This window comes from Anarhichas minor, unplaced genomic scaffold, assembly GCF_050575085.1.
Source record: "Anarhichas minor isolate MPS153535 unplaced genomic scaffold, ASM5057508v1 ptg000011l, whole genome shotgun sequence".
Taxonomy (NCBI): domain Eukaryota; kingdom Metazoa; phylum Chordata; class Actinopteri; order Perciformes; family Anarhichadidae; genus Anarhichas; species Anarhichas minor.
The window spans coordinates 9,644,015-9,716,103 of record NW_027466457.1 but is presented as its reverse complement, the minus strand read 5'-3'; the positions used below and the strand labels follow the sequence as shown (position 1 = coordinate 9,716,103).

At 43.7% G+C, this 72,089-nt stretch overlaps 2 protein-coding genes across 8 annotated transcripts; both read right to left on the bottom strand.

The window, feature by feature from the left end:
• Positions 1-27,738: 27,738 nt before the first annotated feature.
• On the bottom strand, positions 27,739-45,532 carry LOC142947616 (zinc finger protein aebp2-like). 7 transcript variants are annotated; one of them, XM_076089300.1, is made up of 9 exons: positions 44,913-45,530; positions 43,776-43,986; positions 43,362-43,469; positions 42,986-43,172; positions 41,874-41,998; positions 36,500-36,567; positions 30,776-30,889; positions 29,568-29,597; positions 27,739-28,564 (listed from the first exon to the last, which is right to left on the bottom strand). In XM_076089300.1, the coding sequence occupies exons 1-9, from the start codon at positions 45,446-45,448 to the stop codon at positions 28,558-28,560; spliced, it is 1,386 nt and encodes a 461-aa protein (XP_075945415.1). In that variant the 5' UTR covers positions 45,449-45,530; the 3' UTR covers positions 27,739-28,557. The 7 variants fall into 7 exon arrangements, 5 of the variants coding, with proteins under 5 accessions (XP_075945415.1, XP_075945419.1, XP_075945417.1 ...); XR_012953384.1 differs by lacking the exons at positions 27,739-28,564; positions 29,568-29,597 and adding an exon at positions 38,599-38,820 and having other exon boundaries at positions 30,820-30,889; positions 44,913-45,532; XR_012953383.1 differs by lacking the exons at positions 27,739-28,564; positions 29,568-29,597; positions 30,776-30,889 and adding exons at positions 38,241-38,262; positions 38,599-38,820 and having other exon boundaries at positions 44,913-45,532.
• An 814-nt stretch (positions 45,533-46,346) lies between these two features.
• On the bottom strand, positions 46,347-71,179 carry LOC142947615 (pleckstrin homology domain-containing family A member 5-like). The gene is made up of 20 exons (XM_076089299.1): positions 71,073-71,179; positions 70,873-70,977; positions 68,772-68,844; positions 66,740-66,840; positions 65,057-65,172; positions 63,149-63,637; positions 61,345-61,825; positions 60,911-60,994; positions 55,745-55,807; positions 55,574-55,654; positions 54,546-54,695; positions 54,303-54,404; positions 53,555-53,710; positions 52,160-52,280; positions 51,287-51,414; positions 49,934-50,146; positions 49,674-49,835; positions 48,892-49,025; positions 48,376-48,509; positions 46,347-47,666 (listed from the first exon to the last, which is right to left on the bottom strand). The coding sequence occupies exons 1-20, from the start codon at positions 71,139-71,141 to the stop codon at positions 47,632-47,634; spliced, it is 2,997 nt and encodes a 998-aa protein (XP_075945414.1). The 5' UTR covers positions 71,142-71,179; the 3' UTR covers positions 46,347-47,631.
• Between the last annotated feature and the right edge of the window lie 910 nt (positions 71,180-72,089).

The following is a 72,089-nucleotide window of genomic DNA, read 5'->3' as shown; positions in this document are numbered from 1 at the left end:
AACAATTGTAGATTCTATCTACGTTTCTGAATAATAATGTCCCAAAATATGTAAGAGTTGTTGATATTACACAAAGATGCTACTCAGTAGGTAGCAGACTTTAGAACACACATCAGCTATTCGCTGTTGTTAGTGAGGCAAGAAAGGAATAGTTTGGTTCCTGAATCTTACAGGAGCTGAACCTGAGGTTGGGAGCTACGCTTCTGCGGTGACTCAGCTGTAACTGGCAGCAGCAGACATTACTCCACTACATCTTTACATCGCAAATATAGTAATTTGCTGCTATATCAATACTCTGAATATCGAACCTTAAACTGCAACGGTATTTGACTCAGCACAGGAATCTGCTTAGACAACAGAGGGAATAACTAGTCCTTGGTTGAGCTCAAACATAAAGGCAGCCATGAATCCTATTGGTTAGTACCACTAGGGCTACAACTAACATCTATATTTATTATCGATTCATAAACCCAATGCTGAAAAATGCTTAAAACAATCTTCCAAGTTCACATCTTCAAATTGCTCTTTTGTCGCCATAAACAAGTAATTGATGATATTTTTGTTGAAAAAAACAACAATTTATTGGTTAATATAATAATATATAATAATTGCCAATTCATTTTCTGATAATGGACCAGTTAAAGTATCTATCTACCCAGCCACTGATAAAGCAATAATAATGACAGAATATCAAATACATTATTAAAAATAAATTCTGAGAAAAAAACATTAAAATACCGCCACATGGTTGCTTCTCACATCTAAATGAGGGCAGACCTGTTACCATACTGACCAAGTCAACACAGAGGCATTTTCAATTTAGAGGTCACACAAGTCGCAGCTAATAGAGTTCTGTCAGGATTACCAAGACGTAATTAAGGTTAATTGTAGCATTTATCGCTCTCCACTTAGTGTATAAATCAAGTGTGACAGCACAGTATTGAGTCTCGCTGCGGGGCTGGTGGGTGTTACTACAGTGACCTGACATCTACACACAAGGCCTCTCAAGGCAGGTGGTTTTAGACTACAGGGATTTTGACAGGCTCCATTAGCCGACACTTGACTCTGACACTGAGGAGTGAATACAGACTGGAACTCCCGGACCCCCCTGGGTCCTGTTTACCTTTCAGACCACACTAGACGATAGTCTATCTGACAAGGAAGAATGTGAGAGATACAGTCATACTAACACTGCCGGACACCCACAGTGTGATAGACATATAAAACAATGTTACAGCAGAAAAGGGAAATAAGGGTTGGAATAATCTATATAAGATATAAGAACTGAGACAGTGTGTTAGCCTGACCAACTTTTCTGACCGCCTTCAGTGTTTTTCACTTTGTAGATGTCTTCACGTAGTTTTAATATGATCAGACGTTAAATCATCTAAATCCAATAGTTTGATAGAATAGAAGTGTTCCAGTCATTTGCAAACGGCTTTGGGTGATCCTGCATTTGCGGTGGAGTGAAAATGAAATCCTTGCTCCTTCGGTTTGGGGAGGGTGTCTCTGAACACAAGGCTACCGTGCCACCCTGTTACCCCACCAATGTTTCCACTCCTCTGTCTTCAGGGCCAAATCTAGAAGAGACACTTTCCAGCTGGCCTGTGTGTGTCTGCTCTGTGCAACAATCAACAAAGGAATCTGTTCGGTTAGCGACGTACAATTAGATGGTTTTTAGAGTGTTTTGTAAGAGAGAGAGAGAGACTACATTTATAAAAACAGAGAAGACAAAGTGAAGGGATGAAAAGAGATCTTTGCTGTTGGTGGATTATTATAATAATAGCTAACTACATGACCAGTTACATATTATTCAATACTCTATTATACTTGTACTCGGGGACATATCTTATCCAAATCATATCTGAACTCTAAACTACAGATCAAAACATGAGAGGAAAGGTGTGTGTTTAACTGTGTAAACTGACACACACCAATCTAATTTACGTGTTTTAATGTACCCTAAAATTGATGGATTTGACATATAGTTAAAGTTATTGAATAAAATTGATACTCTAAATAAAAATATATTGTATTCGTATGTAAGTCATACATATATATTAAAATGCTCCCAGAGTTTCAATACAACCATGAAGTTAAATTGACACAGTTAATGATTTCCTCATTGTTTTATTCTGTTGACTTCTTAAATATATTCCATGTGCATGCATTTTTATTGTAAAAAAATAGTTATTATTCAACACAGGTATCTTTAAAACACGAGTAGCTCTTGGTAGCCCACATGTTCTTCTCTAAAAACCACCATCGCTGCAACGTCGCTCTATTGGTGGATTCAGGGATGGAGTAAACATTACCGTATTGGTCATGATTAACTTTGAATATACTTATGCACATTAAAGTCAAGCTAAACGCTCTAACAAAAGCCACAGACAGACCTGGACCTAGGATCAAATCAAGCTAACTTAGCTGGTAAATGATGTGGTATCTTATGAAGGATTTCTTTTCCTTCATTGTCATTTGTTTATGTCTCAGGATTAAACAGAACCAACAGTGTTTACTGCCCAGCCAAGCTCAGTAAGGATCACCCCGGTCTGCGTGTTAATTATATATTTGTTTGGTTTATTTCCACGACTAGAGAGACAGATGCGTTCTGGTCAACTTCCACTGTTTTTCAAGGGTCCACTTCATCAATGTGTCTGTTCCTAGTCCAGATAACAAAGCTCAGGCATGCATATGAAACAAACAGGGAGTCCAAGTTTTACCCGGTGAGAGATTTGGATGCTAGACTCTTGGCACCCGCAGTCCTGCTCATCAGCAGGGGAGAGGCTGGATGAATGTGAGAAACCGAGGTCCAGAGGAAACAATACCACAGTGCATTTAAGGCTGCTGCAACAATGACACATGCACAGATATTACACCTTGGACATGAGCTGAGCTTGACCCAATCAATATATACCATGTACAGATAAAGTCAAATTAAACTATTGATTATTCGCATTGGCCAAAATCAGTCCAAAAAACCCAAATATAAACAGTTTACTTACATTTATGACAACGCAAAGCAGCAAATACTCACATTTAGGTTTTTAAGAAAATGATTGCAGTTTCTCTGAGTATTTGATAATGATACATGTGTTTGAGTTGTGTGGTCTGTTGGTCAGAGAAAACACAACATCTGAGGAAAATTGTGATGGGCATTCCTCATTATTTTCTGACATTTTATAGATAATCAAAATATGAATTGAGAAAATAATGTGGAGAAAAAATGGACTAAGCGGCAACGTCTAGTGCTGAATAATGAGACCAACGATGAAGTGCCAAAATGTGCAGTTCTTCAAATAGTCCACTTGAGGCTATAGCTCCAAGGCAAGTCAACCTCCATCGATTTCCACGTTGCTCCGTGTGGCTGGAGCCACTCACCTCAGGGTGACGTCACGGAGAACAAGTCCATATCTTAAACAGTCTATGGTTGCAACCCGAGAAAACATTGAGATTAATCGCAAATATGGAAATATCTAAATTCAAGTCGAACATTAATCTGTATATTTAACCACACATTTGTCTCCTCATCTACATTACTGATGTAGGTGACCGACACGGGACAGCCTGTCGGGGATATACTGGAGTGTATCATCTTTTTTTCGTTTTTTGGTGTGAATTAATAAAAGGGTGATAAACAGCCTCTATCAGATTATCATTCACAACATACCAGTAAGCAATACCACAGTACACAGCCAACGTCACTGCACTCCTCCCCTCTTCAACCATTACCGTCATGAGGCTCTGTTCATTTCAGCACACGAGTGTTCACTGGAGCTGCAGTCTAATAGTTGCTGACTTGGCCTTACAAGACAAAGTTTCACTGAGCTGGCAGAGATGATAGATTCTGTTGGTCGCATTGTTTTTCCAACATCCCTATTTGGCTGTTCTGACCCCGTCATTTATAATGGCCCTGGTCCATGTTTAATTCATACAAGCCCAGCAGAGCGGGGCTCCGTACAGAAAGCTGGCTTTATAGGCGACAGCCATTCCAGTTTCCTGCCTCTGATATTATATCAAGACGGAACTCCGAGCCGAGATTTATGACCAGCACAGCAGGCCGTACATCTAACATGAGCGATACGCCAAGCCCTGTTCTTGCACCCCTGCCAACCTCAAATTTCAGATCAGTGTACTAACAACTTCACCCGGCTATTCACAAAAAAGGTCAGCGATTACAGCCCGACTGGACATCCATGCTTTGAGATGCGAGTGACACAATATAAACACTAATCAGGTATTTTGCAACCTTGATCTCCACACTGTTACACCGTGGTAGCATTAGCTGGGTGCCTTCCAAGTTGCATCAGAGAAGCCCTCACAGAGGTGCAGTCTCTGCAGCCTAATTAGGCGCTCCAGTAGCTGCTGTCAACACCAGCATCGTGGGCTTCAAAGCCCGGGCTCAAGCTTATGATCTGTCTGAATATTTCTTTCATGAAACCCTCGTCACATCACGGCTGCAATCACAAAAAAAGGTCAGCGGGAGGAAGAGCGGAAGGAGGAGGAGACTGGAATCGGTCGGTGAGATTGAGCCAATGGAAGTGAGCCTGACCCCCCTCAAAGTATTTGGAGCTGTTGTGCATGTCATGAGCATATCCAGAGGGACTTCTTTGATGCATGAGAAATGCCTTTTCACGTGTCCTCACTTACACTCCCCGATGCTGCACGGCATTGCTCCAGTGGTCCAAACTAGCTGATAGCTTGCTGTTGCCACCATGTCACACATAACTCAGTCGATGTTGAAGCCCCAAATCAAAAGTGCTTGGTGACTAAAGGAAAATTCATATTTTGCTTCATCCTAAAGGTTTAGAATAAACAGAAAAAAATCTAGCCTATACTATACTGTACATCCTACTATATAAGGAATTCGAGGAGTTTCACACACCACATAAAAAGGCAGGCCTACCTAAAGAGTGAGTGCTGCGGTTCAACAAACATACTGTACAAGCAATCCTTCATAACAATCCACATTCTGCAGGGCAGAATTAGCCTACACTGCTCGAGCTGAGGGTGGAAAGATGGTTGAGAGTGAGTGCTACAGACATTCTTGAAGTGTTAATGTCGTCACGATGGCCTGACCATGGGTCCGCAAACTAACAGACCATCATCTGCATCTGGCCTCCAGGCACGCTTGTGGTCCCGTGGCTCTCAAGAACGAAGTCGAGAGAGAAATCTGTAGTTGTTTAAAAGGTTACATAACACAATATTTGGAGGTGATCTATTTCTTAGAAACACTGTGGCAGCGGTGATGACGGCAGTGGTGGTTGTGGTCAGGATGAAGGATTCTTATCACATACCGGCTCTGCCGCATCTACTGCAGCTGAAAGCATGTATGTTAAATGTCCTCAATAAGAAGAGCAACAAGATGGAAATGAAATGCATGCAAGAATCATATTCCGCTAAATGTAACGGACATGAACATTCAACGACATGATGCAATGTAAAAATGCCAGTGGCTGTGATGAGTCTCTTGAGACTGAGACATGCTTGCATGCAAAAACATTCAAGCACACGCACAAACGAGTGTGTGCAGTGTACATGAATGGCCCCATTAAGGTCTTATAATGCCTTGTGTTGTTTTTAGTCTCGTCTTACTTTTCTTCAATATTTGAGTGTAAGTTTGTGCAACATGCAGTTTTGGCCGAGATTTCAATCTCAAGAAACAATCCTGGTTAAATGGTCAAATGAAAAAAATCTATAAAAAATAAGACAAAACCATCTCTCACACACACCTAAATATTCACAACGATGATGACACTCACACACACACACACACACACACACACGAGGAACATTTCAGTCATGCGATGGAGCCAGCAAGCTACAATAACAAACAGTGATGCACATAATTGAATACCACATTTAATATTTTCTTAATCTATGGCTTTATTCAACACATTTGCCGAACGCAAACTCTTACTGTCGCCATTCATTCAAGGTGCAAGATCTGAGATTGGGAGCATTTCAACAACGTGAGCTTTCGGCTCACAGCTAACGGAACTAACAGCACTAACAACGGCAAGCAAACAGCGGCGAAAGTGCTGATAGAACTAACAGTGTTTACCTGACGGGGAACTGGCGGGTGGGTGCTCGCACGCTGGGCACGCTCACGTGCACTAACATGCAGAGAAGCTCGGATAACAACACACGCAAAGGGAGATGACTTCAATCTCTACTCGGGTAGACATTTCTCCACTATATCTTTACATAGATAATACTTGTTTGCTGCTATATTAATGCCCAGAATATTAAAAACAGCTCCTTTTAACTAAGGCTTTGATTATTTTTCACACATAATAGTTGAGATGATAGGAATTTGATCAAATCAGATAAGTGTAAATGACAGTAATAATGTAGTGTCAGCAGGTCATCATGAAATCATAAAACTCTCAGAGTCCACAGTACAGTTTTTCTCAAACGCTCCCGTCAACAAAGTTAACTCCAGTCAGACGGCACACTTCCTCTTAGACTTCCATAAATAAAGTTGTTGTTTGTGTTATTCTCCTCTCACAGATTAACGTCAACACTTTAACTGTACAACTGTTAGAAGCTTACGCAATGCTAGTATCCATGTTAATTGGGTGTTGCGATGAATTGTTTTGTTCTACTATGTGTTTTTTATATTTCTGAAATAAATAATTCAGGTTAAGGGATTTAACCTGTTTGTTAAGTTGTTTTAATAAATATGGAATCAAAAGCAGATCTTTCTTTCTGTTAAAAAGAGCCCCGTCTTCAATAGCGAGACATAATAAAGGCAAAGATGCACAGAGCAACGACAAAGACTGTGTTTCCTTTTCCAGTGTCTTCATCACAGCAATGTGATGCAGAGGCTCCACTGAGATGAGTAAAGGCTGCTGTCACCATAATCAACCCAGTCAGAGATGGGAGCATGTGTCATCAGAGGAGGACTTAAGGTTATCGTAGTTCAGGATGCTCTGCTCTCCCATTTTCTCTCAATCTCTCTGTCTATCTTTTCCCATCTCTCTCTCGCTGTGAACAAACAGAACCTTTCCATCAGCCGCTGCTATCTCCAAAATGTCAATCAAACGGAGAAGAAGAACTGCAGGCGCCCCATTTTAAACAACCGCTGTGGTGTCAGCTTCAGATTAACCAACGGGCAGGACACGGGAGATGTGTTTCCTCAAGTCCTATCGAATCCAGAAAACCTTTTGAATTTCTAAGAGTGAATAGAAAATAAACTCGTGGCACAGCGGACTGTGAAGCAACATGTGCCACATGGCTGGCGTTTAGGCTGCGGACATCAGCCAGTCACCTAAAGAACATCATGTTCCAAGTAGCTCCGCGTTTCACCAACATGAGTAAAACGCATCAACAGAGCCATTAAGGCAGTGATGATTATTGCCAGGAGGCACAGAGGATCGAGGCGTCCGTGGGTACAACACAAGAAGGCCCGTTATACAGGGCAGTCATTGCACTGTGGCCCTGAGAATCACAGCTCTTTGGTGGAGGACAACCTAATAAATCAACCCAGTGGCTGTTTTTATGTGCGCTACATGCTTTTATCTTCAGTATTTAACTACTGTGAGCCTGATAGATGCAGGCAGTAAAAAAGGAAGAGGTCTGATAAACAGTGTAGAGGGCACCATGGTAATCTATCACAGCAACCTCTGGGTTTGGCCTTATACTGTCGTGCTGTCAACACCAGGGGATTGTCTACCAGATCATTGGATAACCTGAAGGGTGGCAGCCCATGAACATGTAGAATTTCAGGTAAACAAATGTAAACAAAACCAGGATTTAAAACGTCTTGACTTCTTTGTTTGAATTACTCAGACATCCTCCGTTTACATAGTCGGATCAAAGAACAAACAGACCTTTACTTAATGTCCACCGAGAGTCTTCAACGGTGGAAGACGTTTGCTCAGTTGTCACAGAGATGTACGATTGTTTTATAAACTTGCAGTTGCATGACTCCACCAGTTAAGTTTAAATTCATGTTTGTCCAAAATGTCATCACTTCAACATGTTATTCTGTTAGAGCTTTGTGTGAAATTGTCATAATTAGCACATTGAGTCTTGAGTTATGGTCCAAAACATGTTCTAGGAAGTCACAGTGAGCTTTGACCACAAAACTGTATTGTATGTGTTTGATGCACATTTGTCTTACATATATTTTTTATTTACCTATATTCTCTCTATATATTGTGGTATAGCATTATGTACATTATTTCAATTTTTCTTGTATTTCTTTATGCTTGCATATATGAGCAACTGCAATGTACCAAGAAATAAAAATGCCTCAGTTCTGTAGTTACTTCTGTTTTTGGAAGGACGTGTAAAGAAAGGGATTTGATCTTGGGTTCCACAGACAAACTAGTCAATCACCAACAGTTGGCACAGCTGCAAATGGCTGTTTCAATTTTCAAAAAGCACACGCACGGTTGCGCGCCAGCCCCAATTACGCAGCTGCAGAGGTTTGAGGATGCACACGCGAGTTTGCCCAAAAGTATGGACCATTATCCCCGTTTACACTATTCACTGAATGATTCTCCATGACGGCAGGCTTTTCGTCCCGCCCTCGCATGTGGCCATTTGGAACAGATATTAATAACACGCTTGCACTTTGCACCAAAACCATAATTTAGAAGCTTGTGAATCAATTACACGGTAGTTTGAATCACTAGCATAATGTAATCAATCTGTAATAAACAATAAAAGTATTATCACAAAAAAACTAATTCCCAAGACACAAGGACAGCAGGAGTACAGGAAGCACAGCGACATTTCAATAGACAGTAAAAACCTTTAGAAACATCATCTTTCTTCCATTGGAATGATGGCTTGTTGTCACAACACAATGTTTGGACCTGGTTTTGAATCTGTCAACATGGAGTGAACTGTGAACAGCTTTCACTGAATGGAGATACGACCCAGTGAGAGGTAAGTTGAAACTGGCTGGGGTTTTGGGGCGTATATCTGTCTCTAGACTTCATTGACTTGTTTGATTTTTTTGGCTCAGCAAGGAAAGCACCTTGCCAAAGCAAACTGAGGACACGATTATCTGTCTCCCATTTTAAGCTCCGCATTAATCTCTCTCCTGTCCTCTTTAGAGTTTTGTTTCATTTGCAGACAGTACACATTCTTTTGATGTCGAGAAAATGAAGAGATTGTTTCCCAGCTCTGGCACCGTCTGTGTCTTTTGTGACGCCTCTGATCACTGCGAAGAACCTCTTTTTCACTCTGGCATCCGTCTGCCAGGTTAACAGCCAGGAGCGCAAGAGACAGACTCCCCTTCTTCAGATCGCGCTGTTCTCACTTCACACCGTAAAGGAGGGAAGTGAAGGCTCGCTGGCACATCTGAGGCCACAGAGGGATTGTGGTCGCCGTCCCTCTCCTTGCTCTGTCCTTCCTTTGACTTACTATCAGATGAGCGATGAATCACACTATCAGGCCAGCAGGAGCGAGTGAAGAGCCGCACATTGCCCGGCGCCGTGTCACATGTTTTTGACCAATCAGGAAGAAAAAGCCCAGGAAATATGAAAAGAGCACTCGTGCATCTTTGAAGCTATTCCCATTTCCACCTTATATTATTCTCTTTGGTTCATGTGGGCCAGACAGAGTAAAGATCAGGCATGATTGCATGCATTATAATAATGTATCTCACAATTCAGAGCCAGAATCCAACTCATCCTCAGTAACATCAAGGTGCACTGCACATTATGAGATGTGACAGGACAATTGGATGATGTAAATTCATAAAATTACCATTTAACTCCGAAGATCAAACCTGAGCACTTTTTATTTTGATTGTTATACTTCGATTATTTTTAGGGGATTGGCATCTTAATTCTGTGGAAATTCTTGAATCCATCCTGACAGAACCGCTCAGAGTGTGTTTTGAATCTCGAGGTGAAGCATTAAAACATGAAAGAACAAGCATTCCTGAGTCCATAAATCTATTTCCAGTGTCACGTCTTTATATCTGCTTCTATACTAAGACGATGAATATATTATGACGGTGAGAGCTTTAATGTAATCAGGAGCGACTATCAGCATTCTCAGGTGATTTCCTCCCATCCATTCGCCGTGTAATCAGTTCGCCCGTTTCCCTTCTGTCAGTTGAAACACGCACGCACTGTTTGTGGAGAATTGTTTATGCTTCTGAATTACTCATAGGGTCCTATAAATCAATGACTGCTGCACTGATAAAGACCATAACGGAAGAGACCAATGCATGTTGCATATTTAACCACAGGTGCACATGATTCATGTAGAAGAGTTGTTTCATTCAGCCCTTGTGTGTTAAATATGGCTCGACTGCAGCAAACCACAATACAAACGCAGTGAACAGAAACAAATACACTGAAGACACGCATGGCGGGCGAATGGAGAGCTTGATGAAGAATGTAAGTGACAGGTTGTGATAAAGAAACAAAAAGCTGTTGATATATTGTTATCAATTGTTCAACTTAAAAGATATAAAGACCATGAAAAGCTTCGGAAGAACTTAAAGTTAAGACTGTTTTGTAAAGCTACTATTGCCAAGATCAATAATGAACAACTACAATTCATAATGTTGAGAACTAATTAAACAAACAGGAACTGATGTGATCATTTATGAGCTTCGGAAGTCGGGTTTGTTTACCTTCAGACAGAGCCAGGCTAGCCTCCGTTTCCAGTCATTGCTAAGCTAAGCTAAGCTAACTGGCTGCTGGCGATAGCTTTATATTCAACACACAGGCATGAGAGTGACATCAATCCTCTCATCAAACTCTCACCAAGAAGACAAATGAGCATACTTACCAAAATGTTAAACTATTCATTTAAAGAGAATGTTGGTTAGTATAGAGCGATGTGTAGTCCGCACAGTGAGGTTGCTGCTTTTAAATGGAATAATGTGATTATTAATAAGTTCTTCACGAGTGCAAATGTGTTTTTCTACCAGCATTTCTCAATTCATACAAATTTGAACATTTCCTCTCCCCCACGGAGCTCAACTCAACTAAGAGTTGGTGAACAGAGGGACAGCGTGATTAAAAGGTCAGAGCTCTATTGGCGCTAAAAAGAGAACTCTGATACGGGTTCTCCTGACAAGCTGCAAATGTCACATTGGGCTTCACGTTCAAAGTGCTATTCTGCAACGTCTTTCCTTTGCCATGTTGCATCATGGCTGGCTGATGTAAGCTAGAGAACACAAAGGAAAGCGTAGCGGCTCATGCTCTATACGTCATTACTTTGGGGAAGCCTGTCCTGCGGTTTCTATTTGTCTTCTAATGCAGTCCCTGGCCACACCCAGACACCAGACCAAACAGCTGCCTGTCTCTGGCTGCCCCAATTTTGGAAAGATTGCGAATGCCTTTTAGCCAAATGCTGGGCAAGATGATGATGATGACAAAGATAGAACAATTGTATGCAATATGAGAACAGTGACATTTGGAACACTCTTTACTCTTTTCAAAGAAAGCAGCAGAGAATATGAATCAGATGACGGAGAAGGATCCATAAATTATAACGATCAAAAGGCAGGAGCGTGGTGGGAGGTTGAGTTCTCTCGTTCTAACGGAGGTGGGGGCTGTTGGATACAGCTGTCTCTGCCATCACTGGCGATGCCAAATTCTGCGACACATCTAAGAGTTGGCCTCGTGTCCTGATCTGAATTCAATGAAATGGAAAAAAGCAGGCCGTCCAATTTTATTCATCGCACCCTAACCCGCTGAACTTCGCCTGATTTTCCACTTCAAATGAATTTTGAGAGTTGCCCTTTTTTCCCCTGCTTTTTCAGTAAAGGTTCCAATCGGTTTGGGACTCCGTGGTTGTGTTTTACGCTAAGGCTGACTGTAAAATGTGAAATCAGGTCTTGCAAATTTTGTTCTCTCTCTCTTCCTGCGGAGCTCTCTGAGGAGCCGGTGTACTTTTGACAGCACCTCAGGGACAAATGCTGTGACATTAACAAAGAACAGGAACAACGCTGATACCTTTGTATCAGACGCAGGACATATTAGGGAAGGTTCAAACTGGACAAAAGGGACCGATCCCCAGGAGAATGTCGAATGAATTAGATTTTGACCCACTTAAACTTGTTAAACCATTACTATTAAAAGGTGTTGTTTTATATTTCATATTTTGGGACAAAACTGGAAAAACTATACTCAGAACAAGACAAGAAACAAACAATTACAAATGTAAATGCTCATTAGTATCCAATAGAACCTATTACAAGCTGAGCGTGTTATTCAAACAGCTGTCCATCGGTCGGTATGCCCTTTTCCATCCATCATGGACCGTCTGGGTCCACTGCCCACATGTGAAAACACACATCAGCACAGCGCTCCTCTCATTACTGGAGGAGATGGTAAAGCACTGGAGCTCACTGGTTCCAAAATAACCCCAATAATGGTGGAACAGCTGGGATACTTTTCCATTATGGAGCAGGGCCTCATTTGACAGCTTATCATGTATTCTCTGATGGTACAATTTCATCACATACTGGTTCCTTTATTGCTCTCATTTGAACTATTTAACATTTCTTTGTTATTCTTCAATGATTGACTTTTGTTTAGTCTTTCATATGTTTTATTTAGTTTTAGAGTTAAAGATACAGATTCAATTAATAGATTGGTTAATCATTGATTAATCTCTTGATTCAGTTTCAAAGCATACATGCCATGGTACCAGCCTCTTAACAGGAGACATATCATGAAAAAGGGGTTGAATAAATATCGAATAGATCCCAGTGAATATTGAATAATATTTGCGGTTTAAATGCCCATCCCTACTAACCCACAGACTGTGAAATAAGACCACCCACTCAGCTTCTTGTGGGCTGCCTGGATCAGAAAACATGTGATTTAACAAGCCGTTCACATGTGTGACTCCCTCCTGTGTCACATGCAGGCTCATTAGAATATAACACCGCGTCTAAAGCTTTCACTTTGGGTCGTGGGACACTGCGATGGGAAGTCTTTTGATATTTTGTCAACAAAATGATTGATCAATTAATTGAGAAAATAATCTCATAATAATCAATAATGAAAATTGTTAGTTGCAATATATCAATAAATACATAAAACAATATAACAATACTAATACCACTGCATGTAGGTATGTATAATATTTATCAGAAGTACATACATCAGTCAATTGTGTGACAAATCACAAATATCCACAACTTTTCTCCAATTTGTCTTGTTTTGTACGTTTGGTGATTAATGATATTTATTCCATGTTTTGATAAGATTCAATTCAAGGTCAATGATGATGATCATATGAAAGATGAAGATAAAAGTAAGCTTTGGAAATATAGGAAAGAAAGAAAAGGAAATTTGAGATTTTGTAGTATAAAGTAAGTCATCCTTTTTGCATTTGCAGCATGTCGGTTCCTACTCTATCTATTCATGGGTGGTCAATTAGAAGCCCAAGAATCACTGTGAGCTGCACATATGGGAAAAGGATCAATCTTGAGTGCTAATGATGTCATATTACCAGTACGCATGTTTTAGTGCCACACTCCTGTACGTCAGTCACAGACTATATGTGTAAATCCCTTACACATATAGTCTGTGACTGACGTGCAGGAGTGTGGCACTAAAACATGCGTACTGGTAATTGGTTCGGAGGTTGGAGGTGTGAAACGTGACAGCGTGTGTGTACATTTTTCTCATATACTGTACAAGCAGAAGCACCATAATCTTGACGGTTTTAAGCCAAATACTATTGATGCGAGTGTGTGTGTGTGTGTGTGTGTGTGTGAGTGTGTCTGTTCCTCTGTAGCAGTTCTGCAGAAGGACAGCTTGGAGATAACCTGGTGACGTCACAGCCAGAGTCAGGTCTGCTATCTCTCCCTGACAGCAGGGCTGTGCGTCACTCCTTACATGCCGAGCCAGCGAGAGAGAGAGAGAGAGAGAGAGAGAGAGAGAGAGAGAGAGAGAGAAGGAAGGACAGAGGGTGGATGAGGAGAGGAGTTACTGAGGGAAGGAGGATAGAAAGGAAGCCTTGGATGATTTAGTGGAGGCGAGTGGGACCTGGGCCAGGGCGACACTAAAGTGGGAGAGTTTTTAATAAGAACAGGGAGGGACAGAGGGAGGAGCAGGGAGGGAGCGGGAGAGATTGTGTAAAGCACTCTTTACGGTAAGTGGTAATCAGCGAGAGAGAGGGCAGAAAAAACAGCAGGGTTCTGTTTGAAGAATAGAAATGCAAAAAGAAAAAAAAGGAATGAAGTGAACAAGAAGGGGGTTATCAGTTAAATAAACAGAGTGATATGTGAGCAGTATGAGCACCGGGCCACAGTTCATCACATGATAATGAACAAGAAGAAAAAGCAATATGGAGCAAGGTTCGTCATTGTGCACCAGCTTGTACTCCTGCTAATTATAAGCATTGTTGTGTGATAATTACATTCATGCCCGTCTCTTTTGAAGAGCAAAATGTCTCCCTACGGAGTTCTCCCATCACATTGCTCAAAACTGTGGAATCAACATGACCACAAACAGATCTGCTTTTCATTCACGGTTTTGGGGTTGAGGATTAAAAATATGAATAAAGTTATGTGGAACTCAAATCAAAAGAAAGAAAAAGTGCTAATTGCTCAAGGCATGCGTGAGACATCCGCAACCTCGTCACTCCCCGCAAGCATCCAGCAAGCTCAGCAGGGTTTGTTGTGCTCCCCTCGTGTATGAAAATGACCTCAGTAATAAACATGAATTTACACATTTCTAACAATCTCAGGAAAAACTGAGCATTGTTAACCATGTAAAGGTAGAATTACAAATACAACAATTTATGAGTGATCGGTTAAATCAAATTGCAATAAATTGTATGGGTGTACCTAAAAATGTGGCCACTGATTGTATGAATCTAATCACACCACGTCAGTTTTTGGGAAATCAGCAAGCTAGATGAGAAGATCTAAACAAGTATGACTCAAGAGCCAAGGGGCAATAAGCCTAGCTTTGCGTAAAGACTGGAGGCATATGGGGATAATCTGATCCTCCAACTCTCTGCAAGTAGGTGGATAAACGTAACTTCCAAAATGTGGGACTACTCCTTTAAGTTGGATATATTCTGCAGCAATGTAAGTAGTCAAGTTACGTGATACGGAGGACCTCAGTATATATCTACACTGCACATAATCTAATATCGTGTCATGCTTGTTGGCTCAGAGTATCATCATACACATTGTTATTTAAAGATAACGTAAATTATAATTATAATCCACATATAATTATAATATATGGTTATATTATATTGTGTTTTTTTGCTTAGTCTGTGGTTTTAAGAGAACAGTCTTTGGTATTCATAGATGACATGTTTTTGGGGATTGGTCTCCACGGCTGTCTGTGAACATCCAGTCCACATTTGGTGAAATTCTGATCACTATTTCAAGATGCGATAAGGCAGACGCCTAGACATAATACAATTATGAAAAAAACATGCTTTTGCTTTCCTCTACCTCAGGTAGCGATACCTCAAAAAACGATTCGCTATGAGGGTGGAGCAAAACAGCTTGAGTTGTCAACTTACTTTTCTTTTAGGCCTTGTGCCATTAATGCATATCCACACACAAACACACAAGTTTAAATTCTATGCGGTAGAGTTTGGAGTCCATTCGGTCAACATCACAGGAATGTGTTTGCTGATGAGGAAGCTCCTGCCCTCAGTTCCCTCTCTATATCATTGAGCTGGCACTGGGTTGTGCGTCATCAAAACAGATCACAGTGTTTACAGTCAACGTCTCTGTCTGTCGGTGAACACTCATGTGGAACAGAGAGAGGGGGGGGGGGGGGGGACGACTGCGGTCATGCAGTCTGAAGGCGATGTCCCTCTTATCATTCTACTGTTGCAGCAATCAGTTTTTTGAAAATCATGACAGCAGCAATGACTATGGGCCCAATAATGGTGTGGAGTTGAAGAGCATCAATGAGTAAAATATATTACCGTATAGGGATGCACAGATACCAATACTAGTATCGGGTATATATCCGATACTGTGTACTCGTACTCCTAAAACTACTCCGATACAACCGCACCCGATACCACAGCGTGCACCGTCATCGACACATGCAGCCACTTTCCCGGTAAGTCTCCACCGCGTCGATTGCTGTAGCCGTGAGGTTGTCAGCTGTGTGTCTGTCAGGTGTATGTACTCCATTTTATTTATTTATTTATTATTCATTCACTTTCTCCCTTTCCTCTCTATATCTATAACTTTACATTTTCACACACACTCATTCATGCTTGACGAGAGCTGCTTTCACACTGCACTCACAGGTCGAGCACTACTGCTATTTCTGCACCTGAACCGAAGGCCTTTCAGTTCTGAAACACAACGGCTGAAGTCCTTGTCTGCCATGTTTTGGACTCCCGGTGAATGAAACTTACTAGCGCTCGAGTGCATTCGAATCACATGAATTCTGCATGGGCAAAGCATTTGATGGTGAGGACAGTTGGTTCTGTAGTCAAACACTGCATTGCAAAGATTGTCCGGTATATTGTAGTAGAAACGTAACGCACTGGCCCAAGATCTGACCAGACGAATGACTGACGATGAAGGATGAGGGAGGAGAGAAAGAAGCAAAGACGGAGGAGGGAGAAGCAAAAGAGAAATAAAGAGAACAAGTGTGGAGAAAGACTGTTTATTTGACGAGGGGTGATTACGATCAGACACGGTGAAGCAAGCGCTTTTGTGAAGGGTGTGATCCCTGAAGAGAGGGAAAATTGGAAGGGCAGGCAGAAAGAGGGGGCAAAATATGTGAAAGGAGAGAAAGAGACACGGGGGGGGGGGGGGGGGGGGGGGGGGTTGAAAGAGAGCAAATGCAGAGAGAGCGGCTGCTTTAAAAAACATCTGGGAGCCATCAGGGAGCGGACAGAAAAACGCTGGACTCAGCTGAAACTGTCGGCTCTCCTCGCTACACTGCTTGCCTAGTGGCCTGCTTCACATCTAAGTAACACCTTCCCCCAAAAGACACAAAGTAGAGGAGGGAGAGTACAGTCTATCAGAGAGAGACCTTGAGCTCGGCAAGCTCCTACTCCCCTCAGACCACAAGGAGTGCTGTAAAAGTGGACCATGCATTGTTAACGAACGGGATCCGTCTGAAGTCAACACATTGCAAAACGTCGGCTGTAAATGACATTCAGACACGCAACATGTCTGAGGTTCATTTGAAGCTGTAAAGTGCAACACATAAAAGCTTCACCATGTGATGTTTGGCGCGGCCACGCAATGGCCGAGCCTATACTGCACTCGCCTGCTTTTCCTCGGTGCTGTCACCTGCACTCATTGATCATTTGAAGATTTCAACATATGACGTTTATGGAGGCAGCGCACTTCCATAGATGGCCATGAGAATTTAACCTCCGCAGGCTTTCACTTGAAAACGCAGAGAGACATGGAGTTTCCTGTGTGGTCACAGTGGTGTGAGCAGAGGGTGGCATCTGTCCATGTCTTCCCTGAAATGGCACGGCTCATGTGATGGCATTAGCAGAAATGTCAGTCACCCGGTCCCAGCGGTTGTGTAAAGGGCAGACTTTTCTTTCTCCGTGGCACCACCACAGCTATCCACTAAACCAGCAGAATCCCAGAGCGTGTCTCCATTTCATTTTTCAAAGGATGGGGCAGACAGACGGCTATAAATTATACGTGCATGTCCATTTGGAACAGAAATATCTAACATCAGATATCCGTGGAAAGAGAATCACTGTGTAAAGAAAAGAAAGAAGGTGGCACTATAGACAAAAGGTCACGAGTTCATGAAAGTCAAAACGGGTTATCACTTTGGGAGAATAAATGTGTGCCAATGGTAGTCTGCTACTTAGCTCACAATATATCTTGTGAACTAAATTTGGGCATTTTAGGTGTGTGACGCAACGACAAAGAGAGGCGACGGTTCGTTCAAAACAACAATGGCGGCTTCTGAAGAGGTTAGCGTAGATGCGGCAATGGCAACAGTCATGTCAGAACTGGAAAGTACTTCTTCATTGATAGAAGAGCAAAGAACAGCACTGAAGGCTTTTCTGTCTGAAAAAGATGTTGTCGCTCTTCTCCAGAATTTGCTAGTTGCCGAAAACAAGCTTCTACATGTGGATGCATTTATTTATTTATTTTTTTCAAATACGTTAACGTTAACGCTTAGCACACGTCTTACAATGTCAACCACAACAACTCATTCCATCGCAGTTTTGACCCAGAACTACCTTGCAGCAGCTTTGTACATAGCTGAGTTATAGCTGGACACTACAATGACAACTTAGCATCAGCATTCATGTCAGGGAGAGAGAAACTGCATTCCTTAATGAGCCATTTGTGGAATGCTTCTTTCCATCAAATCTGTAACAAGTTCAATTTCTGTTGCTAATCCCTTTCTGGAGGAACACATTGATATGTAAATTGTTGTCTCAGAATGGCAGAATTGTTATTAAAAAGGGGACACCGATTGAAAATGATTCAGGGCGTACAAGACCTCCCCAATGTTTACCCAAACTGTCTCCATTTCTTCAGAGATAGATTGATTAAGAATGAAGAAATATCGGTGAAAATAATTTTGCCCGGTCAGTTTATAGGCCACTACTGCAACCACATCCCCCTCCAAGCCTGATCTGCATGTCATCATTTCTTTTGAGTGAATTTCCCCGCTCTTTAGCCGTTTCTTTCTTCCCCTCCCCCACTGCTATCCTCTGCCCTCCTTTTTATCCAACTTCCATTCTTGCTCTCTTCGTCTCCCCCACACGCCAACCCCCCCCCCCCCCCTCTTTCTCCTCTCCTTGCCTCTCTCTTCTTTTCTGGCACGTCCCTCTGTCTTTGTGTTGCCATCCAGAAGAGGTAGCGGTGACGATAGTGGTGATGCGCGGTCCCGGGCAGAGTCCAGGACAGTGTTGTGGACGAAGCACGGGCAGAGTCATCATCGCCATCATCAGCCAGATGAGGAGAGCCAAACTTGAGCTCTGTCCATCCCCATCAGGCTGGCTGACAGTCACAAACTCATCTCTTATTCACTCCACTCATCAATTATACACAGGCCAAAGGAGCCCTGAGAGGCAGGAGGCTGCAAAGGCCGCTCTCCACGTGTCGTCCCCAACTGCAGCACAAAGACACATCTGTGCTCGGCCCTTATCATCAATGTCCTTCTTCAGTCTCTGTGAGAGCAGCAGACAGCTTGTCATCATGCCTTTAGCCACTGCTGCTATGTACGGATGTCATGTATCTCATCGTGAGGCTACGGTTAGATCATCCGGCCCAACAATGACATGATGACGAGAGAGCGCAGAGCTGGAAACCCTTCGGAGTACAAATATTCCATTAATTGTTCATTTGCAGCGTCCTCCATTGGGATCCATTAAAAGAGCAAATATGACGTCAATGTTTATATTCTGATCTGGAATCTGCAATCTGATTGGTCGCTATTCCTTTCGGATGAAAATGCACTGACCAAAACAAAACTGACAGATGGCCAACATAAATCCTGCTCAGGTATTTATACAAGCCTCCATTGTTTCACCAACTGTGATTTACTGCACGAGTGGGACCAATAACAAATAACAAACATGACATATAGTCCTGGAAAACGGATTTGGGAAAAAAAGAGCAACATTTAACAGTCGAGACGGTCCATTAAAAGCTCCATGTCGGACTTGTATCAGCAACAGTGTCAGCTAAAGGCAGAGTAAAATAGTGCTCAGAATTTACAGCTTTGTCATCAGAGATTAGATATCTTTTGATGTTGTGTTCAAGGAAAAATCTTTAATGTAAGAAGAGCTGAGCCTCGCGATGCTATCTGGAGGATACGGCTGTCAAGTGGTCACTTCTAGCAAGAAAGATCCGAGGCTAATGGTTGAGTTAGCTATTACCTGTGTGCAAACACGGCTAATTCTGACAAGTACAAAACCCTCCCGGCCATTCTTGGAAAGATACAAACTACATGGCAACAGAACTGCTCCTATGTTGTCCAGGACTTCATGATCCTGTCTCTCAAAGTGCTGCACAAACAAGACCTTTGTCTTTAACACGAGGCTATAGCTTGATTGTTTAAAAAGACACAAGCATCTTCTCTTTACACACCAACAGTTTTACAGTCATAAGTTATTTCCATATGAGGCAATGCAGCTGGCGCTGGGGGAGCCCATTCAGAGAGGTGGGCTGGCCCCTAGATGAAAGCAGTAGCATCCATGCCAGAGTTAGGGTGACATGCCCATTCCTTCTGTGTGTGTGTGTGTGTGTGTGTGTGAGAGAGAGAGGGAGAGGGAGACTGGTCACCACTGCATAAAGTAATCTGACCTGAGCCGGCATCTAAACACTAAACTTGCAAGTCAGCCGGATCTAACAAGCGCAGCTCAACGGTTTCATTTGCACGAGACCCGACTGTGACAAGCCGAGTGTGATTAACAGAACTTCTTTTTCTTTTACTGATCTTAAGACGGTTACATATTGAAGTAGGTCATTCTGGCTTGTCTTTTTGCTTTTTATCTGTATATTTATTTATTAGTGACTAGTATATTATAAATCGTATATTTCTGTTTTACCTGTTTGCTATAATTGTCTTTTAATGTTTTTATTTTCAATGACATTTGCTCCCTTTAAGATTCAATACGTTTTTTTTGTGGTCCTTTTATAGAAGCACATTTGTCATCCTCTGGTTGTGAATCAGACAGTGTTGTCTACTGCTGCTCTGATTGGTTTTGTCTGGGAGCAGATTGATTATTAATTATGCAGATTGCAAGCACCTGACTAATGAGGCTGTTCTGCACTGTGACTTGACAAGACAAAGACCTCTCTGGGTTTGCGATGCAGCTCTATTAAATAAAATGTATTAAGAGTCAACAGTACGGTGTGCATATCTTTTGTCTTACTTCTGCAGGGAAATTGAACTTCTCGTGTGCTTTTGAATGGAGACAAAGGTTGTTTGTAGTTTATAGGATTGCTCTGCCATCACACAGGTAACAATGTGTGCTTTAGAGTGTTTATTACACAGATTATTGAATGAGTAGCTCAGAGATATTTAGCTTCAAATAAACTATTCTCATTAGCGCTGTATCACTGCACAATCTGAGATCCATAACATGACCTAATTCAACATCTTGGCGGCATGTCTTCTGCTTTGTTTGTTGTGTACATGGCAGCAATGTGTCAACATTCACTGCGATGTGTACACGACTGCTGTGTAACCAAAGAAACATGCTGGCGTACAATAACTGAGCAATACACGCACTGTAAATCCCACACGTCATATTCTATTTCCTGTCGGTGGGCCTGCCAAATCCATAAGGATTGATGGACTTTCATCCAACTCTAAGAAATTGCTTAATGTGAGGAGGAAATAGAGTTGTAGCTGTCAGTGCCTGTAATGCTGGATGTCTTAAGCAGATAATGAAGGGAGTAGGGGATGGAAAGAGGGCGAGAGAGAGAGAGAAAGAGAGAGAGAGACACCACACAGAAAGCTGGGCAGCAACTCTGACAAATCGCTGAAGCCTGCAAAATGGGAGGCTGCAAGAGGAGAGGCAGCAGCCCAATCACATTTTAAGGACAAATATATATTGAATCATCAGAAAAAAAAAGGTGGTTTAGCTCAGATACAAGAGCAAATCCCAAATGACTCCACTGACACCAACCTGTATTGTGAGAATGGCGGAGATGCCGATGATGTGAAGATAATGCTGATGAGCGTGAGCCGAACTGCTCTGGCAACGATTAGTGCTGTTGCACCATTGTCATGTGTCCTCTTCGAAAACAGAGAAAGTAGTTTACGTTCTCCCCGAGGTTAAGGATGATCCCAAGCAATCTGACATGAGGGAATCGGTTAAAGGCAGATATGAAGCATATTAGTCACATATGGCGGCCTCAATCACACACATCCAACCTCCAGAGACATACACGTATGCGTGGGGAATATGTTCCGGCCCAATACCTTAAGGATTGAGACTTGTTCTATTTCACATGAGGTAGAAGAGAAGCTAATGTCCCCCCCCCCCCCCCCCCCCCCCAGGGTCTGAGTTCAGAACACAGTAAAACAGCCCAAACCATTTATTTCTGCATCTGTCATCAGCGCACAGCATGCTGCAATCACTATCATCCCATCCGCCTCCCTTGACCCTCATGAATCAGCACGTCGACCTGTCAAGATTACGACGCCGTGTGAGAACTCGAGACAAGTTCTGTATGGAATCAAACGTGCTGACACTGAATCGGGAACGTAGCCACACGGGCTCCTTTTGCTAAACTGTGTCGCCTCTGTTGTAAACTGAAATTAATCTGAAGGATGTAAATTTATTCTCTCGTCATTGTAGGCAGTACACAACTGTGACGACCTGATTTACAGATAAACAAATGAGAATAAATGGACAAATATCAGAACAGTAAATCATAAGCAGAGGTCAGACACGTTCATATATTTATGGTTCATGTTTATGTTGGTGATTATTTGTCTTACGATGATGCCCAGCTGGAGGTCGTACAGTTTTATCTCTCTATCTCTCTGCAGGATGTAATCCCACCAGACAACTCTCTTATTCCCACCAGAACCAGAAAACAAACATTAAAAAGAGACACTGTTTGATATATGAACATATTATCGCTACAAATCCAAACACAGAACATTATTTTGAGCTGAAACAGGAAACTCATAATGCCCCAATCATAGATACTGTGATTTTACCGCTTGCTGTTTTTCCTCCGGTGCTGAAGACACACTGAGAGTCTGATGAAATACTATCATCTGTAAATCAAAGCTGGAGCTGCTGTTCAGTTGCACAGCCTGATGGCAGAGTGAAGATGTGATGCTGGGTAAATGGCCACGGACTCTCTGCATGTCTGCCACAGTGTCGAATGGTCCTTTTGGCCTGAATGTTGAAACAGCAGTGAATGAGTCTCGGGAGAGCACAGAGACAGAGCTTGCCATTAACTCATTGATGCCGGCCTTCCCTTTGCTTGCAGTTCAACCGTAATGATGACTTACATAACCACTAAACACTGACTCCAGAGGGTCGCGCTGTGATATTTGTATGTCAACGGAGTCTATTGGACGGATTGTACTGAGGGAGCAGCCATGTGCATCTTTTGGGCCGGACAGTCGTTATAAGGACACTGACAGGCTGATTATATAATAAAGGATTACTTTGACATTTTGAGAACATTCAAAGGTGGCTCCTCCTCCCCGGCTCATGGAGGTTTACGCTGCTCGCCAGCCCCAGAGTCACTCTCGCTTTGGAACGAGCTTCATCCACTTGGCGTTTTTTGGCGCTGTGTCCGCCATTTTCGTAGAGTACACTTGGATGCGTGCTTGTGATCTTACCCCTGGTGCCACACAGTTCTAGTGTTTTAGTGGTGATGGTTGAGAGGGATTATTTTCGTAGGGAGTCGATACAATGTTTTTTGTTCTGTTTTTAAGTATCAAGTTTGAACCAGGAGGTGATTAGCTTAACTCAGCCTACATTGTGGAAGCAGAGGGAAACAGCTAGCCTGCCTCTCTCCCAAGCTCAAAACACCTACCAACACCTCTAAAGCTAACAAATGAACACAATGTATCCTGTTTCTTTAATTTGTGGCTTTAAAGGGAGTTGCATTTAAGTCCCCCCAAACTTGTGCTTACATTTCTGTTTGTGTATGGATTAAGTAAAGGTTTATGTGCACTAGTGCTGTGGCCCTCCGCATCTTGATACGGATGCACCAGGCACGCTTTAGCGTCGAGACGCACCAGGGTTTCCAACTAACTCCAATATTAACCCACCTGCGTCATTATTAGACACAACTGAAGTAGAATTAAGAGCGAGAAAGTCTGCTAAGGGCGGAGGGAGGATGGGTCAAACAAACATAGGACAGCATCACGCCCCTCAGGGGGCCGGCGTTATGTCATGTGATGCTACGTGATGGCGTTACGCTCGTAGCTTAAGTTACTTTATAAACCTTTCCGCGTTATCAGGTGCTATTGTTGCCTTGACCTAACTGCCACTGTATCACAACGTTAACGGCAACAGTTTCAAAAACGTTGATCATGCACGAACATTCCGGCATCATGATACCACCAGAAGGCTGTCCCCGGCCTTGGGCTTCTGCCCAAGGGACAAAATATGCAGATGAGTTCACCCTCTTGTCTCCCTCGACTTTATAGGGACGTTACAGAGACACAATGTGCTGGAGAGGTGCTGGTGGGGGGGATTTTTCAATTTTGGAGAGAGAGCTAGGTTAGCCGTTTCCCCCTCTTCCAGTCTTTATGCTAAGCTAAGCTAATTGCCTCTTATCCCCAGCTCCCTACTTAATGCAGACCTATGAGACTGGTATCAATCTTCTCATCTAACCCTCGCAGATGACTCCTACCCTTGAGCAAAGGCACATTATGGCCATTTCAGTTGCGATTCAGCATCAGCGAGTTCAAGTAACTTGTGACCAAACAATGTGGCAAGAGTTCCTCCCACCATTATTTTGTTAAATTTGCTCCACGAGGACAGGAAGAATCCTGAGCTGCACAAAATCTGAGATAAAATGAAAGGAAGGGATACAATATAACCTGGTGGCTGGCGAGCCAGAGACCACAACGACAGGAGCAAGACGGAAGACAGCTGGAAGATGTTTAGACAGGACGAGATCGCTGTGTTGACAGGAGGGGTCAACAGTCAGGGCCACTTAAGGACAGATTATTGACCGTTTCTCCAGTCTGTGCTAATGGAACGGTCCGAAGCTGTCAAAACGTATTTGTGCACAACGCTTGAACAAATGAATGACCTATCAGAATGAGTAATACAAGGAGTCGGAGCTATGGATGAACAGTTATGACACAACACAGACTTGCAGCATATCAAATAGACTTGAAAGAAAAACACTGAGATAGAGAGGCCACTCAATAAAAAGCCCATTAGGGCTTCTTGCTGTAGCAGAACAATCGGAAACATGACGGAAACCCAATTAAAACGATATCTACAAAAGGAAGAGTGAGGCACTTTACAAATACCCTTGCAGCTGATATGCCCTTGTCCTCTTTCTTGCTGACACGCACCATGTGTAAACTCGCTCCAGGTCCTTGCAAAAAAAAAATCCCTTATATGGGTCGTTGTCACACGGCTGCATGTGAAACTGCCAATGTGATCAAAGCTAGATGTTGTTGATTAAAAGAAATGCCTTTACCAGACGCATATATAAGTATCGGAGCTAAAGTAATATATATGTTATTCTAAACCATATATGTATGCAGTGACACATTTTATAGTATACAAGTCTAGGGCTGCATCTGTCGATTATTACTTCAATTTATCAATTATCAATCGAATAAAAAGTGTTTTTTCCCCAGCAGGCCCCAATAATTAGTCAGCTTATAACATAACACTTGTAACTGAACTCTTTAGGTTTACCAGTGAACAAGTTCTATTCATTTGCATGAATTTCTTTCTCGGACATTTCAGAAACAGGGTGGAAAAAAACAATTTGGGTCCAGGATTTGGAGCAGCAGCTCATCGCTTTTGTTCTTGACGTAATGCCTTCCTTCTCTACGCAGACAGCGATGCATGGAGCCAAAGCAAAGGGGAGATTCTGTGCACAATGAGAAACTCAGATGGATGATTCACAACCAGGCGTAAGAAGAGCTGCAGCCAATGGAAGAGTTTCAGGTTTTGAGCAGTCGGACCACACAACGAATGTGGACAACACGTACAGACACATCGCCACACATGACTAATGGACCGGCTTAACGAGGTTCACGTCACAGTACAGAATGTACTTCCATTACGGGCGGAACTGTGAAATCATTATTAAAGAATGTGAGGTCAATAAATTCACATCAGCAAACATGCTAAGATTAATCCAAAACACAAACAAACAGTGAATCTGGGGTTTTCCAGTGAGATAGAGGCGAAGGGATTGTCATCATACTTGGAAGAAGAGGAGCTGAAGGAGGGGAAAGTCATCTCATGGGTTGAGTGAACAGACATCACTTCGGGGTAGAGTCCCAGCGTTCCCTTCACAGACGGGCTGAGGCAGGATTAGGTTCTGCAGGCAGAGCTGCTGTCCACTTTCTAACTCTGCCTGCCAGTCTTTCTATCCATCATTCTGCTCCGCTCCAACTGATGTCACGTCTCAAGTCCTGGTTCGAACAAAACCTTCGAGTACAATGCGCTATTGTTTCATTTAAAACATCCTGCAAATGTCGGAAATACGATGCTCCGAAGAGAATGAAGACATTACATAAACACGGATACTCACTCCAATGGCACGGATTGTTGAACCTTGAAATGCTTCCAAAGTTGGATATGATGCGTTCTAGTGATATACAATAATATTCATCAAACTCAAGGTTTCCAGTTCTAGGTTATGGTATGTAAAAAACTACTTTAAAAAAACAAACATGAATAGTGAAATATCTGCAGGTTTGAATGGGCACACATGGATTGTTGAGGTTCATTCAAGTAATTCATAAAACAAAATACAGCAACTACTAACAGTAACTCTCAGAGTAACAAAAGAAAAAATAAGGCTCGCACACAGGGTGTGTCAAAATCCATTGATGCTCGACATTCCTGAAAAGAGGGACAGCAGGTAAAGGTTCATATAAGTGTAAAAAGGAGATCTCAAGCACACTGCAAACAGGAGCCGGTCTTCCTGCTTAGAAATATTGATCAAAATCGGAGAAAGCGCCGCAGATGTGGCCTACTTCCTGTTTGTAACCCCCGATTCCAACTTTGTCACAGCCAAACGGTCTGCAGCTGATTAATCGAGTGTTGTCCACAGAACTGTGGGAATGTTATTCACTCACGGATACAAGAAAGCGGCCTATTCAACTGTCTTGCACTCTGACTCATGAGTTACTGAATTGTTGTAAATAATTGTGCACGCTCTCACCTCACAGTACATGCTTATCACCGAGCACTTCCTGCTCACCGATCTGTGATCCTGTGATAAGTCCAACACTCTACTTGTAAAACTGCAAGCAGAAATAAGTGCGTGTTAAATGCAGGCAGTTCAAATGAATTGAAATTCACATTCAAGGCCTCTCAATGCTCCATTCTTTCACGTGTGATTGAATCAGCGCTGTAGAGGAGAGAAATATGTATTTGACTTGATTATATTAATGGATATTAATTATCCAATGTCCTTAGAATAAAAAAAGTTTAGAATATGGCAATTTGTAAAAGGGGTTCAATTTGTTCTTATCATTATGGCTCATGTATCGGCTATGCATTTTCACTGACACATTATTTTTGCGTATTTTTAGAGTATTAAAGTTATGCGACACTTGTCACCAGTCGGGCTAATGGCCTCATTGTAATGACCCCAATATGTGTTGCCTGCTAATCTTGGACTCGTCTCTTATCAATTTGCCAGAAAACAGTTTAAGAGACACAGACCATCGCCGATGTGAGAAAGACATAAAACAAAGCGCAGAAAAAACAACAGAGTGCCAAAAAAAACTTCCAGTGCTCTCCCTGACGAAAATAATGGAACACCTGAAGGCCTCATTATAGCCTCCCCATGACTTCTGTATGTGGGAGCGTGTAAGTGCATGAGACAGTGAAGAGCAGTTCAGCCATACTGTAGAGCACCTCTCCCTGAACTCAAGTGTTCTCTGCAGGCATGTTCACCAACAGCTGAGGCCGGCAGGGGTCCTGCCCTGCCGGCCCGGTCATTAGCTCCTCCGCAGCACGCTCCCCAAAGCTGCTCCGCTAATGGACGCCAAGTAAGCCGGCCAAAAACCTCCAACGCACACATAAGGAACTCATATTAGTACAACAATGGATGCATTGCTGCTTTCAGCCATTCCAACACCTTGCATGCTCATCATCTGTACAAATAACTTGCATTCATCAACATCTGTTTCACTCTTTTTATTACAGAGTATTCCATTTCCATCACATACAGTAGAAAAAACACACTTTTCTTAACAATAACTTTTAAGTGCTTAAATATCAGTAACGTAAATGTATGATATGCACAGTTTATGTTACTTGGGGAAGAGGAAGTTGTGATTGACACTTAAGAGTATGAGATGAAATGTTAGTTATTTATATGGTGACTGTCTACACATTTGAGAGAAAGATTATGCCTGGCACAACCTCCCCCTTCATTGTCATGTACACGAGTAAAAGTACTGCCTTCAGGAGGTATAAATAGACTTCTGTCATGTACAGCTTAGTTACAACTAGAAATGTCAAATTCTGCCTACAAGTGACAGTTAACATAGATTATCACAGTAAATACGGTTCCGTTTAAAACCTTCACAAAAATCCACATAACAGCATCTTCATGGTATAAAAATAAGTTACAAATCTGCATAAATAGTTTACACAAAAACAGTTATAAAATATGCTGTATTTTCTGACATGGTAACACAAAACATTTTTTTACACCATTGGGTAATAAGAATATTTTCAGTTTGGTGAACTTTTGAATTTTTGATGAACACAACATTTAAAAAAAATTGTTAGTCCCATTTGGCGCCGCGCTTGGCTTCAACAGTTGTTCAGATTTACAAAACCGAAGAGGGAAAAATCTGCAGCAAAGCCCAGTTTCATTTCCTTTTATCGCCGCTTCACTCAGCTCAGAGACGGATGAAGAGCGTCCCATCCCATGCAGATAAACCTCCTACGAACAAGCGTTTCCCCTTAAGTATCAAGTCCTCAGATGACTCCCTACAGGCTGAGCACAAAGACAGGAGAGAAAGACACAGAGAGGGAGGGAATGAGTTGTTCTCAGTGTGTCATGAGAGAGATTACAGTAGGAGAAACAGGCGTTATCCTGGATGTTCAGACATTGAGCTGGCTTCATTTGTAGACACAACCCCTAACCCTGTGTGTTTTAGAGCTTTAGCTGCACTCAACTACTGAGGGCAATTAATGGAATAATGAACAACGGCCAAAGATGACCTCGTTTTTGAGCGAGACAAGGGAATGCCGAGGGTCCTGCCTCCAAACTGGCCGGTTTCCCAATTAACTGGCTTCACGGTACACAGGAAGCAAGGCACTGTGGGCGATAAGTAATCATCTACCACGATGCTTCACCACAGTGGAGCCAGAGCCACGAGTGATACTGCGGATGCACGATTAGTACCACACCATCGAGGCATCGGCATTGTTTGATCTCCATTAGAACATAAAGAATATACACCATTTAAAGCGGGCGGTACGACAGTATAGACGCACGATAGTTGAGCTGTGACGCAAGGCTCATGCTGCTGCTCTGTGTCGTCTGCATACACAGACCAACGTCACTGTGAACTACAAAAGCTGTGCACGGATGTTGAAAAAAATCTCTCAGCATTTTATGCATCAGCCGTCCCTTTCTGTGCATCCAGTGACGGCACTAGTGTGCATGAAATATGCAAACACAATAGTTGCATTGCACACATTCTATTCCGATATACTTGTATTGGGTATTTAGGGCGGCAATACAGTATAGTAGGACACAATACAGTGTCAGCAAGTTTGTTGGTAAACGTGTCGGCATCAATAACCAGGTCAAATAACTTGTGCACTTACTGTAATTGAGTCTAATTGTTGGCTGTGAGCTACGACAGGACTGTGTTCCAGCCAAACACACACCACTGTACTGTGTGTGTGTGTGTGTGGATATCTAAATAGAGATTTAAATGTAAATCATTGTATATTTTGATCTATATCTATGATGAACTGTTTCAGCTTACCTGCGCTTCAGCCGCTTTTGAGGAAGTGCTCTGAAAAGACAGGAAGAGTTTGTGAGGCCGCTGTGTGCAAAAGAACATCTCGCAATGTGACGGTGTGTGAAGAGATGATTTAAGTCCAGCAGGACTTGTGACAAAGTGCAAGAATGTCAACATGGAAACGTTGTTGAAATAATATAATCCTAGACTGCCACTATGTCAGTCTCTCGCTGCCACCCCATCCACATGGAGAGGGGTTCAAACACACTGCTGTGTTTACTGCCACAGGCACCAACCACCTCATTTGTTTGGGGATTTCATGCATTAGGACAACCTTGACATAAACTGGCTGCGTGCTGACGGTTATATTCAACTATGAAACCAGAGTCCGGCGGCAGCCCCTGCAGTTACTGAGCCTTCAGGTCTAATTAAAATCAGCCGGCCCGCGTGCCGATCAGCGCACCGGTGAGCCATATATCTCCGGTAAGATGACCACTCTTGTTATTTTAGGCACATTGTTCCTCTTTCAGGATTCATTCTCAGCCTTTTATGGTGCGTCATAAAAGCTAACCTTGTTTTTGTTCGTCTCGGTGATGAGTGAACCGAGTCTGCACAGGATTCAAAGGACATCATAGTTAATGTTTAGAGGAACGTCATGCACTTGAAAAAATATCGGCATTTTGCATGAAAGCAAGATATTCATTTTTCCTGGTTTAAAATCTGTAACTGTCATTATTTCTATTTTGTTTTTGTGATTTCTGAAAATCAAGTTTTGCAACTGCAGCTGACCTACTTGATCAGGTTGTACAGTGTAAAATGTTTCTCTGATCACACACACACACATACACACAAACGCACACACACACACACAAACACACACACACATGCACACAGAGAAACAAACAAAAAGTATTTTCTCTGCACTGGCCTTTTTAATCTAATTGTTGAAATCAGGAGTTGGTGCCACCTGGTGGAACAAAGTATTCCACCACACACACACACACACACTCACACACACACACACACACAGAGACACACTCACACACACACACACACACACAGATGTGGAGGGCAGTGGAAGCACTTTCAAACACTTAAATGCTTCACACAACGAATCCTACTGAGCATTAGATAACATTTACACATGGGTAACATGCGTTTGGCTTGACACACAACGGATCAGCAGCAGTGTGTGTCTGTGTGTGAGGCCACTGGTGTCGTCACACACTCACCTGTAGATGTTTGGGTCGAGCAGCACGGCAGCGTCCTGTGGTAACTGGGATAAGTGCACCACTTTAGACTTCAGCTGAGATCGCTCCGTTTCATTCACCCACACGTCAGGTAGTCTGTAAGACAACACACACACACACACACACACACACACACACACACACACACACACACAGAAGACATGTGGTCAGGGATGAAGTTCTAACAAGAAAGAGGGAGAGAAAAGGGGGTTGGAGTGAGAAAAGGGGTGAGATGGACGCACAAAGAGCCTCATTGAGTCCAGCGCACATGTTAACACCTTCCTCTGAACACTGAGTATGTTTCCATAAGAAACATGGCCTTGACCGAAGCACTGGGACCAACACACACACACACACACACACACACACACACACACACACACAGAGGACGGAGCATACTCTCCTCCCGTGTTGTTAATTATCAAGTAACTTCTACTTGTGTGCACTTATAAATCAAATGTGGGAAAGACTGTGTGTATTTCAGTGCTTGTGTGCATTTGAGTGTGTTTTTGTGCATTTAAAATGATCCAACACGGAAGTAGCTTGAAGTACAAATACCGTGCACCTTACAATCAGAACAGCTTGATTTTTCCACCGAACCCTACTGTACTAAACGCAGCGTGATCCCCCCGTGAAAGAAGGGAGTGTGCGAGCACTGGCATGGCCGGTCGAGGTGCAGTAGAAACAAAGAGCTTTGCTAGTCGACGGCGCCTCCCCTCCCTCCTCCAGCCCCCACTCCGTCTCCACCCCCAACATTCCCCCCGTCACCATGTGCGTCATCACAGGAGCCCCCAGAGATGCAGACATACTCGCACGCACACACACACACACACACACACACTCACTCACTCACTGCAGGCGGCAGTTAGGCAAGCAGGCAGCACACCCGGCCAAATCACTCATTCACATGCCTAGTCAGCCCATTCAGGAGGACGGTGTGCAGGTTGCACTTCACATGCATCACCGTCAGCTCAACTGGGTGCAGGTAAGAGATGGAGAACAAGAGAGGAAAGGTGATAGAGAACTGACGGTACAAAAAGAAGAGAAGTGGCCCATGTTAATGTACAAAAGCCCCTTATGGCAGTAACTTGCTTTTATGTGTGGATAAGCACTAATGGGATAAAGAAATAGGTTTAATGTTGGTAAAAGCATTGAAAAGGTATTTTTTGGGGGTCATTTAATAATGTAATGTCATTTCTAAAATAGATGATGAGATATACTAACTAGGTTCTCCATGTTTTTATTCTGTATTCATGCTCAAAGTGTCTCGATCCCCTTTAATGTTTGGAATGGAAGAAAGAGGAAGTTGAGTAGAGGCAGGGACGAGACAAGAAAGGTTAGCGTCCTTGTGCAAAGGACGCTAGACAAAGGACTTGTCCAAAGCTCAGATGACAGACGAGGACCCGCTGAGTGTTTATATTTATATATATATATATATATATATATATATATATTTATATATATATATATATATATATGCAGTAAACACTCGTGTGTTTGTGTGCGAGCACGCTCACTTGCCGTAAACTCACCGTAAACATGCCAGAGCGAGTGTGCCGTGGTACTGATGAGTTATTATATTCTGATGGATGTGAGGCACACAGGAGGGCATGTCACGCACACACACGTATACACACCGTGTGTTCATATCCCGCCCCCAAATGCACTTTTCAAAGACATCTCCACCCAAAGACTCAGTCACACCAAGCCAAATAAAGACAAATGGATTTACTGCATTTTCCAGAGGAGGCCGTTACTTGGCTTGCTTCTTTATGAGATAGAAATGTATATTGTGAGTGAGGCCTCTGTGGGGAGAGCTACTGGGGGGGGCTGAAGCCCAGCCCTCCAGTCTGGATTGATGGTTGACTCCAGGCCTTGAAGATCCCCGTGTCGAAAGGAGTAGTAAGTTCATAACAAAGCAGCAAAGTGTATGTCGCTAACGCACTCAACTTTATATGGAACAGCAGGAAGGAAGTTCAATGTCCTAATAAACTGCATCATCAGAAGAGAGCAGGCTTAGGCTCCACCCACACTTAACACCATCTCCGTCCACACGGGCGGTTCACCATCGTTTGTGAAACGATTCCATTTCCATCCACACCAGCAAGCCTGAAAACAAGCATCACGTGACTATTCACGTACGCTGGGCATGCGGTTGCCGGTGTAAACAGGAAGTAGATTGTCGTATTTACTTTAACCAAGCAACCAGAGTATTATAGTAGTCTTTAATAATAAAAGGTAGAGCTGGATACTTAAGATCTTCCTCTATATACACTCAGACACATTTCATGGAAAGTTATATTTTTCAGAGTCACTTACAAATCAGTTTACTAGATTATGGGTCAATAAATTTGGTCAACACACGTTTCATTGTAAACTTTACTACACTTATAAACTGTAGTAAAGCATCAAAGAGCAGTTTTGTTTATTATATTCTCATACTATAGACCAGATATGCAACTGTTTATGGTGCAGAACAAAATGACACTCAGTCATTCATGTCCCACAGTTACCTCCCTGATCAAAGATATGCAGAAAGAAGCGAGAGCCTTGTCACAGCTTGAATGGCGCTGCTTATGGACCATTAGTGTATTTAGAGATCCTTGATCTCTGTTGATCTGTGCCCCAATCCTGCACGCTGAATTAGTGTCGCCAATTTGATGTGACGAAGTTCCCAGGATGTTTCTTCACCCTAGGGAGTCGGGGAGGTTTATATTATAAATACACATGATAGATAAAAGTCATATAATGGAATTTGATGCATTTTTCATTGCCTTGTTTGTGTTTACGCAGTGACCAGACAATGATAACATCACACACTAGCTAACAAAGGTTTAGGAGTTAAACCCATGTATGATAAGCCCCGTGTAGCTTGTACAGAGAGGATGTGCCAGCATGCCTCCAGTGGCTCGAGGCGTCACCGTCACCGACTGTGTATTTGTTATTCGGCGGCATTCAACAGCCGGGGAAACCTTCACCCGTCCATCAGAGATCAGTGATGGTTCTCTTCCTCTCTCAGCCCGCCCACCCCCTCTTCCTCCTGAGCGCTGGTGGTTCATGTTCATCAGTCACTCATTAATCCAAATGGAGTTAATGATTGACGATCAGAATGTGAATGGTTTGCTCCAACATTAATAAACATGACCTCCCACATTCACCCGGCTAATCAATGACTCAATGACACACACACACACACTACAGCACTTGATGTTGCCCTTGGTGTTTAGGGTGATGACACTTGATGGCTGACTAAATGACCACTGAATTGCCCGTCAGGTACGAAGGCATTACACCGAGCCAAAGACTAAATATTAACTTGGCCAAACTGACACTCACTGCCAACCCTCCCCGTCTCACAACAGTTTACTCTCTTGCTTCAGAGCAACAAGAATCATCGCAGATTTCTCCTGCATGGACGAGAAAAAAAAAAAAAAAAAAGCATCTCACTCTCGTTTACTCCCCATCACTCACTCTCTGTTTTCTTTCTGCCTTTCATTTCTCTCTCTCCCACAACCAATTTCTTCCAACTCGTTTCTCACCTTCTGCCTCTAACTGTCTTTTGAGTCTCGGTATCAATCTCCATCTACGTCTCTCCCTTTGGAATTAATCTGAGGAGTCTTTCCTGATCACCAAAGTTCATCTTTCTCCCCCCCCCCCCCTTCTCTCATTATTTCTCAATGCACAAGATTAAACTCCCACACTCGGGCGAGGAGGCGATAGCAGAGGTGGATCAGAGAGGGGGAAAGGGAAGGATGGGAAAAGACAGAGAGAACAAGGGTTTAGCTGCAGTATGTTCATCGGAAGCTGTCAGCTGCGATCTACTTCACGATGCATCATCTGGGTTTCTCTGCCCGCTGCCATCTTCACCTAATCCATTTTTCTCTTTGTTGTCCATCCTCTTCTTTGTCTCCTTTAACCTTGTTCTCTTTTCCTCCTCCTCCTCCTCCCGTTATTCACCTCTTTTCCCTTTCTGCTTACTTCTTCTCATCTTCCAACTCCTTCACCTTCTTTTCTCTCATTCTTCCTCTCTCTGCTCACACTCTTTAATGAGAGTGTGGGACGTGTGGTGGGAGCTTCCCCTGAGCAGGAACCCTGCTGAACGTTCCAGCGTTCTGTGAATCTCTCTCTCTCTCTCTCTCTCTCTCTCTCTCTCTCTCTCTCTCTCTCTCTCTCTCTCTCTCTCTCTCTCTCTCTCTCTCTCTCTCTCTCTCTCTCTCTCTCTCTCTCTCTCTCTCTCTCTCTCTCTCTCTCTCTCTCTCTCTCTCTCTCTCTCTCTCTCTCTCTCTCTCTCTCTCTCCCTCTCTCTCTCCATGAGACGGATCCATTTCATAAGCACATTTACAACCTGCCCGCTCTTCTGCCAAATTGCTCACGGGGCTTAAGTGGTGCCAAGGTTCACCTTCCCTTAAACAGGGAATTCATCTAACAACGTGTTGGGGAGCCACAGAAAAAAACAAAAAGAACAAAATCAAGTAATTTTGGGTGCTGATCCAAGACAGATCATAACAGCGAGTGAGGATGCTGGCTGATGATCATGGCTGGTGAGGAGAAGATGAGCTGCTATAGTGGACTATAAGGGGACCTGGAATCCTGACACTGGTTGTGTAGATTTACAGCAAGCCCTGACGTAGAGGAAGGCCACCGTGTTGGCCCTTGGAAAAGAGACTCGTAAAACTATCAGGGAGAGATGCGTACACAGTGTTGATGTTCACTTGTACATGCGTGCGACCCCTGCTGCTCAAAAAGGAAATGTTTGTGTGACAGGCTCAGACTTTACATGGTGAGCAATGTGCATGAGATTTGAAAATGTGCTGTTGAGTTGCCCGTTTATAGATCGGGGACTTTTTAAAAAGGTTATCTACAAATCTCAACGTGTTTATGGACACATATGCCTTTACCTCCATATACACAGAACAGTATTCAAACTCTACCTTCACCAGTTCCCCAGGAGGAATAAAGCTACAATGAATAACGTGGGCAGGTAGTTGGGTCATCTTGCAAATTGACTACAAGAGCAACCAGGACGCAGTGCACACCGTTCTATTCTTTAGAACCAGTACCAGGTCCAGTATCGCGCTCGTGTATTCGTACTCGTAAAAGTACTCAGATATCTGCACCCGATACCGCTACGGCAACCTGACGTCAACCACTCGTCAGTTGAGCCTAATCATTTATCGCCAACTTTGAGCGACGTGCCGCTCCTCCGAGCAACTGTTTTTCAAAATATTTTTAACATCTTGTAATTGTTTAACTGATAGCAGGGTTAAAGCATTCATTATTAACAGCCGTACTAAAAAGAGTTATGCTCAGCTTGCATCAGGAAAACACAATGACATGTTTATTTAATTTGTTACAGTCAGAGTGTTAGGAATGAAAATAAAACATTCTTTCAAAACTGTAGTTAGAAATGTCAGGGTATCATTATGTACTCATGTCAGTACTTGGTGTCGGCAAGTATTCAAATGAAGGTACTTGTGCGAAAATATATTGAATCAGTGCATCCCCAAATATCTACTACAATATTTGACCAAATCTGTAACGTACATCACGGTCAGAAATAGTGCTTTGACAGTAAACAGCTCTCTTGCGTTTTATCATTATGATTATTTTGTAATTTCCATGTGTCTATTCTCTCGATTGTTAAAATTCCATCTGTGGTGAATGTCTACGCAGATGGAAGGATAGTGCAGGGGAAGTTTCACTCACATGTCCTCAGGTGTCCAATGTAGGAGGACCTTCACCTTGCCGGACCCCTCTTTCCTTTTGGCCACCACCTGCACGGAGACAATCAAGCAGAAACACAAGCTGAGCAATAAAAAGACACAGCGAGCGCTCAGAGCCAAAGAGAAAGACTACTCCCGTCCTCGTGCCGTCAGCGCGTCTCCGCCGTGCTGTTGGCCGAGTAACCTCTAACCAGCTCCACCAATGGAAAGTAACCAGCAGAAACAGACACAGACGTATCATTTAACCTACATTTTATGGTTAATCCCAAAGACAGTTTACAAGCGTCAGATTAGCATAAATGTGTTGGGTTTGGCTGCTGTTGCAGCATTCTCCCTCGTCTGTTGAGAACGGGCTTCAAAGATATGCTGCCCCCCCCCCCCCCCCCACCTTCTCTCTGTCGAATAATGAGGCTACACGCTTCAAACATCTCGCAGAGTGATACAGTGGCTGATCATTACACTAATAAGCAATGTGAGCACTCTTAATAATGCATGCAAGAGCTCAGTGAGGTTTCTATTTTCAACGGGGTCTATCTCACACTCCCCTGCAACACAGTGCAAGACCGAGAAATTTAAATCCGAAGCAGCCGGACCTCACTGAGAACTGCTTATCGCGGCTAACATCGAGCAAAGACGGTAGACACGGGCAACACAGGGAGCAGTTATCGCCGAAAACAAGTCTCTGGTGCCGACAGCAGACGCTTTATCGCTTTGGACAGGAATGCTTCTGGTGACCGGCCACCGTCTAACATTTGCTTCAGTAACTTTATAAGTTGTGTTCATTTTATCGGTTCCCTGGTTTGACTACTTAAAACAGCCACGAATATCAAAGTCTTTCTTCTTGTGAAAGTTGAGACAATACCCGATTTCCTAAATAGTCGGCCCTCTTCGTGCAGAACAGTTTCATCTGTCATGCTGTGTTGGTTTACAGTAAGACTGGTCTGGAATTCACAGACATATTGTCAGAAGGGGGGAAAGTAAAGCTGGACAAATAACCAGGAGCGTCAAAAATAGCCAGAGACGCAACCTTTTGCGTCAATTGGCTCATTTTTGTGTCAGGAATGTCTATTTTTAGGATATGAGCTCACGTGTGAAGAACTTCGCTTACGCACATAAATGTCTGAAATTATTTCTGGGAAACGGCTGCGGCATTGATGGAAACGGGTTTGAGGACGGAGGGGACGAGGCTGCACGGAGAGGAGACACAGGCCTAGAATCACTCTCGTCCTATCGCCTCTCTTTCCCTTTGTCCTGCTGGGGATTGTTCATGTTATTTGTCTCTTCTGTACTTTCTAAACTAGTATGTTAGAGAATACCCTCCTCCCATGCTGCGTGAGGAGGTGGTTTCATTTTGATAAGCTGCTGTCTGACACAACTCACACATTATACTTTGATCAATACTTTTTGTAGGAAATATTTAGTGTTGATGTGAAATCTAAACATATAAAAAGAAATGTGGGTACCACAGTTTGTGGTGATTTCTGCATCGTTACATGCAATTAAGTAACCGGTAGAGTTTCTCTGCCATGTATACGGGAAACCGGGTTTCTAATCAGCTTACTCAAATGTTCATCTCAACTCACCTCTTGAACTTCAAATTATATAATTATCTCTCCAGCATAACTATTTTCAGTGCATTCTCAATTTTCTTTTTTAATGAATTTGATAGATTTTATGTTCACAAACAAAACTTCTGTAAATCTCCACTTAGTGTGCTGCCTTACCTTCCAATGTCTCCTGAGCCCACTACGCCAGATGAAGAATCACAAAAGTTATTATAGTCGCAGTTCTACAATGATCTCAAATCTTCAATATGTCATTATAAATAGAATCTCATATGTAAATACACAAAGATCTTTTACAGTATTTTTATTGACTCTTTTAAATGTGTGTTGTGTTGTTTAACTGTATATATACACAAGTACTGTAGTATATTTATAGTGTATTCTACTTGATGTAATTCACTGCATTTGATATTTTATGTTCATTAACTGCAAAAAGAGACCCGTCTTTGACTTTTCCAAGTCAATCTTTAAAAAGAAATAAAAACTCCTTTCCAGCTTCTCAGAGCTTTAGTCTCACCTCATACGTGAACATCGTCGTTTTGCTCTTGCTTATCGGCCTCTGCCTTCATCTGCTGGCTGCTGCTGCTGCTCCACGGTGGACCAACACGTGGGTTAACTTCTCAGAGTCAACAACAGAGCCTCTCTGCAGCACCGTCCTGAATCCTGTGCTGGCTGCAACGGGCCCTACAGTACACGTCTCAGGGCTAAGACTCCGTGCACCAGCAGCTGCTTCACTGCCCTTTTAATTAAAAATGCAGAGCTTTTAACCCGTGCGTGCCCCCGGGCTACTCACAGCACCAGGTTAATGATCACAAGCTCAGGCTACACCTGAACAGGCCATGACCGGGCCTGAAGATTAAGAAGGGGGCTTGTGTTTAAGCAGCATGAAGTGATTTGTGAGCCGAGTGGTTTGATGATGGCAGTTGGTGCTTTAAGGGACAGATCTTTATCCTCTATAGACCCGAGAGAGGGAGGGAGGAAAGAGCCGGGGGAGAATAGGGAGTGAACATTAGTGAGGCTCCGAAGCGAGCCAGTGAAAACTGCAGGACCGAAAGCCGGGGGAGGGCCGGCCTGCTAAAAGCGGGTGCCTGTCTAGTTTCAGGGGGTCAAGCTGTGGATGACGCAGATTGGCGCAATAACAAAAATATCCCATCATAAACACGGCTGAGCTGCTCTGGCATGTCAGCAGGCCCACTGGCCAAACTCCACAGAACCCCCACAGCTCTACTCCATCTCCCCAGGCCAGGGAGGGTCCGCTGGGGCCCGGGGTCTGACGCAGCGCCGCAGTCCTTCTCCACCACAATCCTCCCGGGACCAGAGAAAAGGAGAATGTATGCCCAACTGGCCAGATCTCCTTCCGATTCCATGACCCTGAACTCCACTTAACCCCCTTTTCCTGGTCCTCTCTCCCCCTCCCCTGGCTGGCTCTTCCTCCCTCTCAGTCTGTGTCCAAATATGTGGTTACCTCTCTTAACCTCTTCCCAAGCTTTATCTTCACTCGCTCTTTTTTTTTTTTTTTTTTTTCCTCAAAGCTTTTCTTTTAAAATTCTTGGCTGCTGGTGAGCAGTTGAGGTTTGCAGGGAGCAGAGCGAAGCAGAAAAGAGTTGACTGAGCTGAACACGGGAGTGAGGAGAGCACCGGTGTCAACACTCTAATTACACTTTAAAAAGGAACAGAAGCATCGACAGCGAGTTCGCCTAAAACGGCACATTTTCAGAAATTGCTTGAATTATTTGGGGTGGAAATCTCTTTTTAATGGGAAAGAGATGCATGAAGTGGCTTCATGGTATTCTGTTTGCATGCATTAGAGACACCCGCATTACCTGCAACCTATTTACACATTTCCAATTTTATTACAATAAATAAGATTCCAGAATACAGTCTGTGATCTCGATAGTCTGTCTTTGAGTAAAGTCAAAACTACAGGAGCTTCATTATCAATAATAAACTATCGTTTACTGACTTCATTGTGACAATAGGATCTTCTTCTGGTATGGCGTTTTGTTTTTCTGCTAATTGATTTTGTAGAAATGTATGATTCCACAAGCAAGCTGTACTTAAAATCCGACAAATGAAGAAATGCGTCTCATGTAACAGTGGATTCCTGTTCTTTGCTGCATTACGTGATTTTGTACACATTTGCCATATTGTGATGTATATTGATATCAGAAAATATCCTTTAACTTGATTACCTGTAAACTGCCATCCCACCTCTGTGTGCATGTTTGTGTCTTCAGATGCAGAGTCGGTGGCTCAAATCACACGTGTGGTGCTCTAGGAGCTGTTTTCAGAGGAGAAAATGATTCTGAGCACACTAACTGTTTCAGCTGTGTGAGCTGGTGGTAGCACGCTATCATAGCGCTGCACATTAAATGCATCATTTATATATGCGGTAACTCACTGGGGGGGAAAACAAACTAAATGACCTAATTTACTCTACAGTTGGTAGAAGCAGACAACACAGGCAACATGTCTGCTCTTTCCCAGTGGAAAGAGATGAATTGTCTCCGACTAAGAGAACGTTTCTGTACGAATATGAGAGACGGTGCTGAGAAACCGGAGGACGTCCCGTTCATCTTTCCACCGTCCTGTAACGTGGGGGTCTTGAACAGGGGATAGAGCGCTCCCTAGTGGAACTGCCCGGGAAAAGCAGTCTTTCAACAATAATCTGCCATTCTCACCGAGATGCCATCGCGGTTAACCTCCCTCAATGACTCCTCCTCTCTTTGAAGCCGCCGTCAGTGAGAAAAGTAGAATCTTTCACCGGAGAAAAAAAAGAGCTCATATGTTCCCTCAACAGAAAAAAGGTGCAAAGGCATTTTAGAGCTCATTAATGATGCATCACGCACCAGGCTCAGAATGGACCGAGCACCGTACACAGAAACTGTCCCATTGTCTTTCCTGTGAAGCGCGATTCACAGGAAAACAACATCGAGCCTCGAGGGCGACTCTCAAGGTTCACTTCAAGTGCACTCACAGAAAAGCTGCAGTGTCTTCAAACAGTGATTCTATCACGCCCCCTGCTGTCTGATAATGAAACAACAGAAGATAAAAGACATTTAAAAAAAAAAATATTGTGAAAACAATCTCATGCTAAATGATGAGGCAGGTTTTCTTTTTACTATACATACAACGGATTAAAATAAACACAAACACGGTAAGCACCAACAATAAGCTTCATACGTCTTTAACAATGTCTCAATAGATGCTTTGTTTTGTCTGCTGAATATCAGCGTTACGTCGGTGTTTATGGAGCACAGGAATACTGACCCCACTGCCACCATATTATGCACACAACTCATTGACCCTTGAATACATAAAGATGTCACTTATAAACAGAATGCTCATTGTTTCAGGATATGTTGAGCCTCTGTGAGGTGGAGTTTTTAAATGTAAGATTTCAATACAATTAAAAGTCAACCGTTTGAGCTTTCTAACTAGAAGTAGCCTTAAACTCAATGAATAAAAATGGTATTGATCAGTATCACAAGTCAAATGTCTGGTGAATCTAAAATAAGCAGTTTTCATATTTTGATGTCTTTGGTTAAACTCTGTTTCTGCATTACAGTTCACCTTCACCAGAGCATCATTCATATTTTTGCCAACATTCTGCACAGATTCATCTGGCTTTTTCTACCATAAAAAAAATAAAATAAAAAAAATAAAAGAGAACGCATCCTTCAACCCTCATCTCTGAAGTCCCTCAGCTACTTGCTGTATTTGAAGCGATTGAAACAAACAGGCAGCCGGAGGCCATCCACACTAAAGTAGTGAAGCTGCACACGGACTCACCGTGCTGTTGAACACCACACTGTGGCCGTTGCCCACACTTTCGATGTGGGTGGCCAGGTTAAGGCAGATGGCCCTGTGGCGAATAGCGTCCATGGTTTGGGCGTCAAAGAAGTCGTGGGGCCTCGCTGCAGGAGGACGACAGCAGAGAGCAGAGTCAAAACTAACGTAACATCAGGGTTCCCACTGTGATCCCATGTAGAATGACTTGATAACCATAACTACATCAGAACCATCTCATGAATCAAACATGTCATTCCTTTCTGATTTTTAAATGTTGCTTTGCGGCGACAAAGACCAAAAAGGTGTTGAAGAAATAGGTACAACACATGTGGTGGTGACATTCCTGTGGTTTAGTGCTTCACTGCACATATTCAGTGCTAAGGAGACTCGGACAGCGTGACATCTCAACTAATAAGAAAATGCATTTAGAAGGATGAATAATATCCCAAACATCGGCTTCATAGTTGATGCTGACTTTGTTGAATGAATGTAGCTAAAGGCTATCCAGGAGGAAATCAATCTAAACGTGATGCTTCAAGTATGTTGTTACTGATGGACTGAAATATGCAAAACCACTGGTGTGGTCTCCTAATGACCATATCAACCTTCAACTAAAATTGTAAAATTCACAGTAATTGGAGATATGCGGGAAACTGCAACATGCTATTTGTATGTAATGTACGATTATAATCTCACTTCACACACATTCAGACAGTAAAAACTGTGATTGCTTGGATCCCGGGACAAGAAGAGGTGTACAAGTAGAAAGAAAGGACAGTTTGAATAATGCAGACACCGGCCATCTGAGGCAACACGTTCAGTATCAGTATCAACGTGAGCGTGAAAGCATTGGCTGAGAGAAACTATGCGAATGGACTAAAAAACAGCTCTGAAATGCAGAACACGGCCACGGGGAGAATCTGCCTAGCTGGCAGAAGCGTCTGTACCAGTTTATGTGCGAGCTGTCCAGCTCTAGCTTCTCCAAAAAAAAAAAAAAGGAGGTTAGAAGCTGAACAACAAACATGGCAGTAGCTACAAAACGTGTTCAGCTTGTAATCACGACGAGAAACACTTTGAAATGAGGTTAGCTTGAGTGGCTGTGAGGTACGTACGTAGGGAGCACCTGCGTTTGTTCTTGAGTTTCTTCCTCTTGTTGAGTCCGGCCTTGGAGGGCGACTCTTCCTTGAGTTTGGCCTGGCTGGACATTTTGGAGGAGCTCTGCTGGCTGAAGTGACTCGGCACATGGCGAGCCAACCCTCCTTGGGAAGCAAAGCTGGCGTTGCAGCCACCAACGACACACTGCAGCAGAGCACAAAAACGCAGCACATGTGGTGTATTTGCCCCAGAACAGGACAAGACAACGGCTTATTTTGGAAACACTACTAACACGTTTTGTTTTAGTTAATGGCGTGGCAGAATAGGTACTGCATTCCACACCAACACACACACACACATGAAAGGGAAAAATGTGCACGGCATTTGATTTACCTTGAAGGGCTTGTCTCCACTGTGGGTCAGCATGTGTCTCTGGAGCCAACTCTGACTGGTGGACGGCGTGTTGTACACTTTACATCCCTTCCATAGACACACAAACACCTGAGGGAGGTGAGAGACGGACATGAGGAGAGGAGAACAGTAGGCTTGGTTAGCTGTGAGACGGGTTACTGGGCAGACAGACAGATTGAGATTTCTTTAATTATATCCGTCCTCGACTTTCTTGACTGCACACTCCAGGTGGAGGAGGTCCAAGTAGAAAGTACTTTCAATACCTTTGAACAAACTCTTTAATACTCAAATGTTGCCTTTGCAGCGAATCGTTCGTCTCTGTCTTGTCTACCTATCTTTGGCTACCTGTCAGACAGAAACAAAAAGGAGATGAACATGGAGTTTGTTTCTACCGACCCCTCCTCTCTGTCCATCCACGTGGATGCCTCTGATGTGCTCGGCCAGATCAGGACTGGAGTTGAAGCACTGCGGACAGAGGTCCCAGCAGCAGGAGTAAGCCACCGTCTTCGCCCCGGAGGAGCCGACACTGCTCTGTCCGTTCATCATAGCGGGGGTGGAGTGACCACTCGACACCGTGCTCTCCATCTCCATCAGGGTGCTGCTGATACTGAGGGAGGAGAGGGGGGGGGTGTTGTAGAGAGAGAGAGTGAGATGAAGGAGAAGGATATAAAACATGGGCGATGAGGCCATCGAGAGCATCTTCACAGCTCAAATCAGGCTTTGCAGAGCCGTGAAGAACAGGTGCAGATATTTCAAGGCACATTAAATAGTTACTATGCGTTGAAGCCTTCAGGCTGCAGCTGATTATCCATGCATCCCACTTCCATCATCATGTCAAATCAATTATATTGTTGTATTCGCCTAGGACTAGTTTATCATCTTACTGTGCTGTCAACGTCACAAAGGGGCTCATATGCATCACTCATTCAATAAGTCACTATTACTTGTCATCATTTGTAGTCCAATATTTGGGCTGCAGTTTCAGTAATTGGATCAGTAGACTCACATTTCGATAAATGTACTTTTCAGTGAAGTTGGGAACAGCTTGCATCCAGCAGACAAAGTTTTGAAATATAATATATACTATATATATATATATATATATATATATATATATATATATATATATATATATATATATATATATCTATATATATATATATATATATATATATATATATATATATATATATATATATATATATATATATATATATATATATATATATATATATATATATATATATATACACATACATACATACACGTTTGTATAATTGCAAATACAGAGACTCTGGATCGTCCAATGAGGGAGAAGGAGAAGATTTTTTTAATTAAGTATTTTGATTTGATTAACGAACATTTTTTGGTTAGTAACATACTGAAGTGTGTCCTTATTAGGTCACTAATTAGCCAATTGTTATCGCGTGCTCGTGCAAAGACGGGGATGTAATAACAAACGTTGCTATCGTGCCCAACTGTTACATTGATCCCTCCACTGATCAACAATAAGCGGTCACTTCATCGACCCACCTGTCCTCCGAGTCCATGCGGCTCAGCGGCTCACCATTCGAGGAGGAGATCTCCACGCTCGGCCGCCTCTTGTCGCCCAGCTCCCCGCCCCCGCCGCTGGCTTTCTCAGCATCTTCACTAACTGTTTTGCTCTTTTCGCAGTTTATCCCCGAGCACCGGCTGCCCTCTCCCGGTTCCTCCTTCGCTTCTTTCAATGCGTTATCGACGGCAGGTCCGTTGTTTCCTTCTCCCGGCATTTCCTGTAATATCTCCATCTTTCGCTCCGGTTCTTCGGGAGCGGCGGTCGCCTCCTGGTTCAGCGGCACAGCGCCGTCGTCTGTCGCCGCCTCGCTCGAGGCCTTGTCTGCCGCACCAGCGGGCTTCTTCTCTTCGCCGGCCTCCGCGTCCACCGCTTCCACCTTCGGCTCTACGCTACCGCCCGGTTCCACCGTTTCCGGTTCGGTGCGGCCCTCGTCTTTCCCCTCGTTTGTCTCTACGGGCGGCGCGTCGTTCTCAACGCTCAGCGCGGTCGCTTCTTCTGTAGCCGCGGCAGCCATTTCAGCGGCGTACGTGCCCGTGAGACACTTTCGGTATCGAAATTTTACCCGTGGCACCGACAAGCGCTCCACTGCAGAAGAAGGGCTGGGTCAAGTCCCGCTGTCTGCTCTCTGATTGGTCAGAGGCGGCACGAGGAGGAGAAACTCTGACGTTGGTATTTAAACTTTCCATGTGTTTCCAAAACACACACGCAGCTTCTTATAAATATGGAGATCTGCGTTTACTACAGTTTAGTTTTAGTAGAACAGACAGCATACTTTAACCAATGCTCTGATGAAAAACAACTTTTAGGTTCACGGCCTAAAAAGCCTGCGAAGAATCTGAACCGAAATCAATTTATGGGCATTTTATTAACATGTATAACTCCTGGATGGCTCGTTTGAGAGTTTTAAACCAACAATCATGTTTTAATATATATTTATTACTAACCCAAACAATGCTGGACTGCCAACTGAGCAAAGTGGACTGTTGGCCTCCAGGAGCCCCAAACCAGTTAATCTCATGGTTACTAGGACATATAGATAGATAATCCCCCCCTTCCTTGTACAGCATATTAAAAACATGTCAGGGACAAATTGTATGTTGTGTTTATGTATGTATGACAAATACAAGCCGAGGTCTTATTCGGGCTCTGTGAAATTGAGCTCGGGTAAAGACGAGGTCTCCACTACCATAAATACTGTGTACAACGTTACTGTAAAATACTACTAATGTTGCAGCTGCAGAGTGACCACAGGAGGGAGCTATAGTTCTATATTTAAACTAGCTGTCACTCATTATGAGGACTTTAACCTCCATCTGTACCCTACAAATGACCCATTTTACCTTCGATTATATCCGATGATACTGATCATTTAAATTATAAGCCCACTATTGACGCATAAAACGTAATTTTTAAGACGTGCAATATGAAATACCCTGTGTTAAATGCGTTCAGTCCTGAGTTATGTTAGCATACTATTTTGCTGTACAAGTGTTCCAGTAGCTGACCCTGAGCTGATGAACACGAGTGAGCTTTATTCTCAGCTTGTCCACTACCGCTGGCTACAAAGGTGGTGAAGAACAAAAGCCAACCTCTTGTTAAGAACAGCAACATTTATTTCACATGATATAAAACAGATGGGATATGAACAATTGCAAATCAAATTTAGTATGTAACCATATGTTGGATACACCCCCCCATCCTGCTGTACCATGTACATTATATACACAGTAAACCTCTGATACTTACACTTTGTACACACACAATCCTGGATCCACAAGCAGTTTCTTTGTTATTGCTTTTTTTACATGTGCTAATCTTTTTTTTTTTCCTTTAGTTCCAAGTCTTCAAACTAACATTTCATAAAATAGAACCAAACTTTTTTTTTTTCCTTCTCTCAGTTTAAATATATCTCTCGGCAATACAAAAAGAAGACAGTATAGAGTGACTGAAACATTCACATATGTGTCGGCAACAATGCGACGGGGACTACAGAAGATCCCATTTTTAAATAATTACAACCCAGAAACAGGAAAAATTACAAATAATCTTGGTCTGCAGCAATAAAGTGGCTCCTCCTTTCACTATAATGGAGGGATCTACATCGCTTATAAACTCCTCTTTCCCATCGACAAATGTTCTTTACAATAAAGGATAAATATGAATGTTTAGTTAATGACCGATGTCTGCAAAAACAAACTGAGCGACTCGTAAAAGACTAAAATCATCTGGTAAATGTAAAATGATGTGAACATATGTTTTAGGACAGATGGTGAAACGTGAATGGAAAATGTGGCCAAAACATTTTGTTGCAAGACCCTTAAGCTAACAACAGAGCTCAGTCTATTAGCCTCATATATATACATATATAGACCAATGTTGGCCCACATTCAAACAACAACCTCATAAAACCATATAAATAATGAAAATAACCTTAAAAACCTTGCAAAAACTAAAATAAATGGAACTGCAACAATAACAGTATCAAGCTGAATTCTGTGGCGAGCTGAATGAACAGAGAAATGTCACAGGGAACGTGTTGTTGGTGGCATAAGAGCTTAAGACGTCACAGTGAGCATACAGAAGTCAGAGGTTAATAACCCAGAGTCGGCAGTTACACTCTCTGTAGGCTGCGGCCTTGTGCTTATGCCCTCGGGGGAAGTCTTCAGGGGCATCTTCACACCTCCTCTGCTGTTTCCTTCATGTGTAGGTTCTCACTGAGGCCAGAGCCTGTGCTGTAGAGAGAGAGAGAGAATGTGAGACTGTTTTAAAGATTAAATTATGCTCCAAAGAGAATACCAGACAAGGGATACGTGACATAGTTCCCCTATACACTCAGCGAGCTAAAACAACTGCCTAAAGTCAACTTCTATCATGCCGATAATATTCAGGTTTGGTTGACCCCTTCATGAAGGTGTTACACTCATACTGTACCTCATACAAACACATCACAACGCCCCCCCCCCCCCTCATACTTTTACATAACTTCCTGTCCATCCCTTCATTATGACATCGAGACAACGGTTAAAAACACTTTAGCATTGTGAGTATGGACAAAACAGTTTGATGAAGGCCCTTACTGGTGCTACTACACACACATGAAGTGAGACCCATCGGTGAGTTGAGGGGGTGTGTTAGGAGGCTGTGGAAGGGGTGAGGAAGAGGGCGACAGGCTTTTCACTGGAATGAAACAGAGCGAGATGTCCAACACACGCAGGCAAACACAAAATAACAAAGACACATCGCATCTGCAGCTAAACAGCCAAACAACACAGAAAATAATCACTGAAGTCAATGAAACTAATGAAGACACTACGGAGACTACAATGATAAATGACTGAACACAAAGACAATGGAAGCAGTTTGATGAACCACAATGAACACAAGCTTTTGTTTCACCACATGCCTCGTTTGATCCCCTCCCTCTTCCCTCCAGAGACGTACCTGCTACCAGCTTGCTGCGTTTGGAGGCCTCTGCTGCCAGCTCGTAGGAGATATTAATCATCTTCTCTTTCTCCTGCACGGTAACCTCCACTTCAGTCTCCTCCTCGGGGCTTAGGGGCAGCACATTCTGCATGCTGGGAGAACAAATACACATAGGAAATGGTCTATGTAATAAGCAGTATACAGCTTCATCTGTAAAACATAGTTTCAGAACAAACACAAGTACCTCGGGACAGAGGAGCTAGAAATCAATTCAAGAGGGCTGACATTCAGAATGAAATGTCACAGTGGCTCAGAGATGAGGGCATTTCTGAACATCCGAGGCACTGATCTGCATGGGAAGAGCAGGCGTCTATTGTGATGCTGTGACCCCTCACTTACCCGAAATACCAGCGCTCACCTGCAAAGGTAGCCTCTTTGTCCAAAGAATCCATACCTAACATCAGCGGTCTGAGCAACCGTGTCCTTGTTAAATCAAAAGTTCCTTCTACAGAAAGATCACGATGACTCGTGTACCTGTTTTTGGCTATGAGGGCTTTGATGCGATCAACTTTCCTCTGCTTATCCGCCTCCTGCTCAGGGCTCAGAGCCTCCTCGGGGTCCGACTCCACATAGCGCTCAGGAATCAGCACTTTGTCAGGCACAGAAAGCTGAGGAAACACAAACACTTCACATTGCACTCTTCATACAAATGAATGGGATATTACATGCTTCACCAGTAAAAGAAAGACTCCACAAGCTGAAAAAAATGCAGATAGAAATCTGAAATTGATGCGCACAGAACATTTATGAACAAATAACAGATGATCGTCATCGTTATCATCAGTACAGGGAGCCTGTTCCACGTTCTCATTTGGCTGTGTACAAACTCAATGGAGCGTCACCGCAGGATTTGTCCTCGAGCGAGAAACACTTAACGTGAGACATTCTGCAGCGTGCGGAGATCAGTTGGGAATTCTATTGATGTAATCCAGAGAAAAGGGCGTGACCTCTCGTAAAGACACAAGAAGTAACTTAAAATCAAGTGTGTGGCTTAGAGGCAGCCTGTGAAGAGATTTATAGTATAAGGAGTATTTATAGTCTCATGCACATGCCTCTGGGATAATTCCTGCCTACAATGTTTTGCAACTTTGTGTTTTTACTTGGGTATGCTTCTTTTTACTTGGGTATGCTTCTTTAATTATTCCACTAAAAAAAAAACAGAGTAGTGGTATTGAGAATCAAATCCACACTACTTGAAGTGATTTGCTAAATAATTTGCGTGTGATAATATTAGCCCTCTCAGTGTGATGAGTCACCTGTCGGTCCATATTTAAGTGGTCATCCAGCGAGGCTTCTTTGAGACGGGCGATCTCCTCGGCGGGCGTCTCCTGGTCCCTCACCACCTCCTGCTGCCGGAGTGAGGCCTCCAGCATTTGAATGTCACTGCACATCCCCTCTTCTCTGCGCCTCGTTTGGGACTAGAAGGGACAAAAATGCAGAGGGATGGTTCACATGACATGAATTGCAGGATTTGATATCAGCCTGCTCAGAACTTAAGTCAGCAGTCCCCCAATACCTGCATGCGAAAGTGGTTTTCCTTCGTAAAGGAGTGACTGCGAGAGGGCGTGTTCTCCTGGCTGCCGCCCCGGATGTGGAGACCTTTCTTTTTCTCCCTGAGGGCGCCCTGCTGGTGGCGGCGGATTCTGTCCAGCTGCTCCTCCACGCTCATCCTGGGCCGCCCGCTTTCCGTAGCGCACAGCTGCTGCTCCACCGCGCTGCGAGGGCGCTCCTGCTGGCCAGAGAGGACGACCACAGACACGCAGACAGGAGAAGGGACAGAGAAACACAAACAACACACACACATACATAAAAGTTAACACTGTAGCATGCTAGGAGGACAAAATGTCACTACTGCTACGTTTTTACGACACAGAGCCACAGTTTGGGTGTGTAGCTAAGTGGCGTCATAGTGCGGTTGGGTCAGATCTCATAATGAAGCGGTCTTTGCAGAGTTTACTAGCTACTGTTAGAAAACAGTCTCAATGTGACCAAATCACATCTTCTCTGGCAATACTGCACGTACTGGAAAAAAAACAAAGTAGTCAGGACTGACATAATAACCACAGTAATGAAAAGTGAAACGGCTCTTTACTGTTCACGCTCTTAGAACCGAAACCTGACTGGCTGCTGTGCACACATGGGTGCACTCACGGAGGCTGGGGCCTATTAATGCCGGAGCAGTACAGCTGATGATGTGAAGTGAACTGAGGAGAAGTTTCAGGTTTATGCAATGCCATGAGGGAGTTGGCAGATCTGGATTCAGTCCAGCGCCCGAGGACGCAGCTTCCACTGTCCAGATTGTCCAAGAGGCTCGTGTCCTGCGGGGCCCGAGCTGAACTCTAAAGGCCTGTGACGCACTCTTTTACAACTATAGGCTATGTGGCCCACAGGGAAGACCACAGTTCTGCATGTGTGCTCAGCTGACAAGTTCACGTAGGTTCATTTATTCTATATGTCCATCATTTTTTTCCCCAAACACAAACACATACAGACACACCCTACAGTGTGGTGCACTAATGACACGGTTAGTATATTTAAGTTGATCGTGTTGGAGGCTGGAAACTGTATAAACCAAGCTTGGCATCTATTTCACGACGGCCTGGTATTAGGAGCATGAGTCACACCCGGGTCACGTGATGACTGCCACATGTTAACGTTCAACCAACGGCTTAATAACCAGAACCACCAAGTAAGTGGGAAGTAAATGCAATTCGAGTGGTGGCCAGTTTGCTGTGACCACACGAGGTTTACAGTGACGAGAAAAGAACACGAGAGCAAAAAGCAATCATCATCATTATTATTATTGATTTTCTACTGCTTAGAGACAAAGATGGTTTGCCACACAGAAGAATAGGTTTATCACATTTACCATTAGACTCACCGTCCTGAGGTCTGGCCTCCTGCTCTTCCTCAAGGTAACATAAGACGCTATGGAGGAGGACTCAGGCACTGGAGATCTGGTCCTGGGTGGGACAATGCCAACTGGGTAGGACATCCCTAGCAGGGGAAAGACAAGACCTGGTTCAATGACAACACATCCGTAGCAATTCACTGAATAGTATACCATATTTAATTACAATATTACGAAAAGTCATAAGCCTGTACTAAAAAGCATGATCATCTCCTCATCAGTTTAGCAATTCATATTTTCTTCGTCTATCGGATAAAATCGTCCGTGTATTGGTGAGACCTTGACTGTAAAATCTGGCATCAAGTACACTCTACCCACAACTACAGTATTTCCAGCAGCATCGGCAAGTTGCTCCTATTGATTGTGTGGCAGTGTGAAACAAGTGAGGAGCTGGAGTGTAATCATTTAACTTCAGCATTGCGCTGTGTAAGCTGTTTCACCAAATTTAGGCCAATTTGCTCTTTTCTAAACCACCTCTTCACAGATAATGTACAGGGACATAAGGTCTGAATTAAGTCGAGTTAATTGTATAAATAAGTTGCCCCGGCACTGAGACACAAACCTGAGCAGTGTAAATGAAATCCAGTGTGCCAAATACTGGTTGTCGTGAGATCTACTTTGTGGTACACTGAGCTAGCTCAATGATTTAGAGAGCAGCCGAACCTTCTATTCATGCTCTGTGTCAAAGTGATGTCTGTGCTAGAAACAAGTTCATCAGGTCACACATTCATTATTTCATCAGGCAGTCGAGTTTGTGTTAGTGCCAACCAAATGCATAATCTAACTCTAGAGTTACCATAAACTGGCATCATATTGCTCGGCGTAACGTACCTTTGGTTCCAGAGTGTTCTCTGTCAGACGGGTATTCAGATCGGTCCTCTCCATTGCTCTCATCCACTTCAGCCACTGTGGTGAGCTCTGGCTCACTCTTATACAGCCGGTAGTCTGGGCCCTGCAGATGAGAGAGAACAAGCTCAACACACACACACACATTGATCTATAGACGTGATTGATTTATAGTCATGGAGAGTTTGGCTCCAAAGTAAGATATCAAACATTTGACAATAATTGACATTTTTTCTTACAGAATGAATTCAGAGACGGTGGCAAACAGACATCTCTTGGCAATCTTAAAAACATAAATGTATACAGCTTGAAGAAAAACTCTCCATGTTGTTTTGAGTATGACACACCACTTTACAGCCAAATGAAAAAGTAGGCAGCAGTCAAACAGTCAAACATGGACAGAATACAGCAAAACAAACAAAATTGCTACTTTTCAACACACAGAAAAGGAAAACAAGAAGGCAATTCAATTAAAAAGAGAAACAAAAAGACACACAAGTGAGGCTTCATCCAATGAACTGAAAATATAAGATAATGGAAGTATGGCATCAAGTAAATAAAGGGATAAAAAAATCAAAAAGACATGAAATGTCCGTCAAAATGAAAGTGAGACCCATCACAGCGAGCAATGACGTGTGATGACACAGATGAGGGCGGGCTCAGCCAGGGAGGTCGACGAGTCAACAAGCTTACACTGTGCGTGCCATTCCTGTGACTGGCCTTCCTGTCCTCCGGCCTGTGGAGCGATGGAGGGCGCACGCCAGCATGAGAGGGCATAGGGGGCACGGTGGGGGGGTCGGGCTCATAGGACTGAGGGAGGGGTGGCCGTGGGGGTACGGAGTCGTCCTCCTGAAGGATTGTACAGTGCATGACAGGACAGGAAGCAAAAGTGACACATGGCGCCCACCACGCACGCTCAGGGCAACCACCATCTGGTACAGAGCAGTTCTGGCCCACAAGATGGGCAAAAGCAGCTGATTTAGCCAGAGAGAGAGAGAGAGAGCGGGAGAGAGAGAGAGAGAGAGAGAGAGCTCCACAAGCTGTCACAGGGGGACCGACACCAGCAGCATGAGCAGGTCCATCGCTCAGCTAAAGCTGGTCATTGTGTACAGCTGTAGGGCTTCAACTACAGATTATCTTCATGATCGATTCACTTGTTCACAATTAATAGATTAATTGTTTAGTCAATAAAATATGAGAAACTTTCCTTACGATGGTGTCCGAAACCCAAAGATAGCCAAAATATGAGAAAAGAGAAAAGAAACAAATATGCTGGAAGCAAATGTGTGCTTCATAAATGACGTACAGCCTGTCTGATTAAATGCCTCATTGTTTCAGTGCAGAATTACATGAACATGTCCGTTAGTGGTGGTGCCTCACCTCATTGTTGTGTTGGCTGAAGTTGCTCTTGGGCCCATACAAGCTCATACTATCAGCAATTCTCTCGGCTTTATGTTTATTGAGGGCCTCCATCACATCTTGAATCCTCCAAAGTTCTTTCTGGATGCGGACGTGCTGCTGGCTGGGAGGCTCCGTCTGAGTGTGCACACCAAACACACACACACACACACACACACCAGCAGTTATTACCTGAAGATTAACTCGGCGTTCTGAACAAAGGGGAAAGCAGAAGAGCAAGAGAGAGTGATGTGTAATTATCTCCTCACTGATGGCAGGGCACTTAAGAAGAGGATGTCCAGGCTCCCTGCTGTGTCCTCGGACTTCTCTACTCTGAATTAGCTCAACCAGGAATAGCCGTTAGAACAGTTTCTCTCTGTCTTCACACTCGTCCCGTGATGAAGGATAAGATAAAAGACAGACTTAATTAAGACCTGCTCCATCATCGCTGCAGTCATCAATCACTGACTACGTTGCTTTGATCGCTCACGCTGCAGCTAAGGGCACTGGAGCACAGAAATCTCCTTCGCTTTTCCCCGAAAGTCAAAGAGAATGTCTGCAAAAAGGATGACTAGGTGTTCAAGGGAATCTGCCACAAATTAAGCATTTTTTTAATTATTTTAAAGCTTTGCAGTTTATGTTCCGTAACCGAGGTCTGACTATTATGCCATGCCAGTTTTAGACAGCACAGATTAAAGCAGCGCAGCTTCAGTCTCAAGGATGATCCTACCTGAGGGCTTCCCAGTGCTTCAAGCTGTTCCAGGAGGTTGTTCTTAGCCAGAGTCACATCTCCTTCCAGCTGCTCGTACTCCCTCCATGACAGCTCCAACTCCTGGTTTGACAGAGACACACTTTGTGAATGACAAAAAAAAAAAAAAAAAAAAAAAAAGCAGGCAAAAACTGTAATCTTCCTATCACTGCGGTAGAACGAGAGCTTCAGTGTCCAGCATTAGTGCACGCGAGTGTGACTCACAGCTGCAATTCTGGAGAGCTCTCTGCAGGTGCCGAGCAGGCCGCTCTGCAGCAAGTCTCTCTGCTGGATAACACTCTGCATGGCAGCAGGGTGATCAGAGCCCATCTCTATCTCCTGGCTGGCTGAAAGCAGCGCCGTCTCCAGGGTGTGCTGAGGGAACACACGGCATCACAATCAGAAAACTTTAGTCATACGGGACGGTTGAAGCCGCTCCCTTCTCTGGCCCGTGCTCCCTGCTTTTAGCTCCCTCACTTCTAGCAAAGTTAAAATAAAGAAAAAAAAAGGTATGTCTGCCCGTAACTGCGTTTCATTTTTGTTATCAAGTGATTGCTGTTTATGAAAATAAGAAAAATGCCCATCACCGCTGTTTTCGGAGTGAAAAATAAAAATAAGCAAAACTAATTGGAGGACCTTGAACCAGATATTGTTTGGTATCCCTACTTGAGCAATTACTTCATTCATGAATTCATAACCACAACTTTCCATTTATGGTCTGTCAAATCAATTAATAAGCCAATCACATAATAACTTAATTTGAGTACGTTATGGTTATTTTGTTGTTTTTTATGGGCATGGAGGTAACTCCAAATAGCCTACAGATTATGCTACCTTTCACACTTTATTTCCACAAATAAACACATTTATGCAAGACATCTCTGCTTGCATAAGTGACTCCAATGTCGAGTTAGATATGGTGAATAAACAGTGCATTGCTGTTGTTGCAGTGTGTACTTCTAACTTGGTATGTGTGTCTGTATGCATCAAAGCTGCACAGCAACCACAGTCTGCTGACAGCGGACAGTCAGAAACGGTAATCTGTGAAACCCTTGCAAGCCAGACGAGTCTTGCAAGTTGACGACAGTAGCTAGGCTATAAACACACACTATAACAAATATAATAGACTTTTGTTTCTCTCATAAGCTTTTCCTATAGTCTAAACAGAGTGTAAACTGTGTACTATATTTTGTTGTGTATTAAACAGTGTTTAGTAAGACCGTAATGATGACAGATGTGCAGTGGTTAGTCACCTTCTCTCTGTACAGCTGCTGAAGTTTGTCCTCCTGTGTCCTCACCACTTTGTCCTGCTCACACAACCTGCTAAGTTTGGTCTGTAGAGAAAAAAGCAGAGACTCGTGACCCATCGCGTACGATGTAGTGGAATGGAGCATCATCGTGTGAGAGCGCGACACTGCACTTACATCAATGTCCACTTCCTCTGGCACACGGGGATAGGCGTGATCCCTGTAGTCTTCTGGACTCAGCTGTGAGGACAGACACAAACGTTAGCCGGAGACACCAAACACGCGCATACACATTAGAATCTGGAGATCTAATGCAGTGTCATGACGAGGGCTCTCTCACGGAGCCGCAGGATTTTGTCCTCGAGTGGAAACTCATATTTCTACTGAATCAGACGATCCGAGTTAACAAACCAACAGCGGGAGAGCAGCCAGTCTAAACACGGCCTCCTCTCGGATGACTACCCACAGTTCTTTGCCTCCATCAGCACAACGCAGTGGTTTTATTGCAAATGCAAAAGGGGAGGGCACGTTAAACAAATCTTGCTTACTAAACTCTAGAGTCAGCGCATAAGCTGCATCCACTAACTGTGTTTTCTCCAGCAGATTGTGCCTGTTGGGTAGCTGTGGTCAGCTTAGTGCGTGTGTGTTGCATTATGTGCAGTAATACGTAAAGATAGTCCCAGAATAACGACATGACCACTGATATTCGGAGGACTTTTGAACGTACTTTAGTAATGTTCAGGCTAAAGTACAGACAAAGGCAATTCAATGGCAGACTGCATTGCAGTTACTTCTACACAAGTTTAAAAACGTATTAATACCACTCATCTAAAACAAAGTCACAGTGCTCTAATGGGAAATTATTTCAACTGCATTGGATCCCACGTTTCCAGAAAACCCATTCTTCACATAATGCTTCATCATTCGTCCACTCTTCTGAATCTATCATCAATAAATGTGCCGTCCATAAATATTAGGACAGTGAGACATTTCTGTGTTGTTCTGTGTTTGTACTCACATTGGATATTAATAACTGTAAAAAGGTCAAAGTGCCAACTTTCAGCTTTCATTCACATCTTTATTGGGCCACAAAAACTGGTGGGAGCCCAGATTAATTAAAAGAATAACACGCACAAATTAAGTAATCATATTTAATAGAAGGTCAATGACTGGCTAGTCTACAAACTACAGTCATCAGCTGACACTTTGTATTTTCCCTCAGATGCTCTGCCAGGCCTGAACAGCCAGCTTCCCCCTTTTTTGGGGGCTTTTTGCTTCTAGTCGCATTTCAGATCCCAGAAATGATTGTCTCTTTTGTCATACAGTGTGTTTCGATTCATTACGCTGCACTAAACAAAAAGCCTTAAAACTAACTGTATGCACTTTAACTTCAGAGACAATATCACACTTCATATCCAATGCGCTGGTCTACAGAGTCAAAACAACGACAACAATGACTCACTGTCCAAAAGTGTCCAGACTCCACCGCACAACAGTGCTCCACACTCACACCTGCACTCTCTCACACACATTTCTGTTGACACCTTTCTCCTCAGCTGGACCACACAGTACAGTTAAAGCAGGTGGGACCCGAGATCCACATGGCATTCCACACAGAAACATGCAGACTCTCCCACAGCGCGGGGGGGGGGGGGGGGGGGGGGGGTTCACTGTGCTGTGGTGTGGATTTCGAGTGACATGGAGGAGGAAGAGGGGGAGGAGGGAGACAGACTTCTGGCTGAACAGGTGGGAATGCAGCTGTTGCCGGACCAGTATGGCAATAGTATGGGTGGGATGGGGGGTCTTCGGCAGCACTTTTAGACCGCGAGAGGCGGTCCCAAAAGTGGCAAAGTGATGTCATAGCCATCGTCACACACGCAAGCCGGCCCTTGTTGACCTTTCCACCAGCAGAACAACAAGAGGGGGGGTGAGAGGGAAGTGATGCGGACAGAGAACATTCACCTAGAAAACATCTGTCTTCATCTACCACTGACTATATAGGTACACAGCGGATACTGTATACTCAGTTTTAGACCGCTTAATCCTAACAAAAAACTAATTATAACAGCAGTTGTAGACTCCAAATTAACTGTAAACAGTGTAGAACTTTGGTGTGGATATTTGTTTTAAGATACTGGGATGGTATTCTAAGATATAGTATTTGGTAATGCGCTGGACTTAGAAGGGACATGTCTGACAACACAGAACTAAGTAACACTAATTAAGAGTCCCTCCGCCAAATCCAGGCGGCTCGTCTAATGAGAAGGAAAGCTTTCTGCAAGCGGTTATGAAAACATCCCACACCAACCTTCAATGGTTAAATCAAGACGAGTAGAGACTGGAGGCTTTGCTCTCTAACTGATTGAGGGAGTCGCCGAGTGTTTTCTAAACATGTAGCAACTTGTACAGTAAACTATATTCAGCTCCCACACACAAACTTCATAAAGACGGTGACGTAAACACATCTCACTACTCTTTGACGAGTCATGCCTATATCGGGATGACTTCTCGCGACAAGAGAACAGTCAGAAGCGATGGATGAGGAGGTGCTGGCGATACAGACAATACAGGGAGACCAGTCTCAGGATGCCATGAGGACACCGAAGGAGGAGGAGCATTGCAAAACAGACCAAAATAACAACAGCGACTGGTGAGGAGGAGGCGGAGCAAAGCCTTCGGCTGGCCTTACTTGCTGGTAAAGTTGAGGCCTCGGGGCAGAGTTCTCAATCAAAGAGTGAGTCATGACGATTAAAGGCTCATTTTCCTTCATCTAGTCCAGTGTGGAGAGGAGCGATACAGCAAGTGTCAGTTTAGAGCAGCGCTTCACTTCAGAGACAACACCTCTCTCTCTCTCTCTCTCTCTCTCTCTCTCAAACAGGGATGGGTGCAGCAACGAGAAGCAGGAAGAGACGCTCACAAACAACACATTGTAATGCAAAGCTGTAAAACGCTTACGTGGCAGTAGATGGTAAACACTTTCAGAGTGAGGAGCAAACATTACGTAATCCTCAGCGGTTACACAAATCTGAGGCAAGCACATTGAAATATGGCTTCATCATCTCTATTTTTATTATCAGAAGTGTGGTCTTGTGCCTCTGTATGCTATATCACTCAAACTCTCAAAGCACTTCAGAGCTATAAAATAACAGCAGACACAGTAACAGTTCAATGACATGATACACAAATCTCGATATGTGCTGCATATGTTGACATCTCTAGATCTACAGAATAGAGTGATGTCCAGATAATAAAGCTCACTATGAGTTTGGGGTTCGGACTAATGAATGCATGAATCTAGGATCTAGCTTAGGCCATAAATGCTGTGGTATGTGGCATCGGTCCATGCTGTGTAGGAGAACATTAAATAAGAGTTAACAGGGCATCGAACAGGAAATCAAAAGGCTTTTTTCAGCAGACTGCACTGTTTAATACAACAATAGCAAAGCATTAAATGATCACTTGGGTTCATGACAGGAGACAGGGCCATGCAGTCATGCATTACCCCACCTGATTGTCCAAATACATGAGGTTCCTTTGGAGGTGATGGGAGAGAATGTCGTTCTAACGTCAGCAGCAAAAAGCAGAGGAAATAAAATGTAACAAGAGAGTGAGACCCAAGAAAAGGACGACGCAGTCTTTCTCTGACGCTCTCTTTCTCTCGCTCACACACACACACACACACACACACACACGTCATGTACAGTGTGCCCAAATATGAACGGACAGAAAAGGAAGGCAGGACAAGTCAAGGTGAAGGAATCAGGTAGCAGGTGTACTATTTAAAGTAACAGAGTGAGGGCACTATGGGAAAGACTAGAGCTCCTTAATGACCAAATTGTGCGGCCATGTACTGACACGATGTAGGGAAACACAAAGAAAACATTAAGCTGAGGGTGAAATAACACTTCAACTGGATGTGAGTATCTTGATACTGAACCTACTAAACTCCATCAGGTAGGGCTACAATCTTTGGCTCCCTCATACCCAAGCATCCTTTGACCCGCATCAGGAAACTGTCAAGTCTGTACTCTGTCTTAGAGGAGACTCGGAATTAACATTTACGTACGCCAGTGGCCTTAACCTCCTTAGCCGGTCACTATTTGAGCTCAGATCACCAAATGGCTTAAGTTTTCATTTCCGGCTAACATCTGCGTGGACCATTTAGAGAAGTGAAATGACTCAATCAACTGCTGGCTCAATTTGAAATGGATCAAATGTAATGATCCGATGAATATATGAAGTTGAATGCTGGTTGTGAAATAAGATACTTTCACATGTTTTGCGAAAAGTTGAAATTAGCTGATCCCTAAATATGATGAAGAGATAACTTCAAGCCAAAGAAAATGCCTACTGTAGCGCCTTTTCTCCTTAAATCAGCCAGGTGTGAAGAACAAAAAAAAATTCCTCTGGATCGAGATGGATGATGGAAGTGGTTAAAGATGGCATACACACCACACGCTAACACACAAGCCTGCAGGAGCGTCTCTGGGGGCCTGACCTTTGGGTTGTCTCCATCCACGTTTAGTTGCATAAGCTGTGCTACAGTGTGCTCCCGGATACTGTTTAGCTCTGCCTGCTGCCGCCGCAGCTTTATCAGCAGCAGAGTCAGTTCCTCAGGCTGCGAGGAAAGGAGGGAGGGAGGGAGGGAGGGAAATACAGCCACAATAAAACAGGGACACACCGCAAAGGGAGTAGGAGAGGAAAGGAGAGAACACACCAGGACAGGAGATTTAGACATGTCACGCTCCCAATAGGTGAATAGTTGCTGTATCTAGCTTTTCATGCAGCTCAGGGCCGTGAGATTATCCAAGGTGCAATTGCTGTCAGCAGCATGCAAATTCAACACGTCCACTCAAGACAGAGGAGCCGTTTAGCATGTATTACAGAATCCAGTTCACACTTTACCCGCTCCATGAGGACAGAGCACTGCGCACGGCTTTGACATAAATTCCTGATCTGGCTTAGAAAGTTGTGAGCGACGGGGTTTTTAAGTCTCAGGCTGATGTGAAGAGAGTCAAAAGGAGCTCCTGAAGTGAGAGCATACCCGAAATCCGACCACTTGGAACATACATCGGAGTTCTGCCTCAATCTGTCTCTAAAGATTCTGTCACGATGTCTTCTTGGAAGGAAATAAAGGACAGAAAGAGGGAGAGAGGGAAAGAGGGACGGTAGGTGGTGTTCTAAAAATAGCCTTGTCTGTCAAAGAAGTCCAATTAAACCCAAATGAATAACCGAGTGAGCTACACACTTATTCAAGCGTGAAATCCCTGGGTGGTGTATTACAGAAATTCAGTTAGAGGACGGTGATGGACACAGAAGAGGACAACATGGATACGAACGTACCGTTTTGCCTTGGAGAGACTGGGCAGTGATAGTCTGGACCGGGATCCCTGCAGGCATGGACCTCCTGTCAGGCTGGTAGGCATACTGCAGGACATTTAAAACAGGTTCAAATGTGGATGTGCTTTAAATTGTCATTAACAACCATGTACTTGTACATATCCTTAGTGGTGTTTAGCCATTTATACTCTGTTTTATTTGCCAAAAATATTGAGATCCTGTCACCACTAATACAACGAAGATGACGTAAATAAAAACTTAATAAGCAACGTTTCTTTTCCAAGAACCGATTATCCAAAGTACAGTACATGCTGTCAACAGCTTTTCAAAGGACTATTTCTGAAGTAAATGGAAACTGTTGGCAGCATGCTCCACACTCTGCACAACACAGCACTACATGAAGTGATGAAGACATTTGTACGTGTGCCTTAACTGACCTTGTTGAGTTGTGGCCTGTGCCGTCTGTCGATGCTCATGTCTCCTCGGTAGACGGGAGAGGACACCTCTGAACGAGCACTGCTCATGTTGTAGGATCGCATCGGAGAGTAGCCCCCGTACATGGCCAGGGAGCCGTGGGAGGGCGAGGGGGGGATGGAGTGGCTCGGTGCGGCGTGATCCGACAGGTTGATCATGGTTTTGGGACTGGCCATGTTGCTGTAGAGCCCCGGCGGCTGGGTGTAGCCCTGCCTCTGCTGCCACTCGAACAGCTGCCACATGGTGTCGTCGCGTATGGAGCGGCGCTTGTCCACCGGAGAGGGACCCAGGGCCTGGTCGTACAGCGACGGCGACATGCTGCAGATGCTGTCCCTCTGTGCCATGCTATTCCTGGGCATGCTGCAGTAACCGTCGCCATAGTGAGGCATGTATGGCACCCGGTGGCTTGGCATGTTTCTGGGCAGCGTCTGGTATGACGTGATGCTGGGGGGGGGGGGGAACATACAACAGTGTTCGGTGAAAGGAAAACAATTTAGTCGTAGCATTTACAAACGATTAATATTTACACATAAGTAGCAGAGATGCATTATCTACTTTCATAGCTATATATTGTTATTAGGAAATGATGAATAAGTCTTCAACTACTTTATTATTTGATGTATTTATTTTCCTAAAATTGGATTTTGTGTCATTAATAATAGGTTGAAAGTAGAGACAAAGTTGTTTGTTTGTAGTCGATTAGACTTTCATTTCTCTGATTTTTTAAATCTTAAATAACACAAAACAAAAACACCCAATTATAACTTGCTAGTTTTCTCCCTCATCAAAGCATTGTCATGTTATGATACAGCAAATCAGTAAAAGGTTTTGACTTTGCCTTTAAAAAAAAAAAAAAATACTTTGATAACAAATGATCCCTTTCCAGTGATAACAAAGCTTTGAAAAGCTCCACTTCCACAGCGAGTTCAAAGTCCGGGCATCCGTCAGAGAGAGCTTCCTGTTCAGACTAAACCGTCTGTTAAAGTCAGTAGCATTGAACTACATGGAAAATAAGCATTATTCTGGAGAGGATGTAGTGACAAACAGAGACGGTAGAGTTTACACTCTTATCACAGAGGACCACTACAGAAACAAGGAGCTAGGATCTTTATAAATTCATGCTTTGCTCAAAGAGAGTATTTTTTTATTACTCAAGGAGTGAATGGAGGCAAAGAGGCAAAGACTGTGTCAAACCAGAGCGCAAGCCAGGTGACGATAAACAGATGGAGAGACAGACACACTGACAGACGGGCAGACAGACGCAGTGAGAGAGAAAGATTAATCCCAACCAATTAAAAATGGGACTCTCACAGCAGGCCCGCTGGCAGCCAGTAACTGTGGCTACCGGCTCTGCCCAGCTATTGTTGATCCCCAGTTCTACTTACTAGTACACTTAACAGCGGAGTATAGAAGCGTTTAAATCATGATGAGGAGCGTGTGAATCCTCTGGCTTTAAACAAACCAGCTTTTGAGAGAAATAGGACTAAGAAGCTTTGGTCTGCACATGTACTGCACGTGTTCACTCAGATGCTGAAGGAGAACCCCTCCCGTCTCAAGATGAGGTCGAATCAGCAGTTCTCGATAAATTCAGCCAAGTTCTCTTTTGCGTTGGCGAAGTAGGACAAGATTCGACTCTTGTGCAATAACCTAAAAAACATGTGCTGACATATTTTCTCCTCTTGCAGCACAAATAGTTTAAGATCACATAATGAAAACATTTACACAACAAGGTGTTTTTTTTTGGTTTATCATATAATCAAGCCAAACCTCCTGGTGTCATCATCCTGGTTACGCCCTCTCTGACTACGGACCCACTGCTCCAGTTGCTGCATGGAGCTGGTCCTGCTCAGGGTGCGGTCTGGCTCATGAGGGGGACTTTGCTGAGGTGGGACTGCGCTCCCATCAGGTGGACAATGCTCTCCGGATCCATTGACCTGGGGGCCGCGGAGGGAGCCGTCCGTTTCCGTGGGAGTCTGCGGCGAGGCGAGGTTACCCTTGACGGCTGCCGCCTGGGCCGGCTGCAGTTTGATGCTGTTGATCTTGGTGAGCGGGCGCTCGCGCTCCGCCCCCTCCTTCTGGAAGCCGTAGCGCTCGGCGTCTTGCTGCTTTCTCTCTTCGTCCGCCGCAGCGCGCTCGCGGTCGGCCTCGCGGTTCAGTTGATTGTTCTGGATTTCGGGCTGTGTGAGGGGAGGCCTGTGGTTGGCCACGTGATTGATCTCCTGCGGTCCACACTGCTCCACTTTTAGCCTGTCCAACCTGATAAAGACAAAGAGGAGGCCTTATAACGAGAAACATCTAAGACCCGGTATTAGCTCAAGGCAATCAAGACACATGACATCACCTGTGCAGAGATGGAAAGAGGATTACTACATTAGATTCAATGGGAAGACCTAATGCATTGCCTTTGTGAACCCTGCTAATGGGGGCAGCTCTGAACCGGGGTGGAGGTGCACAATGTTTCTTCCAGCTGCCGGAGGAGGTCAGGCGTGTGAAAGGAAATCAGATATCTCCAATAAAACGTTTGCCTCTTCTGGGGCACGTCACGAAGGTGCTGCTCAGACTCCGGTGCTCCATTTGCAGCTTCCTCTCGCCTCCTCTCTAGAAGGCCTATATACAGCTCTGTGCTCCTTGGGGAGGTCTCCGGAGGTAATCGACACCACTACTCCTTGGCCTTAGACTGACTCAAGGTCACGGCTTCAAAGTTTGGCAAATTCCCCTGAGCAGCACGGCTCACTGGGCTAGCAATAGGAGGGGAGTAGGAAAGGCTTTCCTTCAGACTTTCCACACTTTTAAATAGCAGCACTAGTCACGTAATGTCTTCCCCAGCCATCTGCGGCTCCACCACACCAGTAGAGCACACATTTGGTCCAAAGAAAGGTTCGTGTGCATTTACTCGTACTTTAGAAGAGATTTTGAAGAGATTGTAGAAACACTTAAAGGCAAAGGTCTTTAACAGATAAGGGTTTGGGCTGCCATGCCTTGTTCTTTTAGACCACATTAAAATGAAAAGATATGATAATCCTGTCCATAGAATACAATACACTAGATACTTTATAATCAGAATAGCCTTTAGTCTAGATAGACATTGTCTTATAACAGGATCTCACTGTCCTTTTGCTATTCAGTGAATTTCAGGCACGACTGGTCTGTGTAATTACAAAGCACTCCACCACTACGCCTCTGCTCACCCATGTAAAAGGAGGGCATTAGACAGGCGGGCTGCCAAATGACAGACATTTAACACAGTTTAAAAAAAAAAAAAAAGAGAAAAAAACCCTATCCTGATGAGTCACTGATCCTCATCAGCCAGCGCAGCTTGTGCACAACATCCCCAGATCAACCGGCACCATGCGTTCACAGGGACTGTACGCCCACATGGCATTCGTGTGTACGTTACTCTGTAAAAAGAGTTAAAGACAGTCCAGAAATGTCAGAACCGGGTGGTGAACTGTTGCTTAAGAACGTAACAGGCTTAGCAGAGGGATTTAAAAGCACTTGCTTCCAGCACAAATGCAAGAAAAAGAAAAAATCTGGATTGAGAATCAAACCAAGGAACTAAGTCAATCCAAATGCCATATTTCAAATGTCTTTTTCTCCATTCAGAAGAGAAACAACCTACTGTTAATCTACAGGCTCTCTGTAGAACATGACTACAGTAGTGATCCTTTTACAAACCTTTTGACTGGCTCTGAATGCAAAAGTGCAGCATCCGTCATTACTTTCATCCACGCCTCCATCTCTTTGGCGGTGTCGGAGCAGAAATAGTACGTCCGCATGTTGGGATGCGTTGCCTGTTGTGACAGTGGACAGGAAAAGTGACACACAGAGAAAGTTACCTGAAAGAGAGAAGAGAAGAGCATCAAGTCAACTTTAACCCTTACTGGTGACTCACGTTTGCTTTTATGTCAGTTTATCACTCAATAGGAATTATGTAGAGCAGCTGAGGCCCTTTGTGAGGCGACAATCACTTGAATGCACGTCATTTCTTTCAACAAATAGTGATGAAAAATGTGATGGTTTGTGAAATACTCCTGGCTGTGGGTAAATCAAACAATGAGTAACTGGAGTGTCCTGCACACCACTGGATTAGGGGAGTAAATGTGCCACAATACTGTAGGACTTACCATGCAGTTCATTGTATGGCAGACGCATTGTTCCTTAGTTGCTCTGTTCCCTTGCAGTGAACAAACCAATATATTGTTAAAGCCAGACACAGAGAGAGAAAAACAGAATGTTTAGTGAACAACCTCAATATCCTGTTTACCAATGTCTGAAAAACAGTCAGTGCTCCAATTACATGAGCATTATCTTGGGAAATAAGGAACCTTTAATGACATGGCCGCTTAAGAGTCAGGAAAAGTTTGAAATGAAAAATATCAGCCCATTCCTGAGCAAATCACTGTAAACTGAAGAGGTCATGGGCTGCTCTCGTGTTTCTCTCTTTACCCCAACACTCCCTCTCTCCCTCTCTCTCTCTCTCTCTCAGAGTCGAAGTTGGAAAAGGAGTGGGCTGTGTGGTTGGAGAGACCTTGAGCAGACTCCTGGGCGTCTGCGTTTGGCTGTACTTGGCAGGATAACTTTGTTGTCTCTTCGGGTTTATGAAGGACCCACAGTCAAATAGTGTACACACCACTGAGATCCCATTAAATATGCCTGTTGCCCTGCAACTTGGGGTTTCCCAGTCAACTGGCAAGTGTTTTCTTTGCTTTCTTGCATCGAGCAGAGTGCAGCTGAAGTTTTGAAAAATGACTTGCAGTACTTCACTCTCAGTCAATTGGAAATTATTTCTGAAAAGTTACTACAAGGAACTTAAATTTTGTGTCAACAAACCAGAACCGGGTCTGACGGTCTGAACCCCTCAGTCCTGGTTCTGGTTCTGGTTCTTCAGCCCACGGCAGCCGGTCGCTGCTGGAGGCCCGGCTAGAGTCCAAGCTGAAGGAGTTTCTGGTGAACCTGCATAATTTCATCTAAATCTGACCCGGTGGCACCGCTGACAAGCATTAAGAATAACTACATAGAAATAGCCAATCTCCTGGCTGGTGGTCTCTTTTACTCATGTAGGTCACACAGAGGCATCAGTATTCATTTGAGACTGTATCAAAACCAGTTAAACGTTCCACAGAGTAACTTTAAGAAAACACAAAACACGTTTGAAGCAGAGGTATCCTAGAACTGCTATATATGGTGAAGAAAACACTGTTTTCTAACTTTCTAACGGTATAGCAGTGATCAAAAGAACTTCTTGTGAGGTTTGTACCTTCATCATCTAATTGTATTGATGTACTTTTTCTCTTAATGTCCATGTGCATAAAATGTGCAGTCTTACAAAGTTTGAGAGGAATGAAAACATGCACTGACCTTGAAGGCATATTTCCTGTTAATGTGGTCGTCCACAGACAGCATGGACACACGGAAGCTCGGCAGGAGGATGCTGCCGAGTATCCCCTCCTCCTTTTCATCTGCAGAGGAAAAAACAACGCAATGCATCAGTCAGCTTCCATTTCTCCATGATATTGCACTAAAATCTTATGTGGAACACTCATTTTTGTAAACATAAAAAAAGGGCCAGAAGACAAACCAAGTGGAAAGCGAGATGAAATCTAAAAAGAGGCGTGTGTTGGTCAGATGAGCAGTGTCCAATCAGTGGAAAAGATGAGCATTGATTCAATGTCCTATGCAGCTCGGCCGCTCTAATCCTCGTTAAGTTAGCAGACAGGGCTCCACATTAACAATGGAGCGCTCTCCACGGGGGGGATTAGATTGAGTCCCGGGTTTTAAGCAGAGAATTGCTTAACCTCCTAATTTGTTCTAAGCAATCTGCATTGCAAACCCAAAAACAGTGCAGGAAAAACAAAATATATCAGCGAAGTGACAGCTGCCGTCCCAAAACGTGCATTTGCTTTGTCTGATTGGTGTGTGTGTGTGTGTGTGTGTGTTGACTGGGGATGTTAAAAGTCTCCTGACACAAACTGGTCGTAACTGGGATGAACGGTGAGTCATATTTTGGGGGATAGGTGGTATCTGAACTCTGGTCAACCTCTGCTAGTTACAGTAAGTTTGCGCTGCGGGGCATTGGAGCCCATTGCTGAAGTCTGAAGGATCGATTGGTTCGCCAGCATCACCTGCAGCCCACTAGCCCCACATGTATTTATTTACCCGCTCTCTGTGTCTCTGCACGGTGGGGATCCTAAGCTCACAATAACAGTCTGATATCTACAGCAGATAGCGGTTGAGCTTAGTTGAGGGGCGGCGCAGTTCACGACCTCTCTGCCTACTCTCTGCTGATGGGTGGATTTCTCTACATGTCCGTCTGGATAAAGCCTTTGGGCTTTATCCTTTGGGTCCGCTGCTGTCTGTGGCTTTTATCAGCCAGTGGGCAGAAAGAAGGCGACAGGCCTGGCAGACACCAGAAATAACACAGACTAGATGTCATCCTGATCAGCACAAACGATGACTGTATCCGCATCATGTGGACTTCTATTCTCCCTATAGCAGCAGCCGGACAGTAGACTTTGACTGCAATTACTTTACATTGAGCCAAAGGATTCACTTCTTTTCTTTTCTGTAGGCACGCTCTCTAATGTTCTGCTGGACACAGCTGTGTCAATATTGGACGTGAACATTAGTGCTGCGTGAGAGACGCCAGGATGCCCAGTCAACAGCATCGTATAAAAAAAGATCACATCTAAAACTTGTTTTGTTAAAGAGGAGGGTTTGTAAGGACAGACACATTTTAGTAACTAAATGGAATTTGTTTAAACTGGACTGGGATTCCCTCAATAAGCCCATCATGAAATAGAAATTCATTCAAGTTTCTGCTTCAGTATAAAAAGACATGTTTGTTAATAGGTTGTCTTCACTCAATTACAGAGCTATGTAAATACCACACATATTCAGAAGGATGATGACAGTGATAGTATAGCACTGGTCCCTTCAATGTGGAATTATAAGAGGATCGTTAAATGTTAGCAAGATAAATGTAGTTTAATGTGACTGAATCTAACAACTACGCCAGTTTGCAACCACTGTATCGAAACAGCATCATCTCTGGAACCTTCTTTCATGACTTAACCTTAGCGTGAAATCCCATTTCCTGCTATGCTTTCTCTATAAACAATATGGCCGCATCCGAGCTTTATTTAAAGCCCTGGCTGTGCTTCGGGGGATATAATGATCACTCAAACGGCAACTCAGATGACAGGAGAGGCATTTCAATGAATACGTCTCCTTGGGTGGTCCTGTCAGGCTGCTCACCACGGGGCCCTCGGATCCAGATATTATTAACATTTATTATGGCTCTGAAGGTCACATCAGCCCTGAGAACTACTAATGGAAGAACAGTGTTGTTGTAATGAGTGCAGCACTAATGCAACATGAAGACGGGACTCACCTCTGTAGTAGAAGAGGCACAGATCAGACAGCACGAACCACCTCTTCTTCCACAGCTTCATCCCCGTGCTGTCCTGAAAACACACCAGAGCAACAGGGAACAGTTACTGACTGTGGAAAAGTACTTGCTGTGATCCACTGGCTAACCCTTCTTGGATTTAATTAGTTAAATTGTTGAACTGCCGGCCTGCTTATAGTTATATAGTTACAGATGAATAGTACATTCAAAAAGACTGAAACCTCATTTGTTTGAATTATGTGTTATAATCCGATGCCTCCAACTCATTAATAGGTCATCTACAAACCAGATATCACTTCCTGTTTGGTCTTTCTGCACACCGGGGTCTAAAAGGCCTCCTTGGACTCCTTTTTGTATCTTGTACGTACATAGATTCATTAATGGAGACAGTGTGGAAACAACATTTCTGCCACTCAGAAGTTCGATATTGGCCCGAGATGGAGTAATGGGTACTTCATTTGATTTCTGTCATGAAATAAACGTAATAGAGAAGAGTACTCCGCCGTGTGTGTAGAAATGCAACCAAATAAACAGCGTTCCCTTTTAAAGAAGAAGTATGTTGTTCAATGGGCAACAGAAATAAATCTCCTCTGCTTAAAATGTTCTTTGGTATCGCAATGCTGTGATCAAAGGTTTTCAGGCTGCGGCTTGAAAAGGATGAAGGGTGAGGAAGAGGGTATTAACTCCCCCGTTCGCTTTATTGGAAAACTTGAGCAGAGTCCTTAATCGTGGATTCCACCCGGAGACAAAAGCAGGGGGAGGGCCCTCCACGACTCTGTCATTATGGTCAAACGGCATGTGGGCTGCAGTTTACTTTAAATGGAAATTCACTTCCACGAACCAGCATGTTTAACACATTAGTATCAAAAAGTCGCAAGACCAGATGCTGCTCAGCGAGTCCATGATGGAGGCACATCAGAAATGCAACGGAGAGATTCAAACCTCCTGCGTCCATTAATTCATCACCTTCCCTCTGTTCAATCAAGGTCCTAACCACTCATTTTACGATGTGTTCATGAATACACTTTGTCAGAAGTTCTGTCAGATCGTGCTCCGTTCAGGCGGGAAAAAGAAAAACGAGGCGTTCACCATCACATCAATCACTGTGGCATTTTGCTCTCCCAGTGGATCAGCTGAAGGGCTGCACAGCTTTTCCTCAGCCAAGGGCTTCAATAGCTTCCAAGTCTCAATGAGGCGGGGAAATAAAAGTGCAAATCCAGCCTTTATTCAGGGTAGCAGATTTGTGAGTCTTCTGCTTGATCTACGTCACCCTGATTGAGGTCCCCAAAGAAACAGCAGCTGGCAGCTGTACCAAAGGAAGCCATCGTGTGTTCACAAAACTGCGCCGGGAGGCTGCAATCAAAAGTAAATGAGTCTTCCACTTAGGAAGCATGAGAGATTCCTGTCTGGCAAAGAGCTGCCTCAAGCACCCTCTCTTCACCCTCCTGTGAGTAACCAGGGAGCTGTGATGAGGGATTGGTATTTAAACAGCGCCCGCGCTGGACGACTGGCTGAGCAGAGACACTGGACAAAGAACTGCTCGCACCCTGTAAGACATCGAAAAGCTTCCTTTGTGCTTAATACTGTTGCTGCAACTCTTACCATTGTTCTGTGTGTAAAGGAGGAACGTCGTATAAACACAGAGTTTCCATTCACAAGATGTTCTAAGCTTAATTCATGGACTTTCCAAAAATAGGATATAAAATATGTTTCTAAATATCACATTACAAATGAACCAGAACAAATATGCATATCACATACACAACAACTATTAGATAGACCCAAGAAATGCACGACTGTTACATTATTTTTGAATTATAATTAGTTATTTTGTCTTTTGCTGTGTTTTCAATAGGTTGCAGTGTTCTTGTGACTTTATGTTTGATTATTATTTTATGTAAAAAATGCAAAACATCAATGTATTTACCAGATGTCATGGCCATCCATCCAATAGCTGTTAAGACAATTTAGTCGTGACAGACCGACACACCGCTGAGCATGATGCCAAGTTACCGGTTCTGCTTCTCATCACATTATATGATTCATTGTTATGTTTTCCTTGAAGTCCGACAAAATCGCTCACCTGTTTATAAAGCCAGTTTCTCTTGATCACCGGGGCACTGGGATTCCTCCGGATGGAGTTGGATCTCTTCCCAAAGTTGTGGATTTTATTGGAAGGTCTTGATGGCTAGAAACACAGTATGAATGAGTAAATGGCAAAGTGAACTTTTAAACTTCTAGACTGGTTTTCCATTATTTCCCAAACTGAACTCTGTCACTCACTCTTTCTGCTGGGTTACTGGGGTTTGCGGCGTAGTCCAAGCCGCCCGTGTAGTTGGAGGCCTCACTCATGGTGCTTAGTGGCCGATCCTTCTGGTCATTCGCCGGCACTTTGGAGGCAGATCTAAAAGCAAAAAGCATGCCAAGAGCATAAAGGCAAATCATCAGAAAAAGAATGGTTACACAAGAAATATAGCCAATTTATGTCTCCTGACCTTGATAAAAAGAAAAAGAGAATAGGAAGAAGCAGACTTTATCGTCTGTTCCCCCATCTCTCTGAAGTTCAAATTGTTATAATGAGATCTCAACATGGGCCTATGAATCATGCCAATTACTCCCACCATGTCACTGCAGATACATTCCCGGTAGTCTTACAGCTTTAAATGGACTGCAAAGTCCGCCTGACCGATCGAAATGCAGCAGTTGCTGCAGTGAATCAGGTCAGGATGCCTCTGGAAACAAAACTATTTGAAAGCAAAACTTGAAAGCATACCGAGTTCAACACGTTTGCTGTAGGTTAGAACACCTTGTCTCTGGCCCATGGAGATACAGTACATCACCGAGGAAAGGGAACAGAGCTGTGGCCTAGAGGGAACAAGGCAGCGCAACCAGAGTAGAGCAGAAATACTGCAAAATCCCTCAGATATATTGGTTTTATTAGGTCCCTGAATAAGGACAGAAACCGCCAACCCTGCACAGCAACCCCCCCCCCCCCCCTCCCCCCTCTAACCTGCCCATTTGACGAATGAGCCAACGTTCAAAACCTTCACATTACATTGCACCATTCAGCATAAATGATGCGTCATCGACATGTACTTTACATCCATCAGTACCAACTAGATCAATCTGTCAATCTGTTAGAAACACACACAAGACTATTAACACTCCAAAAAAAAAAAGGAAACTCGAGTCAATTTAGATATGCTTTAACAATCCAGACTCCATGCTGTTATACTCAAGGTGCACACACATGAGGAGGGATCACAACAGCAGGCAACACACACAGGACGTGCATTCCCG

Excerpts from the sequence above, each read along its gene's own strand:
- LOC142947616 (XM_076089300.1), bottom strand. The coding sequence starts at position 45,448 with ATGGCTGCCGCGGCTACAGAAGAAGCGACCGCGCTGAGCGTTGAGAAC. Across the intron at positions 43,173-43,361 it reads GTGGAGACAAGCCCTTCAAG|TGTGTCGTTGGTGGCTGCAA; the intron begins GTAAATCAAATG and ends GCTCTGCTGCAG. Across the intron at positions 41,999-42,985 it reads CAAACGCAGGTGCTCCCTAC|CGAGGCCCCACGACTTCTTT; the intron begins GTACGTACCTCA and ends GTCCTCCTGCAG.
- LOC142947615 (XM_076089299.1), bottom strand. The coding sequence starts at position 71,141 with ATGAGTGAGGCCTCCAACTACACGGGCGGCTTGGACTACGCCGCAAAC. Across the intron at positions 52,281-53,554 it reads TCAGCCAACACAACAATGAG|GGCCCAGACTACCGGCTGTA; the intron begins GTGAGGCACCAC and ends TCTCATCTGCAG. Across the intron at positions 49,026-49,673 it reads ACTTAAATATGGACCGACAG|CTTTCTGTGCCTGACAAAGT; the intron begins GTGACTCATCAC and ends GTGTTTCCTCAG.